The sequence below is a fragment of the Dipteris shenzhenensis genome, chromosome 2 (assembly GCF_047967505.1).
Source record: "Dipteris shenzhenensis isolate YYH24624 ecotype China chromosome 2, Dip_SZ_1.0, whole genome shotgun sequence".
Classification (NCBI taxonomy): Eukaryota; Viridiplantae; Streptophyta; class Polypodiopsida; order Gleicheniales; family Dipteridaceae; genus Dipteris; species Dipteris shenzhenensis.
The window spans coordinates 34,232,847-34,304,935 of record NC_141597.1 but is presented as its reverse complement, the minus strand read 5'-3'; the positions used below and the strand labels follow the sequence as shown (position 1 = coordinate 34,304,935).

Here is a 72,089-nt window from a genome sequence, read left to right as displayed (position 1 = left end):
GACAAAATGGAATTGCTTTCCTTGGTAGGGACTTGGAGAAAGAAGGTGGCACTGATGTTATGAAGTAGAACTTGATATTGATGATGAATTTTCCAGCCTGAGATCATGCAAAGTACGATAAATAAAGATTTAGATCAAAGAAGATGACATAAAGAGAATATAGGTACTTTGAAGAAAAAGGTGCATTTAGTTACATAAGAGTTGAAGCCAACATATGATCCCTGTAAGGATATAATCAAATGCTGGAAAGTTGAGACTTAATTGAGAATGTTTCTTGTTGGATGGGACTCAAAATAGTGTTTTGGGTAGCAACACATCTTGTAGATGATTGTTTACCATTGATTGGTAGTGTACATCAACATTCATAGGGCTTAAAACCATAAACTCCATCCCACATACTACAATAACCACCCCACTGACACAAGCCTTAACTTTTAATAACATAAGTAACAGAATCACAAAGTGCTCTCTGCATAGTCTTTGTTCTACAACTAACAGGCAAGTATTAGATAGAGCATTCATTACTCATTATTCCAGAGTAATCAGTGCTTTCATACAAAAGGGAAGCAAGATGCTCTCAGCATGACACTACATGAATTCAACTAGAAATCTAAAAGGCACAACCAAGTTGGAACTTTGAAAGCTTTTATGCTTTCCAAATTGCACTGACGAAGTCCCATCTATGTTATTCCCAAGGGAAAAAAAGAGTCAACGAGTGCCTCATTTAACACATATCCTTGTGAAATAAAATGTCAACCAGTTCAACAATCTTATTGAAGACCACTTGACTCATCAGTAGATCATTCCATCTGATGCACCGAAGTTGAGAAATCAAATAGGAAAACGCTTTAGGGCCCAATGCTTCTCAAGGTTTAATGCCAACTATCATGGGTTGGAGCTTTCAAAGTTGGCATTGGCTATGATTTCCCAGAAGAAAAAAAAAAAATTTTGGGTTTGTTTCTAGTAAAAGAAAACAAATGAAAATTCCGTTAACTCACATTTTAAAGGTCACTGCCTTATCAAAAAGGGTACGACTTCTCCCAGTCTGCAGCACCTAGTGTGGAAAATAAAGTCTTGGGTCCACTTCAACATACATGATACTGAGCGCCATTGACAGGCAGTAGGCAGTCCTTAGATTAGTTCTTATGAAAAGAAGCCTGTTAAGATCTATTAACTGGCTCCAAAGCCTCGATCATCACAACGCTGTTGCCTCTGATCACCTGCCCAAAACGAATTGAAGCATTACACTTTCAAATCTGTCTCAAAACTCTCTCTCTCTCTCTCTCTCTCTCGCTCTCTAATATGACATTAAAGAACAAAACCCAACAAGATTATCTTTGAAGCATGGAAGACGAAGTTATTCTACTCAAGCATTCCATTATGAAGTCTAGCATCCATAACTTGCACCCTCCTTTTCTTTTTAAATTTTTCAAACAACTCCAAAACGAACTGTCAACAAAAAAATTATAAACAATTGTATAAGGGGCAAGATCTTCAATTTAAGCGCTCTCTCTCTCTCTCTCTCTCTCTCTCTCCTGGAAAAGCAACTCACCACCATGCCGATCTCATTTCGATCATTCCCATTGATTTCCAATGTTCCATCAAGAACCAAATTCATAAACTGATCGTAGCCCCGCAGAGTGCCAACAACCATGCGATTGGCATTCAGCTTGACTGCAAACACAGATCACACAATTGTCGCTTGTGAAAAATAGCAAGAACACGAGCCCATTTAAGCAACACCGAAGGCAGAGCAGTACGGAAAGAGCACTTAAAAGCCAGGCGGAAACGTGAAGGGAACAATACTGGATTTCATCCTAAGCTCTTATTTCGTCTTCGATGTTCTAGAGTAAGTGATTATATCAACAATTTTGGCACTGCAGATTGTTCATCGTAGTAGCTTCGATGATAGCGCTTAGTTTCGACTTCAGCGTAAAGAAATGACCTCGTTCTCAAGCTATGGGAGTTTGACAGAGATACAAGGCTCGAGAACGGTTTTCATAAAGTCCATTCGGAACGGAGCATAATAGACAGATAAAACGCGTGCAAAAAAGAGAATAGAGATGGTCAGGCAAGAGACAGAAATGCTCACTATTTAGTTTCTTGTCCATGTACCTGCAAGCCAGGCAGCGTCAAAAAATCAGTATCAAGGTGGGAAAAGAAGGTGAAGGATAAGAGCTTTTCCAAAACCCTAAACCCAGAAACAGAAAGCAGAAAACGTGAGGAAGAGAAACCAGAGACAGGGAGAAGGCTTACTTCTTGAGATCTGGAGGCTGGCCTGACTTGCTCATGCTGATGGGATGGGCTCTGCTCAAAATTGCTTTCGGAGAAGAAGAGGAAACAGAAATCAAGAGCATAAACTTTCAAAGATGTGCGTTTATATACCTAAAGTGTTTTGGGGGGAGGGAGAGAAAGGGGGAGGGGGGGGGACTCTCGAGGCAACACTTGCCTACGTGGCCCTTACTACTCGTTTAGGGCCAGTCACACCATCGACACCATCGTCAATGCCGCCATCACCACAGACAAATTCTGAACACTTGAGTCATCATCAATTCCATCGTCAATGCATGCCTGCCCCCATCACAAACAATGCAGTTTCAAGCCTTACGTATGGGGACACAAACCAGCAGTTTCGGGCTATATCTGACATCGCACTGTACAAGAGAGCATGCATCCTTCGGAAGCTGGGGTATGAGGTCGGCCTCTAAGGCTCTTTACACCATGTGGTGCCCGCCCACTCGGGAAATGGGGTGGGCAGTGTGTGGATACTCTCCAAGCAGACATAAGATTTAGAAAAGGAGGTAAACTGACAAGTATGCATGATAATTTGGAAAACCTTTCACAAGCATTGCAAGGTGCCAATTGATTTTTGTAAGTTAAAATAAGTCTCCAAAGGATGCAAGGCACGGACCTGTGTACATGGTCATGCAAAGTGCAAAGTACAACACGTAAGAAGCTCTAACTCACCCAAGTGGTTCGTATGGGAGGGGGCATAGGGAAGCTACTCTGCAAGTTCAAGCTAGCTTCAAGTTCACCTCTTATGAAGAGTTGAATGCCCAAAACTATTGCATGGAAATCTCACACGAGAAGAAGGTGAACACTCTACTTGAATCACCATAGGAACTATATATGCCAGAACCAATAAATTATAACGTGAAAGCACACAGAGAAGAAGTTAGAGGTAATATTTAAACAAGGTCAAGCAAATGTATTGGGTGAGATTATTGTACTTGTTAGATGAAGAGACTGACATGACCTTACAACAGCTGATGTGAAAGGAGAGTTAAGGCCATCAAAGAGGAAAGAGCTCATATGTGGCACGACGCACAAAGCAATATGTGAAGCAATGGACCACCAAGTTAAATTGGTTAGGGGAGGTGCTTCACCATGTAGCTACCAACATTCGGGGACCTCAAAGAATGGCTTGTGTTTGAATGTGATCACCACAAGATGCCTTTTTAGGGCACTTGTACAATCCAACTCTTAGGAAGGGGTTATTTTTGCTGCCTAGGAACAAATTTGTGGGCATGAATTTTTGTGGATGTTTTCACGTTTGCATTAACATGTCATTCACATTCATCATTTTTTATCCAAAATAGTGTGAATTAAATTTAGCAAATTTGGCAACCTAAAAAATCATCAGTGAAACAGATAAATGTACCTGTGGTAATAGCCATTATAGCAACAATAATAGTCATAATACCGATGATAATATCTATTATACTAGCAAGCCCTTGAGTAATACCAGCAGGCTGCATTAAGCTTTTCTTCCTAATCAAATCTCTTGGGCTCTAATATTTTGGTGAGGGCAATGCATAGTACCTTGTTGGTGGACTTGGCTTGTCCATTGCCTTAGGGATAGTAGGGTGTGCTTTTTCTATGGATGACCATAAAGCCAGACAAAAGTTCTTGGTTACCTCATTGACAAAATGTGTGCCTCTATCTGACACCATTTCAATGGGGCATCCAAATTGTGTAATCACATTTTCATACAAGAACTTTGTTGTGCTTCTGGCATGTGCCTTTATCATTACTTTAGCTACATCCCACTTTGTGAAGTAGTCCGTGGCCACAATGATGTAGCATGCATGTGTTCCCTTTGTGGTTGGATGTATGGGTCCCACAAAATCAATCCCCCATTTTTCAAATGGCTGTTGAGAAGTGATTGTTGTTAAGGGGTTGAAGTCCTTGTGTTGGGGTTTGATAATTCTTTGGCATATATCACATTGTTTGACATAGTCCAGTAAGCATCTCCCCTTTGATGTATGACCAATAATTAACATTTGAGAGGGTTCACAGAGATTCCATAATCCTTGCATTTCTTTAGTATATTTTCAAGGTATTTCAAGTGATTCTTTTTGCTTGAGTGTGTGCACAAGTCATCGAGGAAGACTTGTGGGAACTTGTTGAGAAATACTTTGAAGGCGGTGTAATGACCCTTTGAAAAGTGGATCGGACATTTCATAATCCAAATGGCATGACTCTATTTGCAAAAATGCCCCATTCTATGGCAAAGTCTGTCTTTGCCTAATCTTGAGGTGTACTTGGTTGTACTTATTGAACCCATCCAAGAAGGTGTATAATTTTGACCTTGCTATCCATTCCAAAACTATCTTTGTCAATCGTAGGGGTTAGGGATCTCTGATTGTGGCTGCATTAACGTTTTTGAGATTCACATATCTTCTTAGCTTCTTGTTTTTCTTTGGTACAATCACAATTGGTGACACCCAGCCAGTGTGTTTGATCTCATAAATGAAACGCATCCAATAAATATTCTAGTTCTTCATAGACATGGGTGCCATACCTTGGATTTGTCCTATAGGGTTCACACACCTTAGTAGGCTTGGATCCTTCCCTAATTGGTATGGTGCGTACATCAACTTCAGGGGATATCCCTTTCATGTCCTTATAGGACCAAGCCATGCAATCCCTGTATTCCATCAACAGTGCTTTTCGTTCTTTTTCTTCTTCTTTATTAGTAAGTTGCTTGTCGATGTACATAAGCTTTTCCTCTTCTCCTTTCAAGGCAAGATCCAATTTTCTAGTCTTGGTGGTTGGTCCCTCATAAACCAGTGTTTCCCCTAGTCCTTTTGTTACCTTGACCTCTTATTTCCTGATTGATCTAGGCATGGCTATTGTTGCAATTCCCCTTGTATAATTTTTGAAATAGTTAGGTACTTACCTAAGGCTTCCATATCATTGTGAGGTGCTAGCCTGACTATTCATGCTACTGCTTGCTATGGATGAGCCTTGACCTGTTGAATTGATACCCACTTGCTTTTCACTTTTGTGTGTACTATCCAGCTCATTCTTCTTCCGCACATTAAGTTTGAACTTATGGAACTTCTTGCTTTGGGAGAATGGCATTGGATTCTCGATCAGCATTTTGTTTTCAAAGAGTGGTTCCTTTGATGTGCATACACCCTCAAGGCCCTTTGGGTCCCATTGTAGTGGCTCCTACAAATGGGTGGGGTTGGTTAATTGTAGTTCCACCACTTTGGCTTGCATCCTTTCAAACTCATTGAAGTGCTCCACCTTAGCCTTTTGGCATTGCACATCCTCTTTCTTCTTCCTTGACCGTATATTTTTTGTTTCTGTTGGAAGCTCTAACTTGGGATATTCTATCACCATTAATGTGTCAAGGATTACCAAGTCATTATTAAAGATTTGACCTTCTAATGTGGCATTCTCTACTTCTATTTCCAAATCCCAATCAAATTCATCACCATAGCCTTTAATGATGGCCTCTTCAGGATCACTCTCTCATTCTATGCCCACCATGAAGATAGGCACATCCACTACCTCTGATTCTTCATCCCAGATTGGTGGTTCTAGCTATATCATTTATGCATCCACATCTGGCAACATTGGACGTGTTGTTTTGCAATTTCGTCGATTGTGGCCAATGCATGTATCCAATTGTTGATGTTGCTTTGGCTATCATCTTCTATGGGTTTGAGTTTAAGTGTTGTGTGACTGGTGGCTATGGTGGAAGAAGTGTCATCAATATTCATGGGTATAGTGGGATTGATTTCCCTAGTTCTTAGGTTGATTTTCACAACAGTATCCCAATTCTAGATTGTGATCATAAACCATGGTCTTCCCAATAATATCTGGTATGCTATTGATCCTTGGGGAAGATCTAGAATGGTGAATTGTGCAATTTCTGTTGGCACATTGTCAACAATTCCCAGTGGCTTCATTTTAGTGTGGTCAGTGAGGTGTATGTTGAATGTGGCATTCCTCATTTGTGGGAGGCCCCATTCTTCATAGAGATCCTTTGCAAGAATGTTGACACCTTCCCCTCCGTCCACTATTGCAAGGTATTGACCAAAGGCTTTATGCTCTAGGGCGATGGTTACATTTTTTATGTCATCCCAAGCACCAAATTTTACTGATATAGACTTTTCTTCCTCTTTAGGTGGTGGAAAACATTGTGCCAATTCTATCCAACCCTTGAAATTTGCCCAATGGGCATTGTGATGGGGAAGCTGATTAAGCTAGCTAGGGCAGCTCCATCCAGTTGGGGGTGAGTTGCATGTAGATCTGGTACTCTTAGGTTGGTGGTGGCTTTAATCACCGTGTCGATGCTGTGTGATTTTAGTTCCCTACCCTCAGCTACTACACTTTGGTTTGCCTCAAACTTTTCCTATTCATGTCTTACCCATTCCTTCAAGATGTTGGGGTAGACTTCCTTTCCTTCTTCAAGAGCATTGGGGGCAGATGTACATGGCTTGCGGCACTTTGTTCTAGGACTAGCAAGGCTTGTGTGGCCTTTGAGATTTTTTCTTTCTAAGCAGAAATTAGTTTTTGTCATGATGTTTCCTTCTTCTTCCTTGTTATCACTAGTACCAGTTGGGATGCAACACTTGGTGCTGCCACAGTGTGGCTCTCTATGCTAATGATTCCAAGGGGTACATTTGGTGGATTTGCTTCATGGGGCATCTGAGGCTTTTCTTTGAGTGGGCAATCCATAAAAGCATGTCCAACTCCACAATTTGGAAAGTACTGATGCTACCTTTGTGAGGGCAATCAACAATCCAATGGTTTTCTCCACATCCGAAACACTTGATAGGTGCTCGATATGTGGTTGGTCTTACTTGATTGGCATACACCAGAATGATTCCTTTGGCACCATCCTTGTAGTACATGGGGTATTTGTTTCATACTCATATTGAGGTTCCAGCTCTTTAGGCTAGAGTTGTTGCACTAGAACTATTGGATCAATATTGGGGGCTTGAGGATACTATGGAGGATTGGGGTTTCTCAATAATGGAGGCACATGTGTCCTCATCGGGATGGGATTGAGCCATGGCACTTTTGCATTGGGTGCTAGTGTTGGCTGCCTATATACTGGGATTGGTGCTTGTTAGTACTATTGGGGTTAGGGTTGTGCAACTCTCATATTGTAGAAGCAAGTGTTTACATCATGGCCTACAACATTGCAAATGGCACACCATAACCTTGGGAGTTGGGCCACTTCTAGTGGGTTGAGTCTGTTTCTCAAGATTGGGCACTCATTGGCCGTGTGGTTGGCTATACATTGTGGGCACTAGACATTATTTCTTCTTGGGTACTATGGTCGCTGAGAGACATGCAACTTTTGCTCTATGACCTACATCATTTCGTCCTTTACCCTTAAGGACATGGCTTCCACTCTGTCCTTGGTGGAAGCGTTTCCCTTCTTCAAATTTTTCTTGTTGTGATAACTTGATTTATAGTCATCACTATCACTGTCAGAATCAGATGTGTCATCCTCGATGCAGCTTCATGAGTGTCTCACTGAAATGCACATAGCTGCTGACTTTTTTCATGTCCTTGTGAATGGAATTTTTTAGTCCATAGATGAACTAAACAATGAGGTACTCGTTGTCCAAACAGGGAACACACTTTGCTATTAATCTTTTCATTCTTCCCAAGTATGTTTTGACCTTTTCTTTCTTGCACATTTCCATGTTTCCCAGTCGGAGGGCACGATCATTTGTAGCCTTTTGGTTTGGAACCTTCTTCTAGACTACTCGGATAGTAGTCTCCATGTGCCTCTTTCTTCTATGAGAAGGTTGAGGTACGAGGTACCATTTCGAAGCCTCATTAGTTAAGGCCATTAAAAAGTAGGTGGCTTTGGTTTCATTTGATTGATCACCTCCATCTTAACATGTTGTGTTGAAGAGTTGAAGGAATCTGATAGGATCCCCTCATCCATTGTACTTTGGCATTTTCGATTTGCCAAAGTGGCTTCTTCCATTATTGTTGTTGTTGATGCGTCATTGATCAAAGAAATATTCGGGATGCAGATCATCGTTTACTATTTCTTCTTCAAGCCTTAGATCCTCCATGCTGCTTGTCGATGGTGAGAGGTTGAATTCTTGGAGAGCATCGAGGGTAGAAGAAAGTTCTATGAAGTAGGTAGGTGCTAGCCTTTGTCTAGATCTGAGGTGCATACACAATGCTTAATTGTGTCTTTCAAGTTATGCATTTGACTTGTAAGTCCGTAATTGATTTCAACCTTTATAGCTAAAAAATGGCAAAAAATATGCGATCGACGGGTCGATATGTTGTGGCAACTATTGGGGGCCAAAAATGATGACAAAAAGATCTACTCTTTTTTTTTGCTGTAAATCTTTATGTGCATGAAATCTAGGCTCAAACCGGGTGCGATTTGGCCTCCAAATGGCCAAGATACGGACCCTTTAAAAAGGGGCAAAAATGGGTAATTTTTTCCTCGTTGAAAAAAATAAAAAATTAAGGGTGATTAATCTAACCTAACTTAAGGTACCTAACTAAAGTTAGGTAGACTAACCGATGGATTGCCTCTTTTTGTGTGTGGAAGGGGTTGGTTAATCTAACCTAACCTAAAGAACTTCGTTATGGCTAAACTAAGGGTTAGCTCTCATCCTCTCTTCTCTTTCTACCTTTGTCTGACGGGAGGGACGATGGTACAATTGTGGCGATACGACACTTGGAGGAACTGTTGGAAATCAATGCCTGTGTTGTCTAGTAGAGACACGCATGTCATGAGGCTGCTAGAAGTGTGCCAGCGGAGCTCCTCACTCCCGTGCTACTCCTTGTGGGAGCATTGCATAGTAAAGCCTTCACTCATGTCACTTGAGTGCCTATCGGATCGTTGCAATGGGGTTTCCACCAAGAAGAAGGGGGTGAGAAAGAGAGAGTGGAGGGGTAGGGAATACAGGAAGGGGATGGAGAAGGAGAAGAATGTGAAGGGGGATCGTGGCAAACAAGGAGAGCAAGCAAACCTCAATGTCAACACATGAGCAAGAAGAGAGCTTGTATTTTTCAAGGGTTTCATACAACAATAAAGACCAAAGTCAACGACTTCGGCCTTTTATACATGTCACCTTTTGGAGGGAGGGCCAACCCTATTCCTTGTACCACTTTGTTACAACTACTTGGGCCCATATGGTGCCAAGGCATATGCTGATTATCTCAACCTTCTCTCTCTCTTTAAATAGCTCTTGTGTTATCCATATGTGGGATCCAAATGGCCCTTGTGTTATCTTTGAAAATTTGGGGGATCCCAGTGACTACTTCAAAACTGAGCCATTTGTGGCTCAAAACCCGTAGGGTTTGGATGGGCCAGATCCGCATTCTCAATGGATGTTAACATGCCCCCATTCCTATTACTAAGCCATCCGCAGATCTGTTGCACTACCGAAGTGAGGGGAGAGGACCATTTGGATTACTCATAGTGGTCCAATTGCCATGGGGTGATCCATGTGAAATAAGGCCGGTGCATCCAAAAGTGGGTGGCATGCATGTCCTCGAATGTGCGAATGTGATGGCCATGGAGATTTCAGACCCGAAGGTATAGGCGCAAGTCTTGGAATTGGGAGGGGCCGATGTCTGGGGCAGAAGACAATCTGATTGTTGAGATTGTGAAGTTTGTTGTCGATTGGACGACTTTGGGAGGGGAGATCTCAGAGCTACAGGAGGATAAGGGAGTTGAAGTGCACTGCTGCTACCACCATAGGGTTGAGTACCGAGCCATAGGTCTGAGCCATAGGTCTCATTGAATGACTGAAGGCAAAAGCAAAATCCTTGGAGTCATCTCCTTGGGGAAACTGTACTTAGGGAAGCTATGTATGATGTTGAGATCTTTCTTTTAGAGCTCTCAAAAGTGGGCCCAAGACCGTCATCATTCTAGGGGCATGTAGAGGGGATGGATCCACTACTCGAGGGGTGTGCTGTGATAGTAGCGCCAAAATTGCTCCTTCTTCAAAAAGGGGAGGTGCCAGTGGGGTTGAAGGCCTGCATCCATGTCGGTGAGGGGAATAGGCTCATCTGGAGCTAAGTTGTAGCCTCCATGTGTGCGCTTTGGGTTGACTCGCTTCCAATCATTCAAGGAACTGAGTGATAAACATAGTGAGGGGGCGAACTTCCATTATTTCATATAGGCGAAGGCAGGAGCCTTCAAGTTGGGCCTTCTAGTGATACATGGGAGTGTTGTCAGGTAAGTCTTAGAAGGATTGGAGGTTGGACTGCCATGGTACATCTTTTGGTGGCTGGAGGAATGTCATCATCAACATTTGGCATGGGGTCCTCCTCTACATTCCCTGCAATAAAAAAGTTGATCGGCTTGTCATCTAGATTTGTCGGCCGCAACAATGTATAGATAGCATTGTCTCTGGTAGGTCGATAGGAGCATTGGAGGATATGGACTAGGAGGTCTTGTGCTATGCGGTGCTAGTGTTGGAGGCATTGGAGGAGTACTCAAGCTGGTTTGCTGAGGGGGGTGGGCGGGATTCTATGGGATGTGTGGAATCAGGGTTAGGAATATTTGCGAGTGGGGTGGTAGAATTTAAGGTGGAGATGGCTTTCTAACCCTCCTCTTCAGTTACAACTTCGTGGTACACTACATGAATCATTTCAAAATTGCTCACCAAGGAGTTGTGGAGAGCTTGTAGCACCCTGCTGAACAAAATGATGATGCTGAGGGGGTGGTACGTCGTGGAGTGATAGGCAGCTAAATGTCCTTGAGTCTGAACTACTAAATCTCAGCCATAGGTCGGCTTGTATGCTTTCACGAGTACATACCCATGGGTTCAATTCTTCAGGCTTGGATAGCTACATCACATCATCATCCTGTGGTTAATTGGTGGACTTAGTGATTATTTGACACCATGCCTAGATGTTTAAGAGAATGGGGTGGGCGGCTAAGGTCTGAAGATTGGAGGGATGGACTAGAGATAGGCTAGCAGGCTCACGATGTAGTGAGAAGTAGGACTTTGCTAGAACGGGGCGACAGTGGTTGGGATTTTGGTGAATGATGGTCGAGGTGTTGGGCAGGAGAGGGGTGGTGAGATCAATGTGCAAGATAAGATTTTGTGCACAGAGTGCATCTAAAGTGTTCAGGGGATTGTGCATGGGGATAGTGTGTAGGTGGTGAGCTACCTCCATTTACATGGTGAATTCTTGCTGCTCGTTCTTGCTGTCCTCCAGCGTGGACTCCTCTAAGCATCGAGAGGTGTGAAGCTGCTCATTTTTGTCTGCAAGGTGACAGTGAGGGTTCACTCCTATGTGAGGAGGTCGTGAAGCATCTAGATTTGTCAGTCAGTTTCCTCCTTGTGCCTTGCATACATTTCATCGGCCTATGTCCGCTGCTCTTCTATGGTTCTGAGGCTTGATTCTGCCTTGTCTAGCTAGTCCATGGTCTGAACCAGGAATTCACTAGCAGAGAGCTCATCCTTGAGCTTTGTAATTATCACCTCTAGGTCCTCAACCTTGGTCCTATACTCCTCTACTCTATCTAAGGCAGTTTTCCTAGTAGCTTGTGTGGCGACCATGAGGGTGTGTCTTTCACTTGCCATAACTTGAGCTTGCAATAGAGAGGATGGCAATTGCAAGGCATGCTCTTGCCTCTGCTACAATATTGTGTGCAATACCTGAGGGAGTTGGGCCATGGCATCTAGTAATTGGAGCTCCATATTGTCTACCTTTGATAAATGTTTGACAGACATCTCGCTATAGGCATCCGGTACTCATGTGCACTACGAAAGTGTAAGGCTTCTGTGAGCCCTCCCCATGGAGAGGAAGAAGAGCCGGTGACAAAAAAAGATGGCTCTTAGGCCTGTGTGGGGGTGGTGGTTGTAGTCTGGGGGGGCGGAGGAGGTGGGGAGAATTGATTCTGCCTCGAGATGGAGGCCAATATTTACTATATCTTCCCCTTGAAACATGTCCACATCAATAGGGGCTTGGATTGTCACCTTGCCTTTATATTGATGGTTTGAGGCCTCGAGGCATCTTTATCTCTACAATAATTCCCACAATTGACTATCTTCATATTTCTCCCTTACTTGACTATCAAGTGGCTATTCCAGGGCAGCTTGATGGTGTTGCACTCAAATGAATCCTGAGATTTTGGGGTTGGCCGTCACTATCTCTTCTTCTATTGGAATGTCTCATGTGGCTTCTTTGTCAGCTAGACCATATTCGACTAGTGGCTATTGTTCCAACATGTGATAAATTACGAGTATGTAGAGCATTGGGTTGCTGGGAACATTTCCATGTGTTTTGAGGTCCTCCCTCATCTGAGTGCACGAATCATCTACCCAACTTGTGACTTGTGGCTCTGCCAACATGGCAAGGATGTTTGGCACTACAGATTGATTGTGGTCCGTATGTTTGACCTGTGTCAACAGCTAGAGCACTCTTGCTATTTTATCTAGTTCTAGCATGGTGAGCACTAAGAAGTGGATATAGACCTTGCTTTTCTTTCTATCATAGTTGCAGATTTTGCTGAGGGCCTCATTCAAATTCTTCTTGTGCGTATACTTTTCTACAACCATTGGTAGGCTAAAGGCAGCACACACAACATCTGCATTGAGGTGGTGTAAGTGGGGGGTCTTTGTTTCATCTCGAAGTACACAAGCCTTCAAATTTGAATTGTAAGTTCCGATGAACTCCTCAAGCAGCTGCATGTTAAGGTGGTAGGGAAGTTGGTCCACGACAGGCTTGAGACCTGTCATCACACCAAGGATGCTTGCACCTCCTGATCCTTCAACGCTTGGTATGTAGGCATTGTGGTAATAGAGGGTATAATCGTGACCCTCATACACGTATTTGTAGTGGATGTCACAACCGTTAAGTTGTTGAAGCCAGGGTTCGTCGAGCGGCACAGAGTGTACCAATGTCCTTATGACTTTGTATTCTCTTTATGTTGGAGCTGGCATGCACTTCCTGGACGATCAAGAAGGTGGGGTGGTAGCTACTTCTGATGGCTCTTGAGAGGTTTGTTGAGTATTGATCTCCTCCTCGATTTGTAGTTCAGTTGTAGGTATGTTGGACGGCATCCTAATTGATCCTGAGGGCATGCTCTGGGACTCAGATGGGCCAGCAGGCAATGGATTGGCAGGTGCTAGATTTGGGGGATGGAGACGGAGTTCCCTTTCGAATTCAAAGAAGTCATTTCTGAGATCCATTGGGAAGAAGGACATGCACGTAACAAAATAATCTGTGGAGGAGGAAGAAGCAGAGCACATTCAAATGGGGGCTGGTGGGCGGTGTGGGAGGGGGCAAGAAATTATGGAATTTTGGCAAAAACTGATAGAGTTTGGCTGTTTTTGCTAAGGCAACCATCCGAGGGGATAAGGGGTCTTTTTATAATTATCAGTATCCCACCTACTAGGGGGATATCATTATGGTGATGATCTGGTGGGATGATTGTATGGCACCGATCAACAAGTTAGTAGTATGGCGATGATTCGACAGGATGGTAGTAAGGTGACGATATGGAGGGATGGCAATAAGGCGACGATCCAACGGGATGGTGGTAATGTGAGGATCCGAAAGGATGACAATAAGGCGATGATCCAAGGGATGGTAGGTAAGGCAATGATCTAGCGAGATGGCAGTAAAATGATCCAGTGGGATGATAGTAAGGCGACGATCTGGTGAGATGGCAATAAGGCGATGATTTGGCAGGATGATAGTAAGGTGATGATATAGTGGGATGGTAGTAAGGCGACGATCTAGCATGATGACATTAAGGCAATGATATATTGGTTGGGCTTGAAAAAAAAGGAGAATTTTAACAGTTGTTAGAGTTGTTGAGGGGGCTGTCGCATGTTGAGGGTGGTGTTGCCCAGAAGAGAAAATGGGGCAAACAAACTTGGGGATGCATAGACTCGTGAGGTCAGTGTGCAAGGATGCAAGAATGAAACAATGCAAAAATGTATTGGCCGTATTTACCTAATGTTGACCATGAATTTGGATGGGTGCATTGTGAATACCAAGGACTTGTGCGGCTGGTGCATGTGGGTGATTTGCCTATCATGTACAGACTCACCTAGAGCTAGATTGGATGGTCACTCACCTAATGAAGGGTCGATTATGTGGAATGCATTGGAGTTGAATGTCGAACAACATCATACCTTGCCATCATCTAGGTAGAGCATGTGCAGAGTTTGTGCATCATCCTGGTTGTTATGTGTATATTGGAGCTAAGGTGTTCACGTTGATTAACCCCTCAAAATAAGGCGTGCACGTCCTTGTATGGCTATACCCAAAGTGGGGCAGGTTCTTATGACACTGTGGCCTTTGATGTGATACAAGGAGTAGGTCCAGGCAATAGTGCATGTGCTGCCTTGAGTGCGGTGACTTTCGATGGTGCTCGCATGGGCTTAGAGGATGGTTCTTGTGTAACTACCTCGCTTTTAGGGGTTGGTTCTTATGTCACTCCCTCAATGACCTCGGTGACTTTCTCCTTATGTTGCACTATACGTGGGATCATGATATTCCTTGGACTTGCAGAATGGTCCATCATGCTAGGCTCGAGGGTAGGTTCTTGTGGGATTACCTCAGGAGTTGACACAAGTTCTTGTGTTGCTACCCTATGAATCCCAGGGGGTTGAAGTTGTGTTTACATGTTGTTGGAAGCTTTGGGACCCAAACATATCGCTCGCCTTGATAGTAGCCCTTGGCTTTGAGGAGCTTTGTTCCAACCTAATGCTTGTGAATCTTCTGATCATGGAATATTGGAATTTTTCCTTGTTGGTGAGGCGACCAACATCATCAAGCCCTGTTTTTTATGGAGCCGCCCATGTTGGCACATGGTGAGAAGGGGTCAGAAACCCTTCCATGGCTTTGGGCTTCCAAGGTTTCAGAGTAGCATTGTGCACAAAGGATGGCCTTGTGCACCCATTGTTCATAGAATCTCTGGGTCATGCTCATGGCATTGGGCATGGGAAGTAGAGGCAAGAGAGTAGTTTGCGGCAAAGGTTTGCCTTTATTGCGATTAGGGCTAGGACTTCACGTGGCATTGGGATAGATTTCCTTCTGGAGACCAGACTAGGGGTGTGGGAGGCCTCTAGAGCTTTGGAATTACCTTCCTTTTAATTTTCCTTTCCTCTTGAAGGTGGTCATACTATAGGGGGAGTGGAATGGACTTTACAGAGTGGAATTACCAAGGTTCTTCCATCGTATGCAAGAGCGGCGGTTTGCGCTTTCCAGTCGGTTTGGCAATTTATGACATCGCACCAAGTCCTTCCCAGGATCATCTATTTGTCGATCATCTCTGTGGGAAAAACATAAAAATGAGTCTCTGCCACCTGCCGAACAACAATTAGTTTCAAGTCCACATATCCCAATGTACTTAAGGTTTGACTGTTGATAAACCAAATTGAAATAGTTTAGGGTACCTTTAGCCCCCCTTTAGTGCTTCCCATACCTCACATGAGATGAAGTCATGGCTTGCTCCCGGATCGATGAGTGCCTCGACACTTATACAAAAGCCATACAATTGGACACTCAACTTAGCTAGATCTACCATTAGTTCATCAGTCAGTCCTAGTTGTTCTACTATAACCTTAAACAAAGCCATTTGTTTTCGTTGTCTGCTTTTGGCATTACATATCTTGGCTCTTTGATGGCTTGGCATTTCATCTGGTCTACCTCAACCTTGAGCTCCTTTTCTTTGTGTATGGCTTCGAGGGTTTGTAGAGTGAGTGGATCATAATATCTTTTCAATTTGCTACCATTAATGTAGTCGTCCATCTCGACTCCCATCTAGGGTGGCTATTCGGAATGCGGTTGCTGAGAGTAACCTCCACTATGCGGTAGGGACCCATGCCCCTATATTTAAGTTTGCACTTGGTGTTGCGGATGCTATAGAGGAGTGCCATATCTCCCTCCTTGAGGTCCTTATTCTTGAGGCTGTGATCAAACCATTTTTTATGCCTTGCCTTCTCCACTCGAAGGCAATATGTTGTGTGCAATCTTGTCTCATCTAGCCATTCAAGATCGATTTAAAGAGGTTGAGGTGGCCTACCAGCCCTATCTCTAGGAGGGATGAGGTGATGCATTTGCGGGCCCTATCCTTCTTGAGGACTATATCCATAGGTAACCCATTTGCCACAGGTAGTGGCCTATTTCAGCTGCCCATGTTGGAATTATGTCAATGAGAAATGAGGGAGCATCTAGGAGGTTATCCTCAAATCTTGTTGCAGATTCTCCATTGGGAATCCTAGAGAGGTGGTCGGGGCTAGGATTATAATGAGAAGGAACTTGTCATCACAGGTCCTCCTTTTCTTCATCCTCCTCCTCCACTTTTTGGGTGGCTTCTCCCTTGCCCCTGGTGGAAGCCTTTAGGCTTTTGGAACTTCAGAGCTTCGGACCTGAAGGGGGCTCCTCCATGGCACTCATGGAGCCAATTGGAGAGGTAACTCTACTCAACTGAGATACCCAATTGAAGAAAAACTCATGGTGAGTAGGATTGGCTCCCACATATGTCAACCAGGTTCGATTTGACCCTCGCTTCCCCGTTGCTCACCTCGCAAGGTTTGGGCATGTTAAACATTTGGAGGGGCACCACCATATTCAACTCTTCATGCTCAGGGGTTGTTATTTGGAACCCTATTCTTTCTAGGATGTCAATATTTTCCAAAATGTGCATCCAATTTTGAGAGAACTCTAGCTTGAGGAGAGGGGCATACCAAAACTCATCTACCTCCTTCCTACTGCATTCTCTCTCACAAGTTTGGAATAGTTTCAGGGATGCAGTCCTATCTGTTGTGTCGGACTCCCCAGCAAATAGGTGTCTTGACAGTGGGTGGGCCTTGTATGTGTGCAAGTTCAGTTGCATGATTTGCTCCTCATGGCATAAGTAGATATTGTTTGTGTGCCAATCATGTAAGAGTCCGGACATTCATAGGAAGGGGCTTCCTATGATGGCTTCATATCTGGGCTGCTGGGTGAAGTCCATAACCACAAATTAAATGGGGTACATGAAGCCAAGTACCTTAATGTTAATACCCATGAGAACTCCCAAGGGTTCAGCATTTTTGCCATCGGCTAGCTTGGGTTCACTCGAGGGAAAGTTTCCCCCATGTTTTGCCATCGACTAGCTTGGGTTCTCACTCAAGGGAAGGTTTCCCCCATGTTTCCCAACATTTTTTGGTGCAGACACTCACACCTACTCCCCCATCTATGATTGTGTCAACCTCTTGGTTCTGGTAGGTTATGGGGGTAGCTGCATTAATGTCATCACCTTCAAAGTATTGGCCTAATTTATTGATCGGAACCTTAGGTAGTAGGAGGTCCTTATTTAATAGCATCAGGTCAAGTCAATTCTTTTTTTCTTTGGGGTTGGTAGGTCCTTGGGCCAAGATTTGCCCATTCACCCACTTGAGAGGTCTCACTAGAGGGTAGGATTCCCCCTTAACAAGGATGCAATTGGCATCTTGACCTCTTTGGAGAGGAAGGCTGCTAACTCGGCAATATCACACGGTTCCTATGAGGTCTCCCTTCCCACTGATAGTGGCTCCTTAAAGCAGTAGAGGTCTTCCTCCTCTCTTGGGTTCCGGAGCATTGAGTCCTCTTGAAACATCCTTTGCATTCAATAATTAGTAAACTGATGCTAGTACTCTTGAGTGGGGTGATCAAGGTCACTGGCCTCCTTAGGGGACAATCCCTAAATAAATGCTCCACACTGCATCTAGCACACAAGGGATTGGGACTTGTTGTGGGCGAGACCACCCTGTATGGATAATCCTTTAAAAAGTGTGGCCCTTGGTATTTAAAGCATGATATAGGAGGTTTTGTCGCACCCTTATACGAGCATTAGTTTGCCTTGTGTGGACCTTGACAACATTGGATTGAGGGCCTTCGTGCCAAGGAATTCATGTCTCTTGCCTTCAAGCCCATTGGCACTGTTTGATATACTAGGACATGTTGATCCTCATGTAAAAGGTAGTGACTTATGATGCCACTTCCTTCCTCATGAGGATCATAGAGGGGATGACTATGATCATGATCAGGCTCTTCCCAATCATTAGTTAGTTCTTCCACCAATACTTGGTTGACTAGAGTTATATGAGGTGGGGGCTGTTGGAGACCTAGTATGTGGGGAAGTAATGGAGCATGTTGTGCCCTATTTTGGTCTGGATGGCTAGAGGGGCTCCTTGTGCATTCATCGAGTTGGGTGGGGCAATGAGGGGGCCTCGGCTATTCAATCGGTTGGGGAAGGATCTTTGGAAATCGGCAATGATAGGTGTTGTGGTTCCCCCATCTATAGCAGTTTGCACAATAGAGGGCTCGCCTTACTCTGAGGTAGGGGCACTCATTTGAGGGGTGATTGCCATTGTATACCCCACACCAAACATTGTCTCTTATCAGGAATAAGTGGGGGTTACTCGGTGTTTTCTTGGAGGTTCCTAACTTCCACTATTGTCCCAGCTAATTCAGTAGACTAGAGGCCAACTTGCTCATGTCTAAACCCTTAAAGTCTTTATCCTCTTTCTTGGTAGGCTCCATAGTACTGGAAGACCTTATCGTTTGTAATACCTTGGACAGAGTTGTAACTTTGTCCTTGATGTCCTTATCCATTATATTATCACTTATATAGAGGGCTACCTTGCTGTAGAGTTTGAAAGAAGTGGGGTTCATAACCATTAAATGGTCATGCAGCAGCGGGTCTGCCAATCTGATGAGGAAGCATGGCAATAGTCGTGTTGTCATCCTCTCATAAGGTTCACAATGGGAATTGAGGTGTTTGATCCTAGCAATGTAGTCTCAAAGGGATTTATTCTCATTCTATTTCAACTCATACAATTGATTAATCGGGCTCCACCTGTGACCACTAGGGGTGAACCCTACCATGAAGGCGGCTTTCTACAATGCCTCCCAGTTGACTTTTTCCTTAGGGCTGAGTGCCTTATACCATTGGACTGCCTTGCCATCTAGGTTGAGGCTGAATGCATTAACCATTTCTAGATCTCTGAGAGCACCGAATGCTTCACATATTCTCTCAAATCGCCCTACGTGGGAGATCAGATCTCCTTTCCTGAGAAATTTAGTTATCAGCTTGGAGATGGCTATGGGTCGACTCCTAGAGGGATTGGTGTTACCTTTGCTAGAAATATGGGGTATAGCCGAGGGTGGAGCAGCCCCCCTTCCTAGTGTGTCCACCAAGATGCGCATCGCCTCATCTGATAGCACTCTTTGGGAAGCTTGAGAAGGCGGAATTGTTGTGGGCCTAATAGGACATAGAGGTAGCCTCAAGCCTTGCCCTGGTAGCAAGATCCTTTGGTTCACCGGTTTCGACATTGGGGATGTATGGCCTACTCCCCCAAACATTGGGGTTGTAATTGTGGGAGTAAACTATCGGACTCCCTGAGGGAGTGGGTTACCAGGCATCTGCATGGACGCTCCTTGCATTGGTCTATAGGGTGGAACTTGTAAGGGCACATATCCGGTGGCTTGTGGCCTAACGGTAAATGTTGGGGGCACATGGAAGGTCAGAGGTTCATAAGGGTTTCCCTATTGGAAGTCTTGTGAGTTTCCAAGGCCAGGGTTTTGTCTTGCAAAGTCCCTCATCCACCGGGCTTCATCTTCCATGCGCTCTGGGTCAAGGCACCCAGTGAGACTATGGGTCCTAAGTCCACAAAAGTGGCCTTAGTCCCTGCCTTGTGGCTCAAGGATGGGTTGTCGATGGTCTCCACTTTTTGTGGGCATACTGAAGCGAAAGGGTTCTCCATTTTGTTGAATCCATTTGGCCTAACCATCCAAACATGTTGGATATAGTCCCCCTTAATCTAGAGGCCATGGAAGGAGAAGGAGAATGAGGTGGAGCTATGCTGGTGTAGGGGGCTTCGGAGGCACTCGAACCAGTGGGTTCTTGCATTTGCTCATTCAAGCTATCAGAGTCATCTAAACTAGAGGGATCACTACGTCAAGGCCCTAATACTAAGTGAGACTTGCGAATTGAACTCTCTATTGGAGTTGAACCAAAATTCGAGATAAAGGTGAGCTGCATGTAGTCTAAAATGTTGTTGTCAAGCTCAAGTCCCTTGGACAGACCTCAAATGCATGTATGAGATTATAGAACCTACCTCAAATTTAGTTCTATCTTTTTTGTCATAGAATTTGTTCCCAGAGCTATCCCTCTAGTCGGAGGGTTTGCTCTATGCCATCGGGTTAGAGGTTAGCCTTAAAGTGTTGGTCGGAAGGATAGCAGATGACATGTGTGTGCAAGTTGGGTTGGGGTTGGTATGCTATCGAGTTGGCGGGTTAACATTAAAAGAATGGGCAGCGAGATAACTCAAAGTCGATGGGATGGAAAGATGGCAACAGTCATAGGGTTAACCCCATCGATGGGATAGCTTGCCTCGGAGGGATACCAAAATGGCACCCAGTTAGAGGGATCATGGTTATGGCACTGGGTCAACGCCTATGAGGGCGGCGAGATAGCAACTCCTAAAAAGTCAAAATTAAGGTGGCAGGTTAGTTGACCGACATGTGTTAGGTCGGGGGGATAAAGACTAAGGAGATGGGTTGTTAGGATAGGAATTGTCTAAAAACATGTAGTGTCACCGACTCTCTTCTGATGATTCCTAGTGGTTCTTCAAGCTTTGTTCCAAGTTTGTGTGCATAGGGGCCTTGTTAAGGACTAAACTACCTACCACAAACAAAAAACATCACAAAACAATAACTTTTGGCACACCAACAAGTGATTTCTACAAGTTGGACCGTCAAGCACCCAAAACCACTTTGAAACTCCACTCCAATTTTCATTTTCAAGTGTTTTTAGTTGGATTTAACACTACAGCCAACTTAGCAATCATGCTAGCTACCTTATTGTATAAACAAACATCAAAAAACAAGCTCAAATGCATGAAAAATGGCTTTATGGATAGAACATTGAAAAATAAGCTTTTCTACTCTAATATCACTCTTTCTTCACTCTTTTTCACTTCCAATCCACTCCTAATCTCCACTAACAAGGACTAAGAACATGTGCGATGGGTTATTTATGGGAGGAAGCTAAACAAACGCAAAAGCATACCTCGTATCTCCCCAGTAGCGGTGCCAAAGATGTGTTGTTTGGCAGAGACTGTGGGGATTCTGGAAGTGTGTCGGCAGAGCTCCTCATTCCCTTGCTAATCCTTGTGGGAGAATTGCATATTAAAGCCTTCACTTGAGTGCCTATCGGATCGTTGCAATGTGGTTTCCACTGAGAAGAAGGGGGTGAGACAGAGAGGGGGGGGGGGAGGGAAGAAGAGAACGGGATGGAGAAGGAGAGGAAGGTGAAGGGGGACTGTGGCAAACACCAAAGGCAAACAAGGAGAGCAAGAAAACCTCACTCTCAATGCATGATCATGAAGAGAGCTTGTATTCCTTAAAGGTTGCATACAACAATGGAGACCAAAGTCAACCACTTGGCCTTTTATACATGTCACCTTTTGAAGGGAGGGCCAACCCTATTCCTTGTACCACTCTCTCTCTTTCGTTACAACTACTTGGGCCCATATGGCACCAAGGCATATGCTGATTCTCTCAATCTTCTCTCTATCTTCAAATAGCTCTTGTGTTATACATATACAGGATCCAAATGGCTCTTCTATCATCTTTGCCAATTTGGGCGATCTCGACGACTACTTTGAAAGTGAGCCACGATGTTTTTAAATATTTTGGATATACTACATAATCCAAGATACCTACTTCAAAGGGATGATAGCATTGGCTATATTTTAATGATCTTATTCAAGATGCTAATAGTGTAATGTTTTGATCTCAACTTCAAGTCAAAATGTGTACATTAGTTTAGACACCAAAATTTCAAATTCCATTGAGCAATGCATAAGTTACGAGGAGCAAGTTATCCATATGCAACATATTCTCTAAACTTCACAAAAAATGACTATAGCCTACACCCAATCATGCATTGGACGTATGGATGCTTTTTACTTATAGTAATATGGTAGATTGCAAAAACATTTGCTTTTTACTTATAGTAATATGGCAAATTACCAAAAAAAATGTTTTTAAATGATTCTTGCATACTTGTTTAAGTTCTTCCAATTTTGAATGGCTTTTAATTTAGTGATGTGGCATTCCAAGCTGATTGCATCTTTGACTCTATGCAAATAATCAAATTATGCTTTGTCTTGCAAAGGTTCGTGCATACTTATCTAAGTTTTTTGAACTTTTGAATACCTATTACTTTTGGTGAAGTGGCAATTTGAGTTGATTATACACACACACACACATTTGTAAGGCTAGAATATATCCAATCATAGAAATTCAGAATTTTATCATTCTAAAGTCCAAAATTCTACAGTGTAAATAAAAGAGAAAGCAAAAGAGAAGAAAAATGAGCTAATAATTTTTTTTTGAAAAATAGAAAGTAGACATACCTAGCAAGCAAAGCAATGCTTATTTCATCATTAGTGCCCAAGCATGAGCAGCTACATCAATTAAACAAAAGGGAAAGATAACCATTAAAAAAAAAGGAACAAGGTGACTAAGCAAAAATAAACAAACAACTCAAGAAAGAAAAGAGACCAAAAAGAAGGAATAAAATCTCTCTCTCTCTCTCTCTCTCTCTCAGATGTATGAATGAAAAGAAATAACGATAAAATGAATGAAATATTTAAAAATTAAAAAACTAAAGGAACCATTTACATTTATGTACTGCTTCCTACAATGGACAATGCACGGTGGAAAATTTGGACGTCTGACAAGAGCTTCACGGGAAAAATTGGGGATGCTAAGCCAGAGCTGCAATATTCACGTTCAACATTGCAAAGCAACATGGGGCACTACTTGTTTGCTGCTAGTATGTGCATCAGTGCAACAATCATTTTGGGCATAGCCTCAGCAGAGAACCAAGTGGAGTAGAGTTGTCACAATCCTTCACTAAGTACACATGAAAAGAAGCATCTCTTTTCGAATCTATCCGAAATTGAAGAAGAAAACATCAAATTGTCATCACTTGTTTATGCCTCCTAGGTTGTCATCACCTACTTGTGCAGTAGCACACCGCACTCCGAGTGCTTTTTATCCTATGAGGCCACCCAAAAGCCATCGCCGGATCTCTACTCTTCATCTGAGCTGGAAATGCATTGTCCAGGTGCACCAGTTACCCCAACTTTGCTTGGTCCTGCATCACTGTGTTCATGAAACTCCATCCGCACAACTGCTTTGTAGGCTCAGCTCCATTTGAACTTGCATCAGCAGTCTCTTGTTGCCTCTTCCGCAACTAGAGCTTCAACCTCCGATCCTGCTCCATATTCATCAACCACTACAAAGGATGCAGCCTTGACCAATCCACCGACTGATGCTCAGGCCACTATTTAGTAGGAAGAATCTCCTCAATCCACACACCCTATGGCAATTGCTATTGCCAACGTTCTTCTTGCGTAGATGGGTGCTGGATTACCAAAGTTTCAAATGAGGGGGGATCAGGTAACCCAAGAAACGACTTGTGCTTATTATAAAACTTTTTCAAAAACCGATCTGCTTCAGAAGAGGTGTCTGAAGAGTGTCCATGAGCAACAATAGTGTTAGAGGAATGACCATGAATAGTAGCAAGGCCCTATATAGGGTCAATAGACATGTACCTCTTTTGTTTATACTATATAGCAGGCCAAGTCAATTTTGTTTAATAATTAACTTGATCTCTATGAGCAGCAACATATAATGCAGCAGTAGCAGAGGTGCTTGAAGCTAATTAAATGATTATACTCTGCATACTTGACTTGACTTGCCATTGCTACACCTCCAACGTTTGGTGGTCTTACTCCTTGACCAAAGAGGTTGTGAGAAGCAACCAAAACCATTGTCGAAGATGAGGATGCACTCAACACCCTACATCCATCCAACGAGACCCATACTCGCTGCTCTGAATGTAGCCTTGGCAGTGAGAGTGAATGTGAAGGCATTCCTTGATGACGGTCAACTCCTCCTGGAGAGCCCTGAGACATAACATCTCCATGCTCGGGATCACTCGTCTATCATCTCGTAACTGTGTCGTTGGTGTCAAAGGATCAGGAGGGCCTTGTGAGCGTGCTCGCATGCATGCCTACTAGAAAGATAGCAAGTGCAGGATGCACTACCAAGACCACTAGATGAGATTCTTCATGGGGATTTTTGCACTTGCTTGACCGTAAGCAGGGTGTTGGGGATCTGTTTGAATCTGCTGGAGGTCATCTTGAAAGCTGCAAATATGATGCCTCACCGTTGCAATCTCCTCTTGAGCCTCTACTTGAGTGCATGCCGATGCATGCAACCTTCCATGTGAAGTGCCTCAAAAGGGAAAAAAAGGAGAGGATGACATGAGCTTGCAAAACACCCTATAAGCAAGTTAATCGCCAAATCACAAATTCCTTTCATGCATAGTAAGAATGCGCATTGTGATCGCCAATGTGTAGCATCATAACACAGTGCAAATGCTATGGGAAAATAGGAATGAACAACTATGCAACATCTACTGAAGGAATACAGAGAACACGATAAGAGGATCACAACACTACATAACTCTGTATTCTTGGAGAAAGAGCTCTCACAACATATGGAAACAATAGAGACGGAATGCTAGTAGTAGCATGCGTACAAGAACTGGCTGTCGATTAGAGACCATTGAAGACTCAAACCGCTTGGAGGACTGTGTTAGATATCAATGCTCCACTCTCGTGAAACTATGCGGGAACCAGCTAACTCTACTTGTAAGTCCCCCATATGAGGAGAAGGCATTTGAGTAGCTTGGTTATCCGGTCGGTCCTGGTTTGGAGACCAGATGGGGGCCATGTGTGGCCTAATGGCTGGACGGCTTTAGATAGAGTTGGCACATCACCAACTAGGCTAAGTGTGGGAAGGCATCCCATGACTGACCGCACTAAGGGTAGACGGAGCATTTCCCGGGGTAGCCCACTCGGGTTGCGAGGCCCGTTTGGAGCCTCAAATTATCCCGGATGGCTCCGGGCCGAACAGAGACTGTAGGTTAGTTGCTCTATTTTGCGCACCGGTTCTATCATGTGGTCGATGGCCTACGACCCCCAGTCGACCGTTTTGGGCGGACTAGGTCGGGGTCACCCAATTGGGTCTAACCGACTACGACTGGTGGCTATATAAGAGCAAGACCGTGAAGCCCATTTTATCAATTGGCTACAACAACCCCGATTCCTTAGCATCTAGCCTTCGTCTTCTACTATTTCTAGCATGCCATCGAAGCTTCTTTCACAGGAGCGCACGGCTGGGAGGCAGTGCCATCTATTGCATCAGTTCTACAGTAATCAAAATTTTGATTCTCCATACTATCTATTTTTCTCTCTTGCGTACGAGATCCTGTTATCTGTTGAGCACAGACGTTGTATTGTTTTCTTACATGGTATCAGAGCCTGGACTCTAGCAAGAAGATTTGGCAGTGTGTTTCTGTTTTTGCGAGTAGATTGTGAGAGATGGCCCAGCCCGCAAGACTGCAAATCCCACCGTTCAGTGAAAGCAGAAAGTTGGATGGCACTAACTATCCACTCTGGAAGTTCACGATAAAGACCATCCTAAGTGCGTATGAGCTTTGGGATACTGCTACTGGGGTGGACCTGAAACCGATTCCCAAATTCGGCCAATGCAGCACAACAAATAGTACCAACTGCGGATGAGATTCTCACGTGGACAAGAAGAAATGCAGATGCGTTGTGTTCTATTGTCTGCAATGTAAGTGATTCTGTCATGGCATTAATTCAACATGTCACCACAGCAAAGGAGGCATGGATGGTTTTGAAAAATCAGTAGGAGACCACGAATCAGACGTGGATTCAGAATCTGGAGACTCAACTAGTGAACGAGAAATTGTCTGAGTCTGAAACGGCAGAGAAGTTCATCACCAGGGTGAAGAATCTGTGTGAACAGATGACTGCGATTGGCATCACCATCATTAGTGAGAATCTAGCACGAGGATGCATACGGATTCTCCGACCAAAGTATGACGGTCTTGTTACGGTGCTGAATATGCAAAACAGAAATCCGCCCCTCAACTTTGAGAATTTCAGTGCGATGCTTTTGGAGGAGGAGATGCATCAAAAGACGAGGACTAGAGAAGATTCGACTTTCTACGCTGGATCAAAGAAAGGTAACGGTAAGGACTCCGGTAACCCATATTCTTCTGATGAATAAAAAGAGAAAGAAGAAGATCAAGTGCTTCTATTGCAACAAGGCAGGGCACAAGCAGAATGAGTGCCAAAAGAAGATTGCAGATGAGAAGAACGGAGTAAAGAAAGAGTCCAGCAATAGCGTGGAGGTAGTACCAGTAGAGCTGTTCATAGCAATTGAGGAGATTTACACAGAGGCAGTTCATGTACCTACAAATGAACCGTGGATTATTGACAGTGGTGCATCGCGCCACATGACCAGCCGAAAGGATTGGTATACCTCTCTACAGCCGGTAGGGAATGACATCCTGGTAGCAGTCGGCAATGATGCAAAATGTCCAGCAAAAGGAAAAGGTACGATTGCTCTCAAGTTAGATGGAGTTGTAAAACAATTGTCTGATGTTCTTTATGTGCCAGACATCAAGAGGAACTTGTTGTCCATTTCTGCGATCACGGATCGGGACCTCAAAGTTCACTTCGATAAGAATGGCGCACAGATTTTGGATCTTCAAGGGAAGGTCGTTGGTAAAGGTACACGGCGCAACAACATCTACAGCTTTCAGTGCTCAAGCCAATGTGAAGAACACTAAGCTGTGGCATGAGAGGTTTGGTCATCTAAACCTTAGCTCTTTAAGGAGATGCATAAAAGTGGAATGATTGCAGACCTACTAGAAATTGCAGATCTGCCCAATGTATGTGAAGCTTGCATGATGGGCAAGCAACATCAGCATCCCTTTCCTAAAGAGGCTAACAAAATATGAAGAGGGGAGAGGAGAAGAGTGGAGATGAGGAGAGAGGGCATAGCTAGAGAGCACACCACAAATGACTAACTGTACACTAGATTTAGTTGAAAAAATAGAATATATACAAACCCTTTTAGGTTAGGGTTAGGGGATCTAACCCTTTCCTTTATAGCACTCTATAAGGTTAGTGCTATGCACATATGATCACATGATGGTGCTATGCACGAATGATCACATGATGTTGAGCGTGAACTCTCAACACCTTCCCTCAAGATCAACATCATGAAGTAGGCCTTCCCTCAAGATGATGATCCTGGGGAATCGAAGAAGGATTGAGCATTACATTCCATCACACCCCTTTAATGGGAATGTCCTTCATCTGCATCAAACCAAGAGCTAGTCGGTGTTTCTCGAATAGCTCTTTACTGAGTGGTTTGGTAAAGATGTCTGCAATATTTTCTTTGCTATCACAATGCTACAGTGTGATGTCACCAAGTAACACTCTTTCTCTAATGAAGTGCTATCTGACATCAATGTGCTTTGTCCTGGAGTGATATACTAGATTTTTGGCCAATGCTTGAGCTGATTGATTATCATAGTATATTGTTGTTGGCTTTGACTCATCAAAGTAATCTATTTTTAACAATAGTCTTCTGAGCCATATAGCCTCACATGCACCTGTAGTGAGTGATCTATATTCTGCTTCAGTCGAAGACAAAGAAATGGTTGGTTGTTTGTTTGACAACCATGATATAGCACCTTGACTAAGGAAAAATGCATATCCCTGTGTCGATCTCCTGGTCTCATGATCTCTGACATAGTCGCTATCACAGTATCCATGCAACTATGGATGACTTCCTCTGTATTCTATCCCAAACTGTCTTGTACCTCTTATGTATCTCAAGATTCTTTTGGCTGCATTCCAGTGAGACTGTTTTGGATTTGCCATAAACTGTGCTAGTGAGCTTACTGCATAACAAATATCTGGCCGTGTGATTGTCAGATATATCAGAGATCCAATGAGCTGCCTGTAGTATCTGTCATTGACTATAGGCTTTTCTGAATCTTTAGTAAGTTTCAAACTCTGTTCCATGGGAGTGGCTGCAATCTTGCAATCTGCCATATGAACCTTCTTCAGGAGACTGTCAACATACTTGAGCTGACTCATGAATGTGCTATCTGAATCTCTCCAGAACTCAATTCCAAGACAATAGTGCATAAGTCCAAGATCTTTCATGTCGAACTCTACAGATAAATCTTGTTTCAATTTTTTGATGAAGCTATCCTTGCTTCCTGTCACAATCAGATCATCTACGTACAAAAGTGCAATAGCAATGTCTTCCCCTTAAACTTTGTAGTAGAGAGTATGATCTGCATTGGATTTCATGTATCCCAGATTAGCAAAATACTTGTCAATTCTGCTGTACCAACTTCTGGGTGCTTGTTTTAAGCCGTAGAGACTTTTCTTGAGATGGAAAACCTTTTTCTCCTTTCCTGGTTCAACATAACCGGCTGGTTGTTGCATGTAGACTTCCTCATCTAGATAACCATTGAGAAATGCATTCTTGACATGGAGCTGATACACATTCCATTTGCTGAGTGTTGCTAGTGATATCAAGAACCGTATGGAATCCATCTTTGCTACTGGAGCATAAGTCTCATCATAGTCTTGACCATATTGTTGGGCAAATCCTTTTGCAACTAATTTGGCTTTGTATCTTTGAATACTACCATATGGATTGTACTTCACTTTGTATATCCATTTGTTGGCTATGGCCTTCTTTCCTAGTGGAAGGTCGCATAATTCCCAAGTGTTATTTTTATACAAAGCATCTATTTCTTCATTCATAGCAGTTTGCCATTCTGGCTTGTCTACTACATCTTCGAAGTACATTGGCTCTTCTGTAGCCATGATGGTAGTCATAAGAGCATAGTTGGTGGTTTCCACCTGAATTGCTTTGCCTTTCTGAGCATATGTCAATCTGGCTGGTGGTTTGCTTTCCCTAGTAGACCGTCTGAGCTGTTGTGGCTCTGCTTGGGGTGTTGCTGGCAATTCTTGCTCTTCTTCATCAACCTGTTCTATAGATGGCTGTGAAGTCGATGCGTCTATCTCCTGTGTAGGTAAGGTTTTCCATTCTGATTCCTCATCAAAGATTACATCTCTGGAGATAATGAATTTGTGGTTGATGGGATCATACAATTTGTATGCTTTGCTTTCTTCACTTTAGCCAACCATGATGCATTTGTGTGACTTCACATCCAATTTCCTGCGATGATCATCATGTAGGTGAGCATATGCTATGCAACCAAATATGCGGAGATGCCAATGCGTGGCTTGTGTCCAATGAATGCTTCATAAGGAGTCATACCTTGTATCGGTTCGATAGGAAGCTGATTAAGCAAGTAGTTTGCTGTAGCTATTGCTTCTGCCCAATACTGATTCGGAAGATGCTTTTCACTAAGCATTGCTCTAGCACTATTTGCTAAAGTCCCATTCTTCCTTTCAGCTATTGCATTCTACTGAGGAGTATTGTCACATGTGAATTGTCTTCGAATGCCATGATTTTTGCAAAAGTTCATGAATGCTGAAGACATGTATTCACCTCCTCTGTCTGATCTCATGACCTTAATCTTTCTGCCTATCTGGTTTTCTACCATGGCTTTGAATTCTTGAAATTTGGAAAACACTTGAGATTTCTCTTTTAGAAAGTAGACCCAACAATATCTGCTGTAGTCATCGATGAAGGTCAAGTAGTAAAGTGAGCCATTGATGCTACGGGTTTGGGCATAACTCCATACATCTGTGTGAATCAAATCAAGAATACCTCCTGCATGAGAGGTACTTCTGACAAAGTTGGTTCGGTTTTGTTTGCCGAAGCAGCATGCTTCACAAACTTTTCCAAGAAACTATAGCTTCGGAATCCCAATTGCCATATTCTGATTCCTAAGATCTACCAAGTACTTGAAGTTGACATGACCATATCTCTTGTGCCATTTTGCAGATAGTGGCATCTGTTACGATTGAACTGACATGGCATGCTTATCTGGTACTGTAGCTAGCATTTTGTATAAGTGTCCTTCTTTGACACCTTTTGCTATTAGCTGACATCTTTGGATTTGTCTCTGATAGTGCATTCATCACCGTCGAAGATGACTTTGTAATTGTGTTCCATCATTTGACCTACTGACAAAAGGTTCTTGTTGAGCTTCAGAACATAGAGCACATCTTTGACTAATCCTTTTGTACCAGTGAAATTGTTCATAGGGATAACACCTATCCCTTGAATTGGATTTGGTGTATTATCTATTGTGTAGATGACATTTTTCTGTCCTTCTAATGGTTTCATCTCTGTGAACCATTCTTGATGATTGGTCATATGAGATGATGCACCGTTGTCGATGTACCAAGGATACTATTCCACTTGGACGACTTGATAGCTGAAATCCTCTTTGGGATTGAAATCAGTGTCTAGGTGAATTGTATCAGTCTAATGCAATTCCTCGATAGCAAGAAACATATTTCCATGTTCATTTGCAAAATGACTGTGACTAGAATGTCCACCATGATGAGTTCCTCTGCCTCGAGAATTCCCTCGATTACTGCTGGATTGAGCACCTTGGTCGTACTGCTTCTTGCGGCAATCTCTTTCATAGTGTCCAAACTTGTGACAGTAGTTACATTGAATGTTTGACACATTGGTGGATGCATTCCCTTGTCCTTGAAATCTTCCTCAATTGGAATGATTTCCTCTTTACTGATTTTGATGTTGCTGAGGATGATGCTGCTGCTGATGCTGACTCTGACTTTGATTTTGTTGCTGATGATGATGACTACTTTTCTAATATGATCTACCTCTACTTCTGCCTTTGCCTCTACTTCTATTTGAAGCTGTGAATGCCTGATCATTAGAATGACCTTTACGTGCTTGAATTGCCTGAGTATTGAGTTGTTCACCAAGTAGAACTGACTGAAGTTCTTCTAGTGTTGGAATTTGCCGTTAGATGGCAATACTCTAGACTAGATTCTCGTATCCCTCTCCTAGCCCATTCAGGATTACTTGAACCATTTCTGCGGGGTTCATATTCTCTCCTACTGCTGCAAGTTGATTGTTGTAGTCTTTTATGTGGAGTACATAAGCATGACCGGTTTCACTGCTGTTGCGAAAACTCTGGTTGATCTGGTTTCTCAGTGTGAGAATCCTAGATGTGTTCTTGGACTCATAGAGAGCTGCAAACATATCCCATGATTCTTTTGATGTCTTGACTGTGTTGAGTTGTCCTAGCATGACATCTTGCACATTCTGCTTGATCAGGTGATAGGCATACTTGTCTTTCTTATCCCATTTTGCTTGAGCTCGGGCAATGGCAGGATCTGCTACTGGTGCGGAAACTGTTTGTATAGATGTAGATCCCGATGTAGATTTCATTGCTGGTGCTGTGACAACAGATGGAGTAGAGCTACTGGTGGCTGGATTGTCCAATGGTCTAGGTGTAGACCCATTGACATACTCCCATTTGTCCGGAAGCACAAGAATGGTCTCCATTCGGTATTTCCATGTACCATAATTGGAGTTGTATAACTTAGCAAATGCCTCTAGATTGACATTACTAGTCGACATGGTGCAAGAAATGTACTCAAAAGTGTTGTGAAAATCTCTGCATGAATCAACTGCAAATACACTGAATATGCCAAGTGAAATCTTTGAACCGTTGGTGAAGATAGAACTATAGTATATAAAATTTGATCTATATTACAAGGCTTGTGGCAATGATGCCTGGAATAGCCAAGAGGCTTTACAAGGCTAAAATGATGTGCACGATGCCGTGAGATAGCCGAATAGGCTTTACAATGGTGGCATGTGTGGTGTAATCAAATGCTATCTTCCCATTGAATCAATCTACAATGCCTCTGAACTCTGAAGTCTGCTCACTGAACTGATGAACGTAAGGTTTCAGGTAATGTAATGATGTGAAACCATATGTAAGCGTATGGACTGACTCCGAGTAGGTACTAGTCGGGAATTTCGGGCATGGCTTAGATTGGCAACTTGGGAAAATTCAAAGCGTCCCCTCTATGGCGATCTAGGCTACTCTGATCTAGATGTAAACCAATCGTCGATCGATGAAAGAACAAAAAATCATTCCTTTTCTTTTGTTCTTTTTAAGTGCTGGGTCAGATGCATCGATGTAGAGGCAAATGTGTGTGAAGGAAGTGGTTTTGTCGAGACGAGGCCCAAATGTGAGTGTAACTTGCACCAAAATGTGCATGTGATGTCACGAGCACGTAGAGCACAAAAAAACGAGCGACTTTCCTTTTTGGAGCACCCTCAAATTCTTTCTGGATCAAGAGATACGACTTGATCTATGTGGAGGGGCAAAAGGATTGCAAATGGTGCTCAATGATGATGTGTCACTGTGAGTCACATGTAGTGATGATGTGGCACTGTGCTTAGCAAGAGGTGTGCCTGTGAAGCCTGTGTTGAGATGGCAGGACTGGTCACATGAAGTGACTGTGAAGCACTGTGTGTGCCTGTAGAGGTTAGTGCTGACTGGACTACTGAGATGGCACTGTTGAGGTGGCAGAGGTGATGTGGCAGTGATGATGTGGCTTGATGATGTGGCATGATGACATGGTAGGATGACGTGCGTAAGTTGATGTGGTAGTTGACATGGCATTGATGATGTGTTAGCTGATGTGGCACGCTAAGCGAGGGAAATGACATGGCAGTCTGTGATGTGGACTACTGATGTGTCAGTGTCGGTGATGATGTGTCTTACTGAGGTAGCATTGGTGATGTGGCAGATAAGGTCTGCCATGTGGCTGGTCTCCTTGACCAAGCCCTGGGGTGTGGTGACCTTGAGGATAAGACCTGGCCACGTGTCGCTACGTGGTTAGCCGAAATCTTTAAGGTGCTAACAGAATCTTTTAAGATTCCGTCATCTTCTCTGTCATTGGCCGTTTGGAGGAGAGCTGCTATCAATCGCAAGGGGAGATGCATCGAAGCTAGAGCCGTCGTTGAAGGAGTCGCGATGGAAGCTACCCGTCACTGTGTGCAGGAGTCTTGCTGAGCCGCATCTATGAAGGAGATCATTGTAGAGCGGCTAGTGCACAGGAGCTGTGTTGAAGGAGCTCCTTTCAGATGGAGGCATTGTTGCCAAGACTAGCGCAGCTCGTGGGCGAAGCGTGGCCGACTAATGGCTACGGGGGCTCATTCAGAGGGATCTATTAATCATTTACAGTGTTGTGGTTGCATGCGAGTCACGAAGAATGCTGGACTGGACTTTTGTGGTCACGTATGTAGCTTGGCGGCACTCTGTAAAGCCTACGTTGAGAGTTGTGCAGCCGGTGGAGCTTTGGCTCATAGTTGGAGGCTATGCGCTCTTGGAGCCTTTGCATCCAAGAGACTTTGCAGGTGAATGCTCCTACTAGAACGAAAGGCGCTCTGGAGCTACCTCAAGGCCGAAGTCTTCGGTCTACTAGGCTGTGAGGTTTGGCGTAGAGTCGCATGTGGAGCATTGTCATTGGGGAGGACCTTCACTAGAGCTGCAGGTCGTAATGTGGCCTTTGCAGTAGATTGTCAATAGAGGCATGAAGAGGATGTCGATTTGCTGTAGGAGCTCCTGTTTGATGGACGAGCTTGTCGCAGATGTCGCAGGCGGCCTTAAAGCTTGGAGTAGGCTTTGCTTGGTCATAGATGCTTCTAAAGGAGCCGATCGTCAAGCACTTGAGCTCTCAAGGAGAGCTTCGTTTCCTTACTTTGTAGGTGATAGACCTCTGTCTTTCTCTCAAAATGAACACATTCAAATTTTCTTTTTCAGCAGATATGAAACTCTCTTAACTCCACACAATCTGAATCTCTCTCTCTCCCTAAAGAGTAAACTATCACAAGAAGAAATGAAATCTCTCAAGGAATATATCTCATAACGGAATGAGAACTCTCAAAGAATGGAAATGAAGGAAATGGACTGAAAACTCTTCCAATGAACGGAAATCTTTCATCAACGGAATGAAAGATAGAAACCTCTCAATCTCACAATCTCTCTCACACTCTCAAGAATCGCAATGCCTCAGCGGAAGGCAAGGGAGGCTCTGATACCATGACAAAATATGAAGAAGGGAGAGGAGAAGAGTGGAGATGAGGAGAGAGGGCACAGCTAGAGAGCACACCACAAATGACTAACTGTACACTAGATTTAGTTGAAAAAATAGAATATATAAAAACCTTTTTAGGGTTAGGGTTAGGGGATCTAACCCTTTCCTTTATAGCACTCTATAAGGTTAGTACTACGCACATATGATCACGTGATGGTGCTATGCACACATGATCACATGATGTTGAGCATGAATTCTCAACAGAGGCCAGCTGGGCAAAGGCTCCTCTAGAGCTCATTCACACGGACCTTTGTGGAAAGATGGAGACAGAAGCTTTGGGTGGTTCCTACTACTTCATGATGCTGATCGACGACTACAGTAGAAGGATATGGATATACTTCCTGAAGACTAAAGACGAGGCTTTTATTAAGTTCAAGGAATGGCATGTAATGGTCGAGAAAGAATCGGGGAGGAAGGTGAAGAAGCTGAGATCAGACAGAGGTGGAGAGTTCACATCAACTGAATTCGAGAGTTACTGCAAAAGTCACGGGATCAAGAGGCAGAAACCCCCGCCACATACATCACAGCAAAATGGAGTAGCAGAGCGCAAGATGCGCGTCATCTGCGAAATGGGCAGGAGTATGATGAAAGGGAAAGATTTGCCAAAGACTTTCTGGGCTGAAGCATGTAACACGGCAGTTTACATTCTGAATCGTAGCTACACAAAGGCTATGAATGGAATGACTCCACTGCAGGCCTTTTCTGATAAGAAACCTTCAGCTGCATATTTCAAAGTTTTTGGATGTGACTATTTTGTGCATGTCCCTAATGCTAACAGGACCAAATGGGAACCGAAGAGCCGGAAGTGTATTTTCTTGGGCTACAGTGAAGAGGCGAAGGGTTACCGTCTCTATAACCCTGTTACCAAGAAGGTAATTGTAAGTCACGATGTGGTCTTCTTAGAATAGCCACATCAATTGGAGGAGGATGCTTCCTTCCCAGACAACCAGGACCAGGATATCCATCTAGTACAACCACCAATAGCAGAACGAACTCCCCCAACGGTGCTTGGGAGGATTCAAGATAAAGAAGAGGAAGAAGAGCATGCAGAACCACAACGGTAACGGCCATTCCCGAAGTGGGTAAAGTAGCTTTTGGATGGCAGAGAACCTCTAGCCATTGAGGAGAAACCATCTAAACACTGCCGGTCCAAGAGATTAGAGGAGCAAAGAAGGGCATAGGAACACTTGGTCAACTATGCTTTGATGACAGAGGTGATCCGTGCTGAAGAACCCAAGTGTCTTGAAGAGGCACAGGGTGATGATAGGTGGATGGAGGCTATGCAGTCAGAGTATGGCTCTATAATGAAGAACAACACTTGGGACCTTGTGGATCGACCACCAAAATGCAAGGTAATCGGCACCAAGTGGGTGTACAAGACCAAGTACAAGTCCGACGGCATGTTGGATAAGTACAAGGCTCGGCTCGTGGCAAAAGGATTCGCACAGGTACATGGTTTTGATTATCAAGATACTTTTGCTCCCATAGCTCGACTAGCCACAATTCGTAGTGTTTTGGCTTTAGCTACCCAGGGAAGTTGGCCCTGTTTTAGATGGATGTAAAATCTGCCTTTTTGAATGGAGATCTCAAGGAGGAGGTATACGTGGAACAACCACAGGTTTTGAGATACCCGGTTCCGAAGGTAAAGTTTGTAAACTGAAGAAGGCACTTTATGGGCTGAAACAGGCCCCACGAGCATGGTACCAGTGAATTGATGCCTACTTTTTGCAAAACGGGTTCAAGAGGAGCCCATCCGATGCAAATTTGTATATCTTCAGAGAAGGAGGCAAGTGTATGATCGTGGTCCTTTATGTGGACAACCTTGTCATAATAGGGAACCATGAAGAGAAGATCTCACAGACAAAGCATTTGCTAGGAAGAGAGTTTGAAATGATAGACCTCGGCCTGATGCATTTCTGTTTGGGGATTGAAGTTTGGCAAGAGCCGAAACAGATCTTCATTTCACAACTGAAGTATGCTGGAGAGATACTGAAGGCATTTGGCATGGCTAAGTGCAAGACAGTTGGTACCCCTATGGAGGTTGACGTGAAGCTCTCAAACGAGGATTCATCACCACTGGTGGACGAAGAAAAGTACAAAAGGCTTGTGGGCAGCTTGATTTACTTGTGCAACACGCGGCCGGACATCAGCTTTGCGACTGGTGTACTAAGCAGGTTTTCCAATAAGCCCCAGGAGAACCATTGGAGGGCAGGGATGCGGGTGCTAAAATACATCAAAGGCACACTTGATTATGGCATCACCTATACCAAGGGCAACATCTTGCCAGATTCTATGACTCGGATTGGGCAAGAGACATGGATAGCAAGAGATCAGTGACAGGTTATTGTTTCTCACTTGGATTTGGAGCTATGTCATGGGTCAGCAAGAAGCAACCCACAGTTGCTCTTTCTTCTACTGAGGCCGAGTACAAATCAGCATGCTTTGCTTCTTGTGAGGCAGTGTGGTTGAGGAGGATTTTAGGGGACATGGGTGCAGTGCAGAACAAGCCTACGCAGTTATCATGTGACAATCAGAGTTGCATGGCGATTGCAAAGAACCCTGTGTTCCACGCTCACACAAAACACATTGAGATTCAATATCACTTTGTACGCGAGCTCATCATGGATGGAGAGGTTGACTTGGTGTATTGTCTGACTACAGAGAATGCTGCAGACATCTTCACGAAGGCTCTTGGAAGAGACTTGCTGGAGAGGCATCTTCATTGACTTAGCATTGGGCTGAAAAAGTAAGTTCACTTGCAGGTGGACATTGAGGGGGGGTGTTAGATATCAATGCTCCACTCTCGTGAAACTACGCGAGAACCAGCTAACTCTACTTGTAAGCCCCCCATATGAGGAGAAGGCATTTGAGTAGCTCGGTTATCCGATAGGTCCTGGTTTGGACACTAGATGGGGCCATGTGTGGCCTGATGGCTGGACGGCTTTAGATAGAGTTGGCACATCACCAACTAGGCTACATGCAAGTGCGGGAAGGCATCCCATGACTAACCGCACTGAGGCTAGATGGAGCATTTCTCGGAGTAGCCCACTCTCAGGTTACGGGGCTCATTTGGAGCCTCAGATGATCTCGGATGGGGCTGAACGGAGATTGTAGGTTACTTTCTCTATTTTGCGCACCGGTTCTATCGTGTGGTCGGTGGCCTCCCAGTTGATCGTTTTAGGCAGACTGGGTCGGTCACCCAATTGGGTCTAACCGACTACGACTAGTGGCTATATAAGAGCAAGCCCGTGAAGCCCATTTTATTAACTGGCTATAGCAACCCTGATTCCTTAGCATCTAGCCTCCGTCTTCTACTGTTTCCAGCACGCCATCGAAGCTTCTTTCATAGGAGCGCATGGCTGGGAGGCGGCGCCATATATTGTGTCAGTTCTATAGTAATCAAAATTTTGATTCTCCATATCTGTTTTTCTGTCTTGCATACGAGATCCTATTATCTGTTGAGCACAGACGTTGTATTGTTTTCTTACAGACTAAACCGCCAACTGTTGCGGCTAACCTACCCACATACACCCCTCATAGTCATTGCTGCTAACCCGCATGGTTATGCAATAACACCAGGCATCTTGCCCTAGAACTGTGATTTGCTTTAGAAGAGTCCTATGTTGATTGCTAATTGACCTATGAGGCCAAAGTGAATTGTGATTTCATCCGGTTTGGGTTACAGTGGTATGAGAGTGTGGTATTGCTACTTTTCTTTGTAACAATGGTTCACATGCCTTGGTAAAGAGGTCTGACATGCGCATATTGTGAGACCTTGGTAAAGGAATTCATAGGGCAATGGTATTCAGTGGGCCTAATGATTCCTTGCAGACCCAGGAACAAAGTTCACATATTCAAAAAGAGTTCACATATTCACACATATTCAACAGGTTTGCAAATTCGCACATATTCAGCGGGCATGTAGATGCCTTGCAAATGCCAGAAAAATTATTCACATGTTCAAATAGAGTTCACATATTCATGCATATTCAGCAGGTTTGCAAATTCGTGCATATTCAGTGGGCCTATAGATGCCTTGGAGATGCAAGAATAGAATTGGTGTATTATATTATTATTATTTTTCGTCCATACCCTAGACTAGTGGTTGAATCATACAACCAAGAGCCACACCCACCCATACTTCATTGTGCATCGAGTCAGCTCCCATCTTCACCCATAAGTGTTTACCTCCTTGAAAGGAGTAGCGGCTTTGTAGTTCATTGCTTTAGGCCCAATCAAGTCAATTTGGTGGGTTCAATTCTCCATCTCCCACATCATGGTTTCGGAGCACAGGATTTCTTGTTCTTCTTCTTATTCTTCTTCCTCTTCCTCATCTTCTTTTATATCCCGGGGATGCTCTCGTTATAATTGCAGAAGGAGATCTAGAAGCAGAGACTTCAAGAAAGGTGGTAAGCCGGTCAAGCTCACTACTTTTAATGGAAAGTATGGAGCCACTCAAAATGCTTTGTAGTTGATTCGTCAATTTGATAGAGCCTTCAAAACAAGACGACACTATCGCGAGAAGTACAAGTTAAAGATTGTAAGTCTTCACCTGACAAACAGTGCCAGTGCTTGGTGGGGAGCTCTTGTAGTTGCAGAAGAGGCTCCAAAGACATGGAAAGACTTTAAGAAGTAGTTTTATGAGGAGTTTTTGCCCAAGAATTTCTTTGATGATGTTCATACACCTTGGGAAAGTGTGTGCATGGAAGCCTCTGACACAATTGAGAAATATAATAAAAAGTTTTGGATAACTTATCTTCATATCACACCCTTCAAAGAAATTTCAGAAAAGACAAAGCTTCTGAAGTATCAAGCGGGATTGCTTCCCAACATATGAACTCAAGTAAGCATTGATTCAAAGAAGACAAAGCTTCAAGATTTGATGCATTCAGCTTCCATGGTTGAACTATTAAGGGGAGACCTCCTTCACAATATGGCGGAAAAAGGACAGGGTGTCGATACTAGCAAGAGGGTTGTGGCACCAACCCAAGGTTCAAAGAGATTTCAGCCTCAGAGCTTAGGGTGTTGGTAAGCTGAAAGGAAAGCAAAGAGTGGACACAAACTCAGAATACTTGCATTATAGAATGAAGAAGAGTGAGGTCCTTAAGTAGGCACCTCATACATGCTCACTGACATCACTGATGACTTCAGAGCTCCTCAATCATCTCCTCAATCTGCTCCTAGATTCTCTCAATCATCCTATGTGGCTCTCCACCACCTAACTGTGCTTGTGGGCACCTAACTGTGCCTCTAGCACTCACACATAGAAACCAAGGTGTGCCTGAGGCATACACCTTGAGATATCCCATCAAACCCCCCCTCAAGGGAATGCCTCAGGCTATGTCAAGGATACATCTAGTCTCATAGTTTCTCATGCCATCTCATGGTGGTCAAGGATAAATCTATGGCTAGGTTCTCATGCTAGCAAGGGTTCCCATGGGTGTAAGGTAAACAAAAGGGATACAAAAAGACCTTCCAATGGTTATCTCCCCTGCATGTACATGCACACAATGTCTGCAAGAGGTACCATGGAGCAAAACATACACATGGCCTACATCATAAGGTGACCAGAGGTGTTTACAAAACACACAAAACACAAGAGTTTATTTCATTCATTTTGGAGGACTATCCAGGCTGAGTACCTTGACATAAAAAGAGAGATCTGGAGCATACATAGAGATGATTTAAAATGCATAATCTTCAAAGGATGCCTCATCTTGTGGAGGCTCATCAACTGAAAGTAGATTTGCATTTTCTGTCTTTGCTTTGGCTCTGCAAAACTTCTCATGATGATTGTTCTTGCCACAGTGTTTGCATGGATTGATTTTGAAGCAGTCCTTTGAAAGGTGATTTGTCTTTCCACAGTGATTGCAAGGGGTAAACTTGCCCTTCTGGATTTTTACAACATAAACAGTGTCATTGCCTTTCCTGAGCTCCATATGTCTTTCTTCTTCTTGGAGAGCAGAGATAATACCTTCAAGATTAGGATTAGGAAGATTTTTCAAAGTGGTAACTATGTGATCATAATCTTCAGGCATACTCTTAAGTAATACTACCATAGCATCATTTGGAGTAATAGGAGAGTTGATAGAAGCTAGTTGAGTCATAAGACTCCACATATAGTTGACATGAGCTGCCAAAGTAGTACCACTAACCATCTTCAATTCAAAGAAAGAGATTTTAAGTGATAATTTAGAGATGTGAGAGCTAGCACCAAAAATCATGTCAAGCTTCTGCCAAGCTTCTGAAGGAGACTCTAAGTCAGAGATGTGATGAATATAATCATCTCCTAAAGCAAGAGCAATGATACCATAAGCTTTCTCCTCTCTAGCAGGATCCCTTGCCGGGCGTGTCGGAGTTGAGGATTCTTCAGCATTGGAGGCTGTAGAAGAAGCGGTTGGAGTCAGTTTGACAAGTCCCCAGAGGTTCTCCCTCATCAATGCAAATTTCACCTTCATCTACCATGTGTGGAAGCCCTTTCCATTGAACTTCTCTAGATTCAATAGGGTAGCCATGGGAGGGTCTAACCCAGATATTGGGCAGTGTCTTTTTCTCTTACAAGGCAAAAAATAACTGAAAGGCTTCCAAAATATAAGCACTTGATGTAGCAAAGACTAGTGACCAATATTCAATCAATGATGCTTCTTCTTACATGCTTCATAGAGGTGGCTAAAATGAATACTTTCCAATCAAAACCAGGTCTAGCAATTCAAAGAAAAACTGAAGCCACACTTGTACAGATGTTATTGAAAGTTTCAAAAAACCAGAAATGCTAGAATAGCATCTTATGTAGCATCATCTTCAAAAACTCGTCAAAACTGTCAAAACCAAAAGATTGAACTTGGAGGGCTTGTAGCTTACTCTTCAGAGCAAAGGAAAAGGGGGTTTCTAAGGCAAAAGAGAGCTAATATACCACAGAAGGTCCTCTGGGAAGAAGAGGTGCAAAAACGCGTCAAGTTGCCATAGCTTGCCCCTTCAAAGTCGACTGGTTTTTTACTGATTTCTCCTTGAATATGCAGCCATTGCTGCTCGGATTTTAGCACAGGATATCCCAAGGCATGGAGAATCTACCCCTGAAAGGAATTAGAGGAAGATGAAGTATGCTAAGAGAAAACGCAGAAGCAAAAGTCGACGATCTTCGTGTAATGGCGACGAAACGAGGGCGTCTTTCTCTGATTCCTTTCAGCCAGGGGTTCGCCCCTTTGAGGTGGATCTCCAGCAAGAAGGACGTGGGAAATGGTTGAGAACCGGAGGAGAACAAGCTTGAGCAAACTTTGGGGAGAAGAGGAAGAGATGGTGAAGAAGAAGATGATGATGTGGCAGAAATGGGCTCAAGGGGGATCAAAGGGCTCTGATGCCATGTTGGTAAACTGAAAGGAAAGCAAAGAGTGGACACAAACTCATAATACTTGCATTATAGAATGAAGAAGAGTGAGGTCCTTAAGTAGGCACCTCATACATGCTCACTGACATCACTGATGACTTCAGAGCTCCTCAATCTGCTCCTAGATTCTCTCAATCATCCTATGTGGCTCTCCACCACCTAACTGTGCTTGTGGGCACCTAACTGTGCCTCTAGCACTCACACATAGAAACCAAGGTGTGCCTGAGGCATATACCTTGAGATATCCCATCAAAGGGGCCCATTCAAGCCTTTCAAAGGGAAGTCAAAGTTTACTCTAGAACATATTGAAACCTTCCGAAAGTGTTTCCATTGTGGAAAAGAAGGGCATATGGCTTCCCAATGCACTGAAAGGCCAGCGGGTCAAATGCCAAGAGAACCGCCAAAGCTTGTGGCGGGAGGAGTCCCAGATATGTTGGGCATAACTATAGAACCAGGAAACCGAGAACTCTGCCTTGCGTGGGGTAAAGTAAGAGATTGGAATTCCTTAATTCTTTTTTATCTAGGAACTACTGCTAATTTCATTTTAGAAGATCTAGCTTTGAGGCTAGCAAATTAAGACATAAGAATTGGGATTATCTTTGGATGTAGAGCATGTTTTTGAAGGGGATCCAGTCATAGTCACACCTTTGATTGGAAAGATCAAAATTTATGTATAGGACTATGTAGACTATGAAGAGTTTTATGTTTCACCTCTCAAGCATTATGATGCTATTTTGGGCATGCCGTGGTTCCATAGAAAGGAGGTAGCTCTTGATTCTAAAGCAAGGACTCTCAGTTTTGTCCATCGGAGTAAGCAACACAAGATTTTGGCCAAGAGAAAAGGCGAGACCATCATATATTTCCATTGCTAAATCAATAAAGTCTGCAATTTCTGCGTATAAGGTCTTTGTCAAAGAGAAAGAGGGTGAACCTCAAGTAGGAATAAGTCCTTTAGAAAAAGAAAAATTTTAGTTTCTAGAATCTTTCAAAGATTGTTTTTCAGATTCTCTACCAGGAGATTTTCCTCTAGAACGACCAAAAGATCATGTTATAGAGCTCCTTCCAGGAAGTGAGCCCTCAAATCAGCCACCTTATTGTGTGAGCGCAGCCCAGACTGATGAAGAAATTATGGCATAGGTACAGGATTTTCTCTCCAAAGGACTTATCAAGCCCAGTTCCTCACCCTTTTGTTCACCTGTTTTCTTAGTTCAAAAGAAGGATGGCTCTTATCGTATGTGTGTGGATTATAGAGCTCTTAATAAAATGAGAACAGGTTTCCAATCCCTCCCATAGATGATATTTTGGACAAATTGAAAGGGGCCACGATTTTCAGCCGTATTGACTTAAAAATTGGATATCATCTAATAAGGATCCACCCACAAGATGCCCATAAGATAGCTTTTCGGACCACTTTTGGACTTTACGAGTTTTTGGTGATGCCTTTTGGGTTTACCAATGCACTAGCCACTTTCAATCGTATGATGGACATAATTTTCAGGCACTTTACAGGCACTTTCTTTGATGATATTTTGGTCTTTTCTAAGATGGAAGAAGAGCACAAGAGCACTTGGCTACTGTGTTTCAAGAACTCAAAAATCATAAGCTTTTTATTAATGTCAAAAAGAGTGAATTCTTTCTTGACGAGATTCATTATCTTGGATACTTTATTTCCAAGGAAGAGATTCAGATGGATCTAGCCAAGATTAAAGCTATACAAGAATGGCCAGAGCTCACCTCAGTACATGAAGTACACAGCTTTCTTAGGCTTTGTTCCTATTACAAATGCTTCATCCGACACTTTGATATAGCAGCCACCTTACATGACTTGACCAAGAAAAAATGGAGTTTTCAGGTTGGAGGAAGACAAAGGACAGCTTTTAATGCTCTCAAAGAAAAACTAACGACCGAGCCTATTCTTGTTGTTCCAGATTTACAAAAACCATTTGATGTGGACTGCGATGCATGTGGAGAGTGTGTGGGAGTTGCCCTCCATTAAGAAGGTCAGGTTATAGCTTATGAAAGCAGGAGGTTGGGTGATGTCGAAATGTTTTTGGGTGTTTAAGAAAGAGATGCTAGTAGTTATTCATGCTTTAAATATTTGGAAGCATTATCTTCTTGGAGCTGACTTTACAGTCAAGACCGACCATCAGAGCCTCAAGTATTTCTTGACTCAGACCAAGATCTCCAAAAAGGAGATTAAGTAGGCAAATTTTCTATCCATATTTCATTTTTAGAGTGTTTATACTACAGGAGCTCGGAACAGAGTTGTGTATGCTTTATCTAGAAGGCCTGAAGTGAATAATGTCACCATACCATATCACCGGGACTTGGAGGCCATGAAAGAGCTTTATTTAAGGGATCCAAATTTCGGAGAGACCATGAGAAATATTCAACAGGAAGTATCATCCAACCAGTATACACTGAAAGATGGATTTCTCATGAAAGATGATCATCTTTGTGTGCCCAAGACATGCGACCCAAAGTTTTGGAAGAATGTCATGCGCTCCTCCTTATGCAGGACATCGAGGTATTCTGTCTACTACATAGGCCATTGAGAGATATTTCTTTTGACCAGGGATGTGGAAAGACATTCACAAGTTGTAACTGAATGTCTTACGTGCCAAAAGGTAAAGTATGATAGGCACAAGACCCTAGGACTTTTCCCCATACCGCAGGGACTATAGGAAACCATTGCCATGGATTTCATCTTTGATCTTCCTAGATCCAGATACAGGAATGATGGGATATGGACCATCATTGACAGGTTCAGCAAGCAGGCCCATTTCATTCCAGTAAGAAAAACTATTAAGGCAGACAACATGGCCAGATTGTTTTTGGCATTGTTTTTGGCACAGATCTTCAAGTACCATGGGATGCCTAAGTCAAATGTTAGTGATCGAGACCCCATGATAAATAGTTTTTTCTGGAAAGCATTATTTGATAATATGGGGATGAAGCTAGACTTTTCATCTTCTTTACATCCTTAGTCAGACGGACAAGATGAGAATGCCAATTCCACGGTATTGGATCTCCTCGAGTGTGATGCATCCGAGTAGAAGGTCGAATGGGGAAAGTATCGTCCTCTTGTGGAATTTGCATACAATAACACTGTTCATAGCTCCACAGGAAAAGCCCCATTAGAAGTTATTTATGGAAAGGTGATTGTACCACCTATCCTCATAACAAAGGACGAGATATTTGTAGTCCGATCAGTATGTCCGAGACTTAGATACATCTTTCTATCAAGTTTGGACAGCAATTGAAAGATCTCAACAAAAGCAAAAGAAGGCAGCAAACAAGCATCGAAGAGAGATGAATCTCCAAGGAGACTGGGTGCTATAAAATTTTGAAAAAGCACAGCTCAGAAAGATGAAAGGAAAAGAGAAGATATACCCAAAGTTGTCTCCAAGGTATTATGGGCCATTCAGAGTTAGTGAGTCCTTAAATGAAGTCGCTTTTCGACTAGAGCTGCCCGAGACTTGGAAGATTCACAATGCTTTTCATTCGAGTCTTCTAAAGAAGTATCAAGGACCAGAACCCACAAAACCAGATCAAGAAGAGCCACTTGAGGTGAAAGAGATGGAGGAGAGCCTCCAACCAGAACAAATTGTATATCATACATAAAAGAAAGGACCCAGAGGCAAGGTTATCCGTAGATACCTTGCCAAGGTTAAGAATTATTTTGGCACTTGATGCCAAGTGGGTAGATGAGGAATTCTTCTTAGAGTATCCTCAAGTTCTATAGTTGTATCAAGAAGCTTTTCGGTTGAGGACAACTGTTTAGAAGCCGAGGGGATGTCACTATTTGGGACTTCTCCTAAGAAAATAAAAAGTAATCTTTATTAGAATTGACTTCGGTCAAAGAATGGTGAAGTTGGTTAACCAGGAATAAGTTTTATTGTTTTTACTTTTGCCTTGCATCAGTAAAAAGAGAACTGTGGGGACGCCCACAAGGGACTAGAAATAGTCCAAGAACTAGGAATGCATGCATTTCGCTAACCTCTAATGGCTTAAAGTGTTGGAATTTGTTTATGCAATGTGTAGGACCCAAGAGAGTGCAAAAAGGACCCAAGATTGGGGAGAAAAGTACAAAAAGCAGGTCCTACAAGGCTCTCAAGCAAGGACAAGGGGGGCGCCTCTTTAAAAGAGGTCCCACAAGACTAGAAAGGCGCCTAAAGCCTCCAATTTAGGAAGAAGAGCCTGAAAGCTTGGCTTTTATGTAAAAGTAGCTTTTAGAAAGCAGACCCTAGCTTTTGCTAGGCCAAGTCTATAAAAGAAAGGCCCCAGGCCTCCAAGATGTATTCAGAATTGTACTCAGTTCTCTGCTCTTTAAAGAGCCAGTTGTACAAAGATTAATGCTCTTTCAAGAGCCAATTATACAAAGATTATTCTATTGCAATAAAGACCCTCGGGGGGTTCCAACCCTATTTCTGGACCCTAGTGTTGTGTGTTGCTCCTTATCTCTCCCAGCACTCTATCTTGTTGGCGATTCGATTTCTACAATTTCAACACGTTTCCCGAGGAGTGTACAACACCAGGCATCTTGCCCCAGGTACTACGATTTGCTTCAGAAGAGTCCCGCATTGATTGCAAACTGTCTCACGATGCCAAAGTGAATTGTGATTTCATCCATTTTGGGTTACATATAACATACGCCACAACAGAACAAATGTGAGCTTCCCTGTATGGCTGCTTCTATTAGCACAAGACCAGCTCCAAGGAGCATCACAATTGTATGGTTTTTTCATGGTTTGTGTGGGCAAGGACCCATACAACTTGCATAGACTCGGGCTCTATTTCGATGGGCCTCAGTGGAGTCCTGACCAACGGCTTACATCACCATGCACGATGTCCGGATCCACAACATGAGAAGAAAAAGGACGAACATTGGTGGAATTTTCAGAACAAGCACGAGGTAGAAGAGTCTGAATAAAAAATGACAGAGGAAAAGTTGGGTTTCTTGGATCAAGACGAGGACCAAGAACCTGACGGTCTAGTCGAGAAGGAAGAAGTAGAAGTAGAAGAAGATGGCATATAGAAGGATGATGTAGAGTCAATGGAACATGGAGGATTCAATGTGGGTGGATTTGGAGAGTTTGTGCTCACAAGCCTTTTAAATTTGGACTAAGTGGCCATGGCATATTATGTTTTCCCTAAGGTGCCAATACGTCAACAATCCCTTAATTGCTCCAACATATCCTCATTTATTAACCTGTACATGTAAACTTAACAAAGACAATGGCAGTTAAGATAAACAAGCGCCATTTCAGTCCAAAGATTAAGTCTCCTTGTACTATCTGTTGCGAATTTGAGCAGAAACATTGTTATACACATGGCTTGCCCTCCTTTCCCCTTCAGAAAAACAATTCGTTTGAATCACGTGAGCAATGTGATTTGTCATTATTTGAGATGCATGTGTGTTTATCTTGCTGTTCTTCCAAAGTTCCTTGTGAGGCTGAGTAACTCAAATGTAACGTGTCCCTTATTTCTCTGTTGCCAGGCGGCTTTAAGCAATACATAATGAAGAATGAAGTCATAGGGAATGTTCCCTCAGGAAACCTAAAACTTACACAGCAATGTTACATGGCCATATTTCTGAAGTGCATTGCTAGAGATTTGAAAAAGGGTGAGAAGGACCTGAATACCTGCTAGAAACTCAACGCTGAGACAGAGAATGGCAGAACCTCTTCAAACTTCATTGAATCGTATGCAATCTCTCTTTTGAAAATTGGTCATAAACAATGTATATTTCCTCCCCATAATGTAGGTCTGCCTTGCGGAAGAATAAAGCATGACATATCCCAAGTGAGACACAAAGCATCCTTAAAACTATAAAATGAAGGAGATGTCTCATTTTCAGACAAAAATATGATATTACTTGCGTTGTAACAATCTGTGCATATTGTACACATTTGGTGAAATAAAGCATGTGTGCCTTTAGTGTGTTGAGGAGCCCAAAATCTGTGGCTCACAAATGAGCTTCCTTTCTCCTCATATGAACTGGGTCACAAGACCAAATGTAGAATTGGCACATGCCCTTCCCCCTTCATACGTGAGCTCAAGATTCCTAGTACTCCTGAAATGTCATTACTCGGGTTGTCACCAACCACAAACTCATAAACCTTCTCGTTTACCTCTACCAAAGCAGTTGCAGCCTTTTTCTTTGCCCCTGCATGTTTTCTCAGCTCCTCTATTCTATAAGCATCATCCCACCTGCCAGTACCTGCATAGATGTTTGCCATTAGGACATATGAGGCAGCAGATTCTGGATCCATCTTGACAACCTGCTGAAAGCATCTCAGTCCTAGTTCTGCTTCCCCGTAAGTTCTGCAGGCACTGAGCAAAGCTGTCCAGATTTCTCCAGACGGAGAACATTGCATAAAGTCAAGGAAGTTTTCTGCCTCATACAAAAGGCCTGATCGTGAAAGAAGACCAACCATGCAAGTATAGTGATCTGTAGTCGGTGCAATGCCATATTCTTCTCTCATCATCTTGAAGTACTCCCGGCCTTTAGATACTAGGTTGGTATGGCTGCATGCATTCAGAAGACATGTAAATGTGATAGCATCTGGCTTCACACCCTGTTCTTGCATGTCCTCAAAACAGTGTACAGCCATGTCAACCTCATGGTTCATGCCATATCCTTTTATCAGTGCATTCCATGATGCAACATCTTGAACTGGCAGGTCATCAAAGACTTCTTGTGCCTCTAAAAGCGAGCCAGATTTGAAATACATGTCAACTAAAGTGTTGCCAACAAGAAGATCTCTTTCAAATCCCTTTTGCACGATCTCAGCATGTACTTCTCTTCCCTTGCATATGGCTCCTGCGCTGGAACAAGCTTTCAAACCACAAACAAATGTGACAACATTTGGAAGGACACCCTCCACTTGCATCTGTTCAAAACATACAAGTGCTTCCTGCCCCATCGCATGTCCAGCATATCCTGCAATTAGTGCTGTCCATGCCACAACATCTTGGACTGGCAATTTGTCAAAGACTTCCTCTGCCTCTGAAAGTGAACCGCATGTGGCATATATGTCAACTAAAGTGTTGCTGACAAAAAGATCTCTTTCAAATCCCTTTTGTGCAATCTCAGCATGTAATTGTCGGCCCTTTCCTATGGCACCTAAACTGCCACAAGCTCTCAAGGCGCAAACAAACAAAACAGCATCCGGAGAGACACCTTCCAGCTGCATGATTTCAAAACATGTTAAAACTTCCTGAAGAGGTCCATGTTCAGTATACCCTGCTATTAGAGCACCCCACGATACACGGTCTCTAACTGGCAAATTGGCGATGATTGCCCGTGCATCTGTAAGTGAGCCACACTTGGCATACATATCAACCAAAGTGTTGCCCATAATTTTCTCTCTTTCATATCCCTTTTTCACAACCTCCATGTGTATTTCTCGGCCCTTGTCTCTGGCTCTTATGTTCCCACAAGCTTTCAAGACACATGCAAAGGTGACGTCTTTAGGAGAGAAGCCCTGCAGCTGCATTTGTTTAAAACATTCCAGTGCCTCCTGACCAGGTCCATATTCAGCATATCCTGAAATAAGTGCATCCCACACCACAACATTTCGAATTGAAAGCTTGTCAAAGACTTCCTGTGCCTCTAAAGTTGAGCCACATTTACCATACATGTCGACCAAACTGCTGCCAACAAAAAGATCTCTTTCGAATCCCTTCTGTGCAATCTCAGCATGTACACCTCGGCCCTTGCCTATCGCTCCTATGCTGCCACAAGCTTTCAAGATACAAATAAAGGTGACAGCATTGGGAAATATGCCCTCCAGTTGCATTTGTTCATAACATTTCAGCGCCTCCTGACCAAGCCCATATTCAGCATAACCTGCAATTAGTGTGGCCCATGACACAATATCACGGACTGGCAACTTAGCAAGGACTTCCCTTGCTTTCAAAAGAGCGCAACACTTGGCATACATGTCAATCAAAGCGTTGCCAACAAAAAGGTCTCTTTCTAAACCCATATGTGCTATCTCAGCATGTACTGCTCGACCCTTGCCTATGTGTCCTATACTGCCACAAGCTTTCAAGCCACAAACGTACGTGACAGCATCTGGAGAGATGCCATGCAGCTGCATCTCTTCCAAACATTTCAAAGCTTCTTGACCAGGTCCATGTTCAGCGTATCCTGCAATTAGTGCAGCCCATGACACAACATCACGATCCAGGAGCTTATCGAAGACTTTCCGTGCTTCTGCAAGGGAATCGCATTTGGCATACATGTCGACTAAAGTGCTGCCAACAAAACGATCTCGCTCAAATCCCTTGTGTACAATCTCACCATGGATGACTCGGCCTCTTTCCACATCTTTCAGCCTGACACAGCCTTTTAGTACGGCCATAAGCGTATACCTGCTGGCAGGTACACCATCCTCTTGCATTTTTTGGTACAAGTTAAGAGCATGCAGCGTTTGCCCAGATTGGACGTAACCTAATACGAGGGAAGTCCATGAGTGCTCATTCCGATGAACCAACCTGTTGAAAACCTGCTGGGCATCAGACACGCTTCCACATTCCACAAACATTGGCACAATGTGGTTCCCGACAGCTTCATGAGCTTCCAGCCCATTAGTGAAAATGTGCGAGTGCACACGCCTGGCGTACGCTACATCCTTCGTTTTCCTGCACTTCTGCAAGATGCAGATAAAGTTCTCAACTGAGGGAAGCTCGGCCAACCTCCAAAATAATGAGTGTTCCTTTAAGCTCGACATTGCCCGACCACTGCATGTTGAGCATCAGACCTAAAGCTGGCGCACATGCTACCAGACAGGGCTCGCTTCTCTGCCAAGCACGTAATCTCCACAGTTTGAGCACCTCTGCTTTTGCTGTGGATGCCAACCAGGTGCTGTGCCCTGTTGGTTGCGTAGCTTTCCACCTAAGCGTGATTTGTGTCCATTAGTAATTTCATGCCTAAATGGTTTGCACGAAATCAGCGATTGAATACTAGTTTAAGTAGCATCCCTACCGCTAAGGCAATTTTTGTAACTTACTTTGTTTTCTCTGTTGCCCCAGCCCTGAGAGAGATTATTGAAGTTGCTCAAGACTTGAATTTGAGAAGACAATGTCCAGCTGGTGTGTCCAGTTGGCAAACCTGAATTCGAACATCGTGAGGTACTTTGAAAAAGGAGAACAGCAGGATCATGGATTAAGTGTGTGTGTTGCAACGGGAAACCAGTTGGCAGACCAGAAAACTCGAATCCTGGCGGATTAATGTTCCATTTCTTGTGTGCAAGGAAATTCGGTGGGGAAGGTGGTGGGCAGGGGATAGCAAGCGGGCGCCTCATCCTGAGATGAGAGGTTTGCTGCAAAGACAAGATGAAATTGCCTGCGTAAAATAGACGATACGTCTCGAGTCTGGATTCTCTCTTGGTCACCTCTTCTGCGTGCGCTATTGGCACTTTCAGTTTCCATACAACTCAAAACAAAAACGAACAAGATGAATGATACTCAATCATTCATAAGGAAAGAACGGAAGAGGACATAAAGAAGAGCGAGAGAGAGAAGGGGGGGGGTGGGAGAAAAGGTGGAGATCGTGTGTAAGAAGACTTGAGGAGATAAAGAAGGGAAGAGAGAGAGAGAGAAAGAGAGAGAGAGAGAGCGAGAGCGAGAGCGAGAGTCAACCACTTTAAAGTCTCCATTCAAGTCCAATGAAAAGAGCCAATAGGAAAAATGCACTTCCAAAAATTCAAGAAATGCCTAATTTCTGCTATCCTAAGGGCAGACCAAAAAGAACCTATTCGAGTTAGGAGCTAGAATCCCAATTAGAGGATGAACCAACTGAGGATTTGGTTATCACTTTTAATGAGTCAAACCGGACCCTTCATTTCTTAGAGAAGTTCCACCAACATTAGGACACCACATACATTGGAATGAAGAAAGTATATGACGAATGTAAGACACTCACATAGGATAACAACATTTTGTAGCATCACATTGATTGCCTCAAGGTAGATTTTGATCTTTTTAAAGATGAGGAACAAAAGGAAGATTAGAAAGATGCTTTGGAGAATTAGTTCAAGAGTACACACATAAGACTTTTGGAGAAATCCATTCACGAGCACAAAGAGAAACTATAGCAGAAAGATAAAATGGAGGCCTAAGATTCAGAAAAACATTTCAATTGAGTTTGAGTAGCTAGCTACATAGAATGGAAATTGAGGATATCATGCTAAAGGAGTAGCTAGCAGCCCGTGGATGAAAAATTAAAGTCCATGATTGGGGATGAATTTGAGATTGTAGGGACATTTATGTTGGATGTGGATTTGCTAGATTTAAAGGCAAAGGTGACAAATTATATGATAGGCCTTTGGTCCTAGATCTAGAATAGGTTGCTTCATCTTGAGAGAGAACCCTTGTAGGAGTGGGAGAAAAATAAAGAGTATCTCCAATTTGTAATTGTAGAAGTAGGTGTAAGAGTTATAGAAGGATATTTATCCACTTAAATCAAAACTTCGGTAGTGAGAGTTCAAGGATGGCAGATTCAATCCTAGAGGAGGATGTACATCACAAGATATGAGGACCAAGAAATCTCCTTCAGCAAGACTTGTTTCCCCAATGAAAATCAATTCAACCATGTCACTGGATGATCAGTTGCATTTTTTATCCTTTGCCACCAAGGCTAGAGAGATAACCCGCAAAATGGACACATAGGAAACATCCCAAACTACAGACAAAGATGCCAAAGAAGCTTTAATCATGGCATCCAATGCCATTGTGCCAAATGAAGTTAAGGTAATTCATGAGGGAATGGAAATACAAGATGAGATAAGGGAGCCACTAGATGTTCTGGTTAACAGAATCAGGGCAAAAACTAGGTCCATTTGCCTATTCATGATAAAACCACGGAGATAGAGCAGAAACCAATTGTAAAATCGGTGGACCATGCCTATTCTAACATGCAAATGGAGGAAGCCTCCAAATTCAATGAAGGCTCCAAAATCCTTTTAAATCTCTTCAATTTACTTAGTTTGTATTATTTGATTTTGTAAGTTCGGCATATTTTTTGGAAAATTTTCTATTGCAGACAGATGTGTATGGAAATTGTGAGTAATTTGGTATTGCATCCAGCTCTATTTGCAATTAACCACACAAATCTTGGACTAGTGAGATGTTGACCAGAAAGGGGGTCATCTATATTCTAGAGTAGGAGAAGAAATTTGTTGATCAAGCTCTCATTGGTTTAGCTCAGCAATGGTGTGAAGGAGGAGCAATCAAAAGCCTAAGGTTTACAAGGGAGCTCGTGATCCAAAGGGAGAATTTGAGTATCATATGAATGCACTTGTAGAAAATTCCCACAGGTGTGGTATAAAGGAGGAGCAATTTTCTGCCCACATGAATTGAGGGAGACAACCCTATTATTACAAACTAGAAGAGATTTAAATACTTGATGTCGAAGAATTAGCAGTACAAAAAATTTGGACTGAAAAAGGGGCCCTTTGGAAAATTACTAAAATATTAGAGGCTTGGATAAGGGAATAAGGTATCCATGAAGGAGATTATGCCATGTGGACTTCTATGTAAGAGAGGCTCCCCAAATCTAGGGAAAATTTTAGTTTTAAAAAAAAATACCCCAAACAAAGTCATTGGTGCTTCACAAAAAAAAAAAATCTTTGGCAGGCCTACCCTAACCATGTCATGCCTCCTTGTTTTTCTCCCATGGCAAACTATCCCCTAGCTAGAACTATGCTCACGTTTTCCATTTGGTTCAACCATTTGGCCCAAACTTTGACTTCCTAACCAGCTATCTCCCTATTCTCTCTCTTCAAAAACGTTTCAAACATTCATTCCCGCCACTTTCTAGCAGCTGGTTTCAAGATATCTTCATTCCACTCTTGATTAGTCATTCTCTCTCCTCTTTGCTCATGTTTTTCTTCCACATTCGAAAATCTCTCAAAGAAACTTCTGCCCAAGCTCTGTTCATCCCTCTTCTCTTCCATTCATTCTCTACTTATTTCACTCTCTCTTAGAAACCAAAGTTGCGACCTAAATCTGCTTGGAAGGAGTGAGAAAAACAAGTGTTCTCTCATTTTCGATTCTTTCCCTACCTTTTTGGAGTATAGAGAGTCAAACTCATGAAGTTACGACCTAAAACTACTTGGAAGGGGTGAGAAAAACAAGTGTTCTATCATTTTCGGCTCTTTCTCTACCTTTTTGGAGTATAAAGAGTCAACTCCAAAAGAAAGAACACATACTTTCCAAGTAATTAAGTGATTTGGCCTTGAAATTGTGTTTGTATTAAGTAAATACATTTTTGTATCACACTTTATCTATCTATATGTTTGTTACAAGAGATAGGGAAGAGGGAGAGATTGAGGTAGATGATATTTAAAACTACAAGACGATTTTTGACATTTTTTCTTCACTAGTATCGGAGGGAGAGAGAGAGAGAGAGAGAGAGATTATTTCGAATTGCTGTGTTTATTTCTATTTGAGGGGATGAGTGAGGGAGAGAGACATAAAATAGTCATTTATTTCTTCATTAGTATAGGAGGGATAGATAGAAGAAGGGGGGAGAGAGAGAGAGAGAGAGAGAGATTATATTTGAGACTTCTATGTTTTTTAATCTGTTTGAGGGGATGAGTGAGGGAGAGAGATAGAAAATAGTCATTTGTTTCTTTGCTAGTATAGGAGGGGTAGATAGAGGAAGGAAAAAGAGAGAGAGATTATATTTTGAACTGCTATGTTTTCTTTCATTGAGGGGATGATTAAGGGAGAGAGACAGAGATTGTATTTCAAACTGCTAGGTTTTAGAAGTATCTGAGAAAGAAGGAAGAAAAAGAGATCCTAATCAAAGAGCTTTGGGAGGGAGAGAGAGAGTGATATGATATTGATAATGTTTTCTTTGTTTGTGAAGAAACAGAGCCGGAAGAGAGCATATCGTAAACTAAGTATTTCAAAAAAATTTGATGTTTGTGTGTGTGAGGGGTACCTTGGAAGATAGAGTGAGAGAGAGAGAAGTATTCTATGTTTTTTGTAATAATATATTTTTGTTTTTTGTGAGAGGTTTAGTTAAAGGAGAGAGGGAAGGAGGGGGAGGCACAGAGAGAGAGAGAGAGAGAGAGAGAGAGAGAGAGAGAGAGAGAGAGAGAGACTTGCAAAGAGAAAGAGAGAATAGAAGACATAAATTTAGAGGGTCTATGGAAGTAGAAAGAGCTAATTTCAATCATATGGTATAGGGGTAGAAACTATGGAAGTAGAAAATGATAGATATAGAAGTAGTTTACAGTTTGTTGTATTAAAGAATGTTAAGGATGAGCATGGGGAATGGATTCCTCAGCTCTACAGGAAATATTTTTGGATTACAATGCAACCCACTAATCGTGGGTGCTACAAAGTGGGTCGGAAGGATGCAATGGACATCTCCAAACATTGGAAGGGAAGGATCTTCGATTTTAAAATTTCTCCTGGCAGTAACATAGTGACACAAGTATATATTTAGCATGTCTTTACCCATGCAAACATATACGTGCATCCAAATGCAGGACTTCCATATCGTAGGCCCAATTGTAATGTTTTTCAAAGTGTACTAGTACTTCATTTGCTTTTTAGAGTATTTGCATTTATTTTGGGACTTTAACACAACTGTCTTATGCCTTGTATTTGTTTTACAGACTTATATCCATCTACTTACAAAGAGTGGGAGCCTACATCATGCATAACTGGGGTGTTGCATGTCCTCCATGTTGAGATCGGGAGTCTTTAGTATGAAGGTTGCACACCATCAGAATTAAAAAGGAAGGGATTTTCTTCTATGACTCAATGTTCATTGTGCCAGATGAAGAAGGACAGTATGGTAGATTAGAATCTCTTCCCTTGCCCTCTTTTGATAGTCCAGAATGGCCGCTTCCAAGCATGGAGATAAGTGTATCATATAGAAATAGAATGTTTAATGATGTGAGAAATGCTATGAAGCCAACTACTGGTGGAAGAAATGTTAGGTTGAGCTAGTTTCTTCCATTTCCATGCTTTTTTGATTTCTTTGCAAGTTGTAGGCAATTAAGGAAAATAAAGACTACTTACACTTGCAAGAGCTTAGAAATGGACTGGCTGTCTGAGCTATTTGACAATGGATGGACAACAAGAACATGTCGTGTTGAAGATTTAGTACAATGTTGATTGAACACTTTAGATGTGACATTTCGGTGAGCAAATCTTACAATTCTTGTTTGTATAAAAAACGATCAGGATACTATGTATTAACAGATCCCAAATTTTGCAGGTATTTCATTGGAAGGCAAAATCTCTATATGACTTTCACATATAGAATGTTTAGATGGAAGAACTTGCAATGGGAAGCAATGGAAGTCATAATCCTGTTGTCGAGGTATCAATTTATCGGCAAGGACATCCTGATCTAATGTTGGAATTGGAAGAGGAGTGGACCATGCGATTTATCAAGGAAGAATTGCAGTTGGCAACAACAAGCCCTCCCCAAGACTATAATTTTAGACTTGATAATCACAAAGTTAGATATAGGGATGAGACAAGTATCCTTTGTAAGAATTGCTACCCCCCCCCCCCCATATTCTAGAGATAGTAGAGACATGATGGCAAGTATTTCATAATATCCAATTTCTTGGATCCTTAGTGCTTCAACAATGCACTTGGCAATGAGGCATTGTTACATGTATGAACAGAAATCATAAATAATACAAACTGTTGTTTCATTTATTGTTAAGATTTTATTTATTAAGTTTGCTTCTCTAGATTGATGGCTCTCTATGGTCTATGAATGATAAAGCGATAAATATTTGTAATTTTAAATCTGTGTGGATATTTGTATATCTGTATTATGCAAGAGAGAGAGTGTGTGAGAGTTAAGATTGCATTTATTCATTTGCACCACTAAGTTGAGAAAGAGAAAAAGAAGAAAGTTATTAAGGTCTTTTAGAGACTATGAGATTGAAAAAAAACCTAGATACAACTGATCCAATGGGTGGAGTCGCTAACAAAATACAAAAAGTGTATATGTAAAATCAATGTCCATGACATATAGCTAAGGGCAACAAGGCAACAAGATGATCATCGGGTGTCAAAGAGAGAGAGAGAGAGAGAGAGAGAGAGAGAGAGAGAGAGAGAGAGAGAGAGAGAGAGAGAGATAGAGAGAGAGAGAGAGAGAGAGAGAGAGAGCAAAAATGGACACAAAGGGAGGGAAAGAGATAGAGGGAGAGAGAGAGCACAAATCCCAGAGGTTGGGGGGGATAGGGCAAGCAGACCAAGAGAAGGCGAAGCAGAAGGAAGGCTAGCCATGTTTGACAACATCAGAGATGAGGGAGGGGTGCTGAGACCAAGAGAAAGGTTTGATGGGGTAAGAGGAGCACCAAGCGGAAGCAACACGGGAACTATGGCGGGAAGCAGAGAAGAGGGTGAGTTTGGGAGGATGCAGGGGATGAACAGAAGAAGGTAGAGAAGAAGATGAAGAAGCTTTGATTCGAAGATAGAAGATGATGATGAAGAAGAAGAGGAAAATGGCTGCAGAACAAGGCACTTGAATTGCAAGAGTTATCTCCCACCACTCCATCTCTGTTTCTTCTTCTTCTTCTTCTTTCATAGCAAGCTCCAAGCTTTATCAACATTCTATCATCCAAAGCTCTCAAACTTATGGCACCTCTGCAATCACGGACAATCACCCAACTCTAATAGTTAGACACAAGGGCTATGCAAAGAGGATGAGAGTGAGCGAGAGAGAGAGAGAGGGAGATAGCTAAGGGCAACAAGAGAGAGAGAGAGAGAGAGAGAGAGAGAGAGAGAGAGAGAAACACTTTCCAAAGAAAAAACAATAAATATAAAAATATTGTAATTAAGAGCATTTTTAAGGGCAAGGCCCGTTTATAAAGTACACTTCAAGGGTCATTTTCACATTTTCAGTTTCCCACTCTTGAGTAACCTTGCATTCCACAGCCTCCTCTTTCATCTTCCTGAGCATCCTCCTACACTCATGGCTTCCCCTAGAGAGGCTTTTGACCAGTGGATTTCATCCATTGACTCCCATGCCTCTGCAGATCAGGTTTATCCTATCTTCTGCAAGGCATTCCATCTTGAGTCACACTTGAGAACTCTCTTCTTGTTGATAATTCCTCTCTTCATTTTTTTGATAGACTTATCCATGGGCAATCTGTCACGATTGCTAAGTCCCCTCACCAAGCATTTCATTGGATATTTTGAGCTCTTTTGACCAGATTGCTAACTTCAAGAATACACTAGGTAGGGCCATGGATAATGTCCTAATCTCTCTCCGTGAGTACGCTATTCCCATCGGGGATGATTCATCTTCCCCAATTCATTTGATCGAGAGAGATGCAACCCTTACCGTTCTCCTTGCAACTAGCAAGTTTGATGAGGATGTTGGCGAGCAACTCGAGGGTCCTGCATCCACAAGTGGTGGAGCAGGTCCATCAACAAGTGGTGGAGGAGATGACCTAAACCTAGACTTGGAGCCTAAGGAGCATACTATTAGCCTACTTGAGGAGCAAGTTGAAAGAGAGGTCATCTTATCTTCATATCCGACTCATGCATATCCATCCTCTACCTATAATCCAGATGAGGTAGCAACTAAGCCACACCTTGCTTCAGTTGATCCAATTAGGATTGAGGGTGAGGAATACCTTACCGTATTGGAAGTGATGGAAGAAACCGGTCTCCGAGAGGATGAGGTGCTATGTCAGCTCTCGAATGACACCTTTGATGATGTCATTGACTTTGATGCTCTAGTCAATCCACCAATTGATGAGATTGCACGCTTTGATGACTCTAGCCTCATCGATCAAATAACACAGAAGGCAATCGAGGATGCCGCACCAGAGTACGACATGCCCGATGATTAGTTCATGAATTTGCATAGGGAATTGTTTGGGGAGAGAGATGAAGAAGCTAGCACCTCAAGCCAACATGAAGTATAAGACCAGCCACAAAAGGGAGTCCAGTTGGACACTATAGTTGACGCACTCTGTAATGAGGCAGAAAAGGTATGTAGCTTTGCCAGCTTCATCAGTGTTCCATTTTAGCAAAAAAAATCATTGCTTTGTCTTCAACTGGTAGGGAATAAAAAATAGGGTTTAGGGTTTAGAGTACAAAACCCGACCAAATTTTATGATTTTAAACCCAAGATATCCTACCACTGCCACTTGCCCCTACCACTCCATTTTTGGAAACAATTAGGGATATGGTTTTGTAATTTAGAAAAATAATATTAAAAAAAAAGCAAATTTGGAGGGCCATTGAGACCCTAGCAACCATGTGCATCATTTGCATGCAAAAAGACCCCTTGAAAGCCCTAAATCTGACATCATGCGACCAGAGCCCAATTTCTGTATGAAAACGATGCACATGGTTGCTAGGGCCTCATGGCCTCCCAAATTTGATTAAGGGAATAAAAAATAGGGTTAAGGGTACAAAACCCAACCAAATTTTATGATTTTAAACCCAGGACATTCTGCCACTGCCACTCCATTTGTGGAAAAAATTAGGGCTATGGTTTTGAAACATAGGGAAAATAACAGGTTTAGGTTTTTTATTTAGGCCATATGGAATACAATTAGTTTTAGGGAATAAAAAATAGGGTTTAGGATTTAGAGTACAAAACCCAACAAAATTTTATGATTTTAGATCTAGGACATCCTGCCAATGCCACTTGCCCCTGACACATGCCCCTTCCACTTGCCCTTGCCATCCATTTGTGGAATCAATTAGGGTTATGGTTTTTCATAGATGAAAAATAATATCTTAAAAAAATCATATTTGGGAGGCCACTGAGACCCTAGCAACCATGTGCATCAATTTTATACCAAAAAAGCCCTTGCAAGCCCAAAATACAACATCGTGCGACTAGAGCCCAGTTTCTGCAAGCCCAAAATTCGACATTGTGCGACTAGAGCCCAGTTTCTGCACAAACTGGGCTCTAGTCGCACGATGTCGGATTTTGTGCTTGCAAGGTTTTTTTTGGCATAAAATTGATGCACATGGTTGCTAGGGTCTCAGTGGCCTCCCAAATATGATTTTTTAAAGATATTATTTTTCATCTGTGAAAAACCCTTATTCTTATTAATTCCTAAAAAATGATGTTCTATTATAATCTTTGGGTTTTGATGTGATATGTTGGTTGCAGGATATCTTATGGGTTGATGAGTATACCAGATGCAAGGGTGGAACCAGAGGGTCTTCTGGTGGGGGGATGGCTTTGATCGGCGGCCACTACATCAATAGAGGGGCTCAACACATTTTGGTGTTCCATCGACAATTATCGTTAGATGGAAAGATGAATATCATGAAGTTCAGGGTCCTCAGTCAGATGGCGAAGATGAGGCCCATCTGCCCTATTGCAGATCGTGTTGTTTTGGTTAGGCGTAGTGTAGCTTTATTTTTGTTCTCGGACACACAATCTAGTCCTCTCCATAGTATCATAGCTATTGCAGGGCTAGCTAGCATTACAGATCCCCAAGCTATAGAGAATGAAATTGTGCAACCCTCTCTGCTTTAGCAAGCAAAAAAGGGATCTGAGCCAAGCAGGAACAATCATAGACTAGAGTAGCTTATGTGTTGTTATGGATAAAATTGTCTAAGGAAAAAGGCATTAATATGTATGTGTGTTTGTATATGTGGCAATAGTATAATAAAATATGGTGTGCATAGGGCCCAAGGTTGAGGTGGCAGGGCATGACCATGTGCCACCCTTCCATGTAAGAGGACCCATAAGGTGTGTTGTACATAATCCATAATAGTAATATTATAAAATGCAAGGTGGCATGGCTCCTCCATGTGCCACCCCTCCACCTAGGCTGCATATAGTGAGATATGGCTCAAAGTCCATGGGAGAAGCAATATAAAATAGGTGGAGATAGATATTATATTGAGTTATTCCCTCCATATGAATAGGCCCATGTGGGGGAGGTATAAAAGGACCAAGAGAGCTAGTTAAATAATGGGGAAAGTAGGATGAGGTGGCAAGATTCCTTGTGCCAACCCTCCACTTGTCCTCCTCGAGGTTTGAACATATTATAAAATTGGAAAGAGACCAAGGGAGTATCATAGACTTGAGATATGGGGCTTGATTTATGTGGAAAATTGAGGCAAAGGGTTGTCGCACACAATTGAGAGTGCGTCACTGCTAGCCCACATGGGAGACTTTTCCACACACACCATGCATGTGGGAGGATGCATTTATTGGGAGAGACCCCCTCTTTTGGCTATAAAAGGAGGGGGCTATTCCTTGATGAGACACGCTCATTCTTGTAAAGCCACCTAGCTAGTACTTTGATTTCCTCCTTCTCTTTCTTCCAAATAAAGCATGGTCCTCTTTCCTTGATGTCTCCATCTTTACATTCCTCCTCCAATCATGTACATGCTTCTCTTCCCCCTCTCCCTTTCCCCTTGTGCCATAGTCTCCCTTTTCCTTCCCTCCACTTCTAATTCCTTGTTCACCCCTATGACATCCCTTCGCCCTCGTGATCTCCTTTTCTCTATGGCCTTTGAGCGTCGCCATACTTAGTCTCTAGCCTTTGGTCTCGGTTTCTTTTCCGGCTAAAAGTTTTGGTGTGGCTGTTGGGATACGAATCTCCACGGCTGGTGGCGAATCTTCTATTCGTACGGGTTACATCAACAAAACTATACCATCTGTGCTCTTTCTAAGCTACTGCACGTGCCTTCGAATCATGCGTCTCCTGGCGCGACAGTTCTCTGGACTGTTGTGACTTCTGGTTGTGGACAGTTTTCTGCCAGTTCTCTGGACTGCTGCGACTTCTGGTTGCGAACAGTTTTCTGCGCTCACCTGCGTGACAGTTCTCTGGACTTCTGCGACTTCTGGTTGCGGACAGTTTTCTGGACTGCTCTGGTCGCGGACTGTTTCCTGAGCCCCTGCAAAAGAGTAACAGCAGATCCCGCGCCCCCCTATCTCCTCTTCTTCTTCTTCTCTTTCTCTTTCTCTTCTCCTTCTCCTCTCCCCTCCTCTCTTTTTATTAAAGAGTAGGATTGGAACCCAAGACCTCCCCCTTCACAAAAGAAAGTCTTATCATTGGGCCAACAAGTTGGAAGTGGTAAAAATGTAATGATTTTTGTTCATATATTGAAATCGCGGGAGCTGTAACTCTCTAACCGTAAGGAGTCTGCTCTTGCTGTAAAAAGCAAAAATATTTCATTTTATGTGCTCTATCCACATCTCTTACTAGATCGCCAATTCAGAACTTCTACAAGCTCACTTCACGGACACACGCCTCACGAGAAGGGTGGACATTTATGTCACTTCTCGATGCGTTTAAGGAATTGGTGCCTGTTCCTCCGCACCTTACGGCTACCAATGCACAAGATGTCTTCCTTGATCTTCATGTCGACCTTCAACGGCTGATTGTCCAGTGCATTATTGATGGTGATGACGGGTGGAATGACACACCGTGGATGATTCATGGTGACGAACTACTGATACGCTGGGAGGATTTTGACTTTACTTCTACTCATTGTGCGGTGATCGAACTACTTGCTGCTTCAGAGGTAATCAAAACGGTATCCTTCATCGAAGGGTGGGATGCTCCCCAAGCTTGGGGGGAGATTTGGCGCATCTGCTTGTTGATTCCTGTGGGAAAGCTCGTCCTGAATGGTTTATTCACAATCTCATTACAAAGGCTTCTAGGCCTTGGCTATGGTTGGTAATGTTTCGACCAAGGAATCCATTTGTACCTAATCAGCCTTTTGTGCCTCATTTCGAGCTTCAAATTGTAATTCTTTTTGGGCTTAAGATAAACTATCAACAAAGAATTGCAAGTTTATTTGGTGCTGAACGTTTGGCTCAAGTGTTGAATTCTCCCCACCCTCTCCTCCTACCTATCTTGGACTACCGAGAAACTTGGGATGTCCGAATTCTAGTCTTGGTGTGATGACATCTTGGATTCTTCAATTTGATGGAGCTTACAAACCTTCGACCAAGGCGGCTGGCATGGGTGTGAAGCTCACTTCACCGGGTGGTGAGGAGTATTGTTACAGCAAGTCTTCACCCGCAAGTACTTGCAATCAAGCTGAGTACTCGGTGCTCATTTTTGGGCTACAAAAGGCACAAGAACATCATGCCAAGCAATTGGAGGTGCAAGGAGATTCTCAAGTAGTGTGCGAACAAGTTAGTGGAAGGTGGAAGGTGCGGAGCAAAGGCTTGGTTCCACGACATCAACAAGCCTTGGAACTTTGCAACCAATTTGAAGAGGTAAAAATTCAGCATATCCCTCGAGCTCGAAATCTTGTTGCTGATTTCTTGGCACGTGAAGCTTGTATTTCAATCACGCATGACGCGAGTGGAAGCGCCACCCCAACAAAGTCGCAAGCCACGAAGGAGGGTGATCATTTGTAAGGAATGCAAAAGTTGTGGTCATCATGATACTAAGTGTTGGGCATACTTGATACGAGTTCACCGACTTTGGCGGATCATCAGGAGGGTTCTCAAGGACATTGCTCAAAAGAAGGATGCCAGACCGCACACCCCTTGAAGAAATAGCATGGCGACTACAAGAACTGGAAGAAGCTGAAGGTGATGTGCAAGCTCTCCAACTGCTGACATTTGTCATGGCATTCTTGTTTGCCTTGATGAACAACCTCATGCAACGCCGCGCCTTTAACCCTCGCGTGTAATGATCAATGTGATATCATGAGGGTTGGTCCTTTTAAGATTGTCTATGTGCTATTCTATGCTGAAGATTCTTCTCGTGTAATATTTCACACTACACCAGTCATACCCTACCCTGCCTATGTGTGCTTTTTTAATGTATCTTCACCCGATTTTCAATTCAAGCTTCCTCTTACTATTGTTCGTCCATAGATAAGCCCCTCTTTTCCATCTTCCAAGCATGGCTGACATTCCCGTGTTTTGTGGACGTGTAGAAGAAAATCCAAATGAGTATCTTGTGGCTTTCAAGCGCCGTTGTGTTTCTCTCAACTTTCTTACTGAAGACAGATGGCTATTGGTTCTTCCCACATTTCTAGAAGGTTTGGCTCAAGTGTGGTATGAGAAGCAAGCCGAAGATGTTCGCCAAAGCTGGCCAAGGTTGACAGCAGCAATGATTGAGTATTTCGACAAAGAAGAGGAGCCGGAGAATGTGTACCTGCAGGTGGCAAATTTGAAGCAGTCAGAAGGTGAGACGGCGCGTCGATATGTGGATTGAGTGGCCGTGCTCCTAGACCGTTTGATTGCCACACAGGAGGACAATGCCAGGTTTCGAGCTGGGATGACTCAGCATGTGCTGGGCTACCTTGTAACAGGAGCGAGTGATGAATTCCACCTCAAGCTTAAATGGGAGAATCCAGAAACTATGGTGCTAGCACATGAGATTGCTCAAAAGTTTGATAAAGTTCAGTCTGACCCCGCTTCAAAGAAGACGATTGTCCCTTCGCATCCCCCTCCATTCCTGCAACAACAACCTGGGGGGTCTAACTCAGGGGCATACCCCCACCCCTCATCAGGGATGTATCCACCGCCTCCACCTCAAATGTATGGTCCTCCCTTAGATGCTTACCCTCAACAAGGTGGATATCCTCATCCTCCGCCTCGAAGATTTCCCCAACCTCACCCACGAGCTCCCCTCCTCTCTACTCCCGTGGCCCCTCCAACTAAAGAGACCCCCCCTGCAATAGAACCTGGAGTCAATGACCTAGCAAAGGCCCTGAATGATCTTTGGCTTGAGATGGTGGGCATCAGAAATCAAGCCAACCGCCCTCCAAGAGATCGTGCTAATGTTGTATGCTACGAGTGCCACCAGAAGGGTCATTATCGCACAGAATGCCCCAATATTCCAAGGGTGAATCTTCTAAGTGAGTCGGGCACTGAGGATTCTGATGTGGAGATCCTTGATCTCGGGAAAAGAACTCGTGCTACCTCGGACCCCTCTCCAAACCGTGCCGGGCTGCCCCAGGAAGAAGGTGTCCTTCTGAGAGCCCTCAGATGCTGAGATGGCAGACCCACCAACAGAGAAGACTAAAAGATCTCGCAGGAGTAAGTGGTCACCCTCGGATTTTCCGATCGGCTCAGGGCAAGAGGACTATTCGGTCGTTCAGGACCTTGCTCATCGGTCTTTGAGCATCACACTCCCTCAACTAATAGCATTAAGCCCTAAGGTGAGACGTGAGCTGCAGCAAGGTCTCTCAACAAGGAAGAGCAAGAAGAAGGGAAAGGTACGAGAGGTATCTTCTATCTCTGAAGAAATTGATCGGCACCCACACACAGTAGATGTCATCATAGATAATTGCCGTGTCAAAAATGTGTGTGTTGATGGGGGAGCTGCATGTAATATCATGGTGCCCCGCATCATGAAGAAATTAAATTTGAAATGTACAAGGCGTTCCTCCACTCGCATCAAGGTAGCAGATGGTCGACGACTCACCACCATGGGAGTCATTGAGGATTTGCCCATCACTGTCAACGGGTTGACCACCACTGTCAATTTCTATGTAGTGGACATTGAAGATACAGGCAGAAGTTACCCAGCCATACTGGAGAGACCATGGTTGAGAAAAAGTGATGCAGTCAGCTATTGGAAGACAGTACACATGTCTTTTGGTGCTTCCAAGGAGAAAATCCCTGTGCAACCTGGTGCCATGGAATCGGAAGAAGAAGAGGAGCATGACAGTGATACTATCTCATCTTCAGTGTCTGAGTCCATGGAAGAATCAGACGGGGGGGACGAATTCTCAGAGGAGGAAGTTTACATGATGGGGGTGTGTCCGACCCTGCCACCTGCAGAAAAGATAACAGCTAGTCCTCAACAGCTCGAATCAATGCTTTCTCCAGACCTCACTCCAGGTGAGAAAGATGAGTTTCTTGAAATGTTCAAAGATTTCCCTGACCTCTTTGCAACTAGCTACCACCACCTTCGCCATGTGACTGCCATAGAGCACAAGATAGAGCTGAAGCCTGATGCAAAGCCTGTGGCTCAGAAGTATCGGAGATTAGGGCCCCTGCAGACCGACGCTTTGCGCTCAGAGTTGCAGAAGCTTGTAGAGGCTGGGTTTATTGTTCCGGTTCACAATACTGAATGGGTTTCACCAGTGGTAGTCATCCCAAAGAAAAACAACAAGTGGCGGGTCTGCATCGACTATAAGAAGCTCAATGCTGCCACCAAGAGGGATCATCATCCTCTACCCTTTCAAGACCTCATTCTTGAGAAGGTAAGTGGTCATGAGATGTATACTTTCTGTGATGGTTACTTTGGGTTTTATCAAATCAGAATTGCCGAGGAAGATGTTCTTAAAACCACATTTGCCACACCCTGGGGGACATTTGCATTCAAAGTAATGCCATTTGGCCTCACCAATGCTCCTACCACCTTTCAAAGATTTATGCAGATGGTGTTTGCTCCTTATTTGGGGGATTTCTTGGAGGTGTTTTTAGATGATTTTTGTATATTCTCATCACGTAAGGAGCACATCATGAAGGTTAGATTGGCCTTCCAAAGGGTCAATGATGCAAATGGCAGTCTCAACCCTGAGAAATGCACCATTGGAGCCACTCAAGGGAGGTTATTGGGACATGTTGTCTCATCCGAGGGCATCAAGCCTGACCCCGAGAAGGTAGAAGCCATCCTCAAACTCTCCCCACCTACAACCAAACGTCAGGTACGCTCATTTGTCAATCTAGTAGGATACTATCGCCGCTTCATTGATCAGTATGCTGCTTTGACATGGCCCATGACTATGCTATTAAAAGATGGGATTGATTTTTCTTGGGATGAGGATTGTGATCATGGTTTTGCACAAATCAAGAATGCTCTGGCTTCAGAACCCATTCTACGCAATCCAGACTGGTCAAAGACCTTCTATATCAATCCTGGGTTTGGTGAGCACACTTTGGCAGGTATTCTTCTCCAGCAAGGGGAGGATCGATTCATGTACCCCGTTCGATTTGCTTCTCGACAATTGCTCGACACCGAGTGACGCTATTCAGAGGCCGACAAGCATGCCTTGTCTTTGGTGTTTTGCATTGAGAAATTTAAGCATTATGTGGCTAGAAGGTCCTTCTTTATACTCACTGACACTGGTCTTGCAAAGCAGGTTCTTCAATCACCAAATCCCATGGGCTGGTTGGCCAAATGGTTGGCAGTTCTACAAGAATATGATTTTTCTTTCAAAATTGTAAAAGGGGGTTGTTCTAACTTGAAGAATGCTTTGATTGATTTAGAGCAGTGCCTTGATGCAACCCTTGTAGCAGCCATAGAAGTTGGGGATCCTTGGTATGGTGGTATCTATAAGTTTTTGACCGCTTTCTCCTTTCCTTCAGAAAGTACTAGCTATGAGAGAAAGAAGATCCGCAGAGATAGTAGGCGCTATACCCTCCTTGATGGGGTGTTGTACCGTCAAGGCATGGATGGGGTACTCAGACGGGCCATTGATGCAGATGAAGTGCCTAAGGCATTGAAGCATTATCATGATGGATTTTGTGGAGGCCACTATGCCAGTGACTATATAGCTAAGAAGATTTTACATGCTGGATACTATTGGCCGACCTTGTTCAAGGATGTCACTTTGTATTGCAAAACCTGTGAACCATGTCAATTCTTCGGTAGGAAGGATTTGCGTCCCGGGCAACATCACCCAGTGATGTCCATCCATCTATTTCAAAAATGGGGAATAGATTTTGTCGGGCCCTTGCCCATGGCTGCCCGCAAAAAGAAGTATCTTTTGGTAGCCACTCAGTATGTCACTAAGTGGGCTGAAGCTATCGCCCTCTCTGCTGCAAATGGCAAGGCAATTTCAAATTTCATCCTTGAACGTATCTGTACAAGGTTTGGGACACCCATGGAGATAGTCTCTGACCATGGGAGTCCATTCTTAAATGAAGCAGTGGAGTTACTCATGGATCGCATGGGCATTGATCATCACACTTCTAGCATCTATTACCCAGCATCCATGGGTCAAACAGAGCGGACCAATGGCCTCCTTTGTAAAACCATGGGAAAAATGGCCGCAGGGAATAGGAGCCAATGGGATCAGAAGGTCACTGAAGCCGTGTGGGCTTACAACATCACTCATAAAACATCTACAAGTCACACCCCTTTTGAGTTGGTGTATGGTACTGAGGCAGTTTTACCACTAGAGATAGAGATTCCGGCCTTGAGATTGGCGCAGGAACAGAGAATGACAGAAGATGAACATGTAGAGGCCAGATTGGTACAACTTGAGAAGTTAAATGAGACCCGACGCCTTGCACTACATCAAACAGAGATCCAAAAGAATCGACAAAAGGCCCGATTGGATGCTAAGATTCGCAAGGGATGGGAAAGACACTTCGCTGAGGGGGATGTTGTGCTATGCTTTGATAATAGATTGGACCACCAAATGGATAAGAAGTTTCTGCCACTGTGGGCTGGTCCATACAAAGTCATCAAAGAACGTAGCAATGGGTCTGTACAAGTTCAGGAGCTGCATGAACCATATGGCAAGAAGGTGATCAACAAGCGTTACCTCAAGCCTTTCTTTGTGCGTGATGGTCCCAGGCATGGAAATGCTGTGCATTCCCTGCCTGGGGGGGGAACTGTTATGGATAAAATTGTCTAAGGAAAAAGGCATTAATATGTATGTGTGTTTGTATATGTGGCAATAGTATAATAAAATATGGTGTGCATAGGGCCCAAGGTTGAGGTGGCAGGGCATGACCATGTGCCACCCTTCCATGTAAGAGGACCCATAAGGTGTGTTGTACATAATCCATAATAGTAATATTATAAAATGCAAGGTGGCATGGCTCCTCCATGTGCCACCCCTCCACCTAGGCTGCATATAGTGAGATATGGCTCAAAGTCCATGGGAGAAGCAATATAAAATAGGTGGAGATAGATATTATATTGAGTTATTCCCTCCATATGGATAGGCCCATGTGGGGGAGGTATAAAAGGACCAAGAGAGCTAGTTAAATAATGGGGAAAGTAGGATGAGGTGGCAAGATTCCTTGTGCCAACCCTCCACTTGTCCTCCTAGAGGTTTGAACATATTATAAAATTGGAAAGAGACCAAGGGAGTATCATAGACTTGAGATATGGGGCTTGATTTATGTGGAAAATTGAGGCAAAGGGTTGTTGCACACAATTGAGAGTGCGTACCCACCTAGCCCACATGGAAGACTTTTCCACACACACCATGCATGTGGGAGGATACATTAATGTGGAGAGACCCCCTCTTTTGGCTATAAAAGGAAGGGGCTATTCCTTGATGAGACACGCTCATTCTTGTAAAGCCACCTAGCTAGTATTTTGATATTTCCCTCTCATCCCTTCTTTCCAATAAAGTATGGTTCTCTTCCCTTGATGTCCACATCTCAACATTCCTCCTCCTATCATGTACCTGCTTCTCTTCCCCCTCTCCCTTTCCCCTTGTGTCATAGTCTCCCTTTTCCTTCCCTCCACTTCTAATTCCTTGTTCACCCCTATGACATCCCTTCGGCCTCGTGATCTCCTTTTCTCTATGGCCTTTGAGTGTCGCCATACTTAGTCTCTAGCCTTTGGTCTCGGTTTCTTTTCTGGCTAAAAGTGTTCAAGTGGGTGCTCTTTGTAATACTACTCTATGTAAATAAAGAATACCATTTTCAAATTATTTTCTCTTCCCGCTACAGAACATCATGTTAAGTAAAATGGAGTATTATTTCCTTTTGCATGTTCTATTGAGATTTGATGTTTATTATTTCATTTTGATGTTGTATACATCATCAAAAAGTCTTTCGTATAAGTAAATTGATATTGCATTTAAGTAAATTAATAGCTTGCAAATACACTTCCCTCTCTTTTCTTCTTGTTTACTCTCTTTTCCTATCTTCTACTTTCTTCATTTCCTCTCTTTCCCCCCCTCATGTCCATTCTCTTTTATTTTATTTTCCTTTCTTTTCTTCATCCTTCTCCTTTCCTCTCTTTCCCTCTCTTTCCTCTCTTCTCTTTTCTTCATCCCTCTCTTTTCCCTTCCCTTTTCTTCATCCCTACTCCTTTCCTCTCCTTCTCTCTCATTCTCTCTCTTTTTCTCTCTTTTCCTATCTTCTCTTTTCTTCATTTGCTCTCTTTTCCCTATTTTCTTCTCTTTCCCTCTCTTTTCTTTATCCCTTCTCCTTTCCTCTCCTTCCCTTGCTTTACCTTTGTTTTTCTCTCTTCTCTTCTAATTTCCTCTCTTTTCCTATCTTCTTGTTTCTTCATCCCCTCTCTTTTCCATGTGTGTGTGTGCATTCGTGCATGCGCGTGCATGTGTGTGTGTGTGTGTGTGTGTGTGTGTGTGTGTGTGTGTGTGTGTGTGTGAGAGAGAGAGAGAGAGAGAGAGAGAGAGAGAGAGAGAGAGTTTGGGAAAAAGAGAGATGTGAGGGATAGAGAGAGGGGGGAGAAAGAGGGATGGGGGGGCGGAGCGGGTGACAGGTGGGGGACATGGAAGGGAGGTGTGGTGAAGGGGGGGGTGGTGGAGAGGGAACACATAAGGAAAAATGTTTGAGAGATCTAAGTTGAAAAATGCAAGGACTAGAGTTTGCAAAAATATCCACCAAAATTAAGACTTTTTAATAATATTGAGTTTGACAATGCATACAGATGCTATGGAAAGCAATAGACAAATGATATGTGCAACATCCACGAGATACAATGCAGATATGCAAGAGATAGAATGCCGAAGAGCAATGTATTCCAGAGCAATAGCTCGCACAACATCTGTGTACACAATGATCTCAGCATGCTAATAATAGCATGCGTATAGAACCATCTGATGGTTAAAGAAGCAACCATTGAAGACTACAATCGCTTGGAGATCTGAACCGTCAACCATTGTGGCTAACCTACCCTCGCACACCCCTCTAGGTCAATGCTGCTAACCCACATGATTATGCAATAACACTTGGCACTCATGGTGGACTGTGCAAACCACACATGCACATCCCCGATCTGAAGTCAGATGCCTTACATGCAAAGTGTATGTGCAACAATCATTTTAGGCATAGCCTCAGTAGAGAACCAGGTGCGGTAAGTTAAATCTCTCTCTTCACTCAGGACACAAGAATTACCAAGCATCTCATTCCAAAAAAACAATCAAAAAAACATCCACTCTCTGTAGTCGCAATGCATGTCTGAACGTCCTTTTTTTTTTTCTCCTCCCTATCCAAAAGCATCTCCGCATTTCCGACATCTTTGATGTTACCTGTCCAAAAGCAACCACTATAGTGACATATCCGCTTTGTTGCACAATGACACTTTATTCTGCGAGGCCCTTTCGTAGCCATCCATAGTTCTACTCTTCATCCAAACTAGAAATGTATTGGAATAGGTGCAACAATGCCACCCCTCTTGCTCAATCCTGCATCACTACTCTCATGCAACTCTGTCAGCAACTGTGTTGCTGCTTCACTCGAACTAGCATCCACAATCATCTCTAGCTACTACTTCCACATAAACATCTTCAATCTTCGATCTTGCTTCCGATCCATCAGCCATTGTAACGGATGAGGATTGGATCTATTCACTACCTACTGTTTAGGTCACTGCTATGTGGGTAATACTTCATATATCCATGCACTCGGTGGTAATTGCTGTTTCCATTGTTCCTATGCCATCGCAAGTCTTTGAATCACTATTGGCTCATAGGAAGAGGGATCTAGTAGCCCTGGAAAAGGTGTGTGCTTATTAAAATACTTCCCCAGAAACTTATCTATCTCTTTCCACCAAGGAGGATGAGGAGGTAAAGATAGACTGAAAGAATGGGCACACAATTCCAACCACAAACAAAGTGAATGCCTCTGCCACTTCAGCGCATCGATTCTTTTGCTGTTGCGGAGAACATCTTTCACAATGCCTTCTGCCAGCTCTTCATATTTGGCTTGCCAATCCTCTTCAATCTGCACTATTTTTGCAACCACTCCTTTTCCCTTATCCATACCACCACCACTTGAAGAAGTGCTAGACCCTTTTGGTCTAGAACTAGTCGGCAGCTGCGGACCCTATTGCTGACCAGGACCCATCATACTAGTGCTCGCATCTCCATCTAGTTTGGTTTGTCATTTGTGTGGAACCAGCTCCCGATAGGTCTGCGGATTGAACAGCCACACTCCATCTAGCACCTGCCTATCCCATTCCACCCTTACATCACCCTGAAGAGCTTCTAGGAATGAGCCCATCTACTCCATGATAATGTTCACATTCCCCAAAAAAGCCCGCAAATACTCTGCTAGCGCATCAGTAGTACATCGATGTAGCAACTCTTGCTCAATGCTCGACACATACTCTGCATGCAGTTGCTGTGTGGCCTTCGAATGTGCCTCTGCCACTTGAACTCTGGCTTTAAGGATTGACATCCGGTCCTCTAGTTGCCGCACCCACTCCTGTTGACCTCGCAGAGTTTCATTTTCCATGTGCAATTGCGTGAAATTTACCTCCATACTAGTCACGGCCCTAGCAAATTCTCCCTCTCTATCAATTCGTGAAGCT

General features: G+C 43.3%; 2 protein-coding genes across 2 annotated transcripts; both read right to left on the bottom strand.

The window, feature by feature from the left end:
- Nucleotides 1-823: 823 nt before the first annotated feature.
- LOC147904668 (putative small nuclear ribonucleoprotein G) lies at nucleotides 824-2,411 on the bottom strand. Its single transcript, XM_087387871.1, has 4 exons — nucleotides 2,257-2,411; nucleotides 2,093-2,115; nucleotides 1,553-1,674; nucleotides 824-1,220 (listed from the first exon to the last, which is right to left on the bottom strand). Exons 1-4 carry the CDS (start codon nucleotides 2,355-2,357, stop codon nucleotides 1,161-1,163), a joined length of 306 nt encoding a protein of 101 aa, XP_087243997.1. The 5' UTR covers nucleotides 2,358-2,411; the 3' UTR covers nucleotides 824-1,160.
- Nucleotides 2,412-47,156: 44,745 nt separating this feature from the next.
- LOC147904667 (pentatricopeptide repeat-containing protein At2g33680-like) lies at nucleotides 47,157-51,127 on the bottom strand. Its single transcript, XM_087387858.1, has 2 exons — nucleotides 50,679-51,127; nucleotides 47,157-50,563 (listed from the first exon to the last, which is right to left on the bottom strand). Exon 2 carries the CDS (start codon nucleotides 50,397-50,399, stop codon nucleotides 47,664-47,666), a length of 2,736 nt encoding a protein of 911 aa, XP_087243984.1. The 5' UTR covers nucleotides 50,400-50,563; nucleotides 50,679-51,127; the 3' UTR covers nucleotides 47,157-47,663.
- Between the last annotated feature and the right edge of the window lie 20,962 nt (nucleotides 51,128-72,089).

What these genes read in the sequence shown, in the direction of transcription:
- LOC147904668 (XM_087387871.1), bottom strand. Translation starts at nt 2,357, where the DNA reads ATGCTCTTGATTTCTGTTTCCTCTTCTTCTCCGAAAGCAATTTTGAGC. An exon ending in CATGGACAAGAAACTAAATA is followed by an intron (nt 1,675 to 2,092) that starts GTGAGCATTTCT and finishes CTGTGTTTGCAG; the next exon opens with TCAAGCTGAATGCCAATCGC. An exon ending in GAAATGAGATCGGCATGGTG is followed by an intron (nt 1,221 to 1,552) that starts GTGAGTTGCTTT and finishes CGTTTTGGGCAG; the next exon opens with GTGATCAGAGGCAACAGCGT.
- LOC147904667 (XM_087387858.1), bottom strand. Translation starts at nt 50,399, where the DNA reads ATGTCGAGCTTAAAGGAACACTCATTATTTTGGAGGTTGGCCGAGCTT.